We start from the raw sequence: 67,241 nt of genomic DNA on the forward strand, positions 1-67,241 counted from the left end.
GCTTTGCAGGACAGCATTTTCCCTGCATAAGCAAATAGAGCTGCAGGGTCCCCTTGCAGAAGCAGCTCTACTAGATGGAAGCAGGTTTTTCTAGCTCAGCTATTTGTGAAAAGTAAATCTGAGCTTGGAAGGCCTGGAAGCATTGTGCAATTTCTCATTTGAGAGAGGTCATGCTCAGGCTAGCAAAAAGAGGGCCATTTCAATCACAATGAGTGCCTTTTCCCTCCGGAACATGGGGTTTCTCCAAAATTTCAAAAAATACAGTTTCATTCCTAGATCAATATTTTTCAAGGAGGAAAAGAAGTGACAATTTAGAGAAAAAAAAACAGAAGTTGTTGAAACTCTCACCACTGACCCTCCCATTTAATCACCAGAAATGTGGTCCCCAAGAGACAGAACAGGCCTTAAGTTCTCATTCATGTGTTTTGGGCTGAATGCATTCCCTGTTCATGTCTCAAAAAAGCCATATGAAATAGTCCCGTGAAGTGCTTCATCAGAGGGGACAGCATTTTTTTTTATTATTTTTTTATATTTGAGATAGGGTCTCACTCGGTTGCCCAGGCTGGAGTGCAGTGGCACGATCATGGCTCACTGCAGCCTCAATCTCCCATGCTTAAGTGATCCTCCCACCTCAGCCTTCTGAGTGGCTGGGACTGCAGGCATACACCACCGTGCATGGCTAATTATTGCACTTTTTGTAGATACGGTGTTTTGTCATGTTGCCCAGGCTGGTCTCAAACTCCTGGGCTCAAGCCATCTTCCCTCCTGGGCCTCCCAAAGTGCTGGGATTACAGGCGTGAGCTACTGCACCTGGCCAGGGACAGCATTTTCAAGATAAGTCTCTGAAGACAGGACAGCCCCCTAAATCAGTCCCTTATAACCACAGAAGTGTATTTCTTGCGTGCATTACAGGTCGGCAGAAGGTTGGCTGTGGCTCTGCTTCACGTATTTCCCACAAGCAGATTCCACTGTGGCAGCTGATTTGCGGGGAGAGATGTCCTCATGTCAAAGGAGAAAGCAAGAAAGCAAAACCGAAACAATAAACCCAAAAATCTGACAATAGCCCTTAATAGTTCAGCTGGGAACTGGCTCCCTGTATGACTTCTGTTCACATTTCAGTGGCCAAAGCAAGTCAACTTCCCAAGGCCCAAGCCTATTCTCAGCAGGATGGTTCATGGACTCCACCCACAAAAGGCACTGTGGCTGTGCTCATGGTGTGCTGCACAGGCATCTTACAGGGCACAGGGGCCGGTAGCCGAGAACAATAATGCATTCTGTGGCCAGCTTTGAGGGGCTGGAAACTGAGGCCCCAATGCTTTCCCTTTGCCTATTACACCGCACTTCCTCTCAACACCCTACCCAGATCCTGGCCCGTCTGACTGAACCTCTGATTCCAGAACTGGGCCTGTGTTTCTCACCTCTGGCTGGATTTCTGTTCCACTTTGTAAAGGACCATTTAGAAGCATCAGGCTTCCACCCCAAAAACATCACCTCTGGATGTACCTCCAAGACCAGAATGACACTCTGGTACAAAAACACAACCTCAAATCCATTTCAAGCTTCATACCCTTTTTGGATTCATTAAATTAGATGGTTAACTTTCTACTTTCCAGGACCTATGTTCAAATTAGTGTCTTCTTCTAAGATCCTCACCCTTCCCAGCTTCTTCTAATTCTCTGTTGCCCCACTGCAAGGTGCTAACATGCTTTTCAGCCAGTACAAGAGGCAGCAAAGATCTTTGTCAGTAAGGGCACCTCTGAGTCACTGCATGAAGGGGCCTCTGCCTGGGAGGCCCCACCCTCACTCCTCCCTGCTGGGCCAGCAGGGGCCACAGCTCATTTCCAATTCTGCCCTGTTTGTGCTTGTTCTTTTTCCATGTAGTATTATCAAGAGCCCGTTTTTATGAGCTGCAACAGTGAGGTCTGTGCAAACAAACTTTCTGAGTAATAATAACTGTCCTAAATAATTTGCTCAAGAACAAACAGTGCTTTGCAACTGGCACTATCAGCTCCTCACATCTGAGCCAGGTTTGTAGCCTGCTTGAAGTAGATGCATGAGAAAGCTGGGGTGCTTTTAAAGGACCTGGAAGTTTCATTCATTGACTTGACAACCAACAGGTAACCGGAGAGAATAAACCCACCAACCAACAAAAACAAATAGGATTACTTGCAATGAGGAAGGCAATTTTGGTAACCCCAAATTTAAAAAACAGAGGAATAAAGGCACTCACTGCCTCATTATCTTGGTTATCATTATTTTTAAATTTTGCTCCAATCCCTTTTCATGTAAAATCTAAAAATTGATTTTACATAAACTTTGGTATCCAGCTTTTTTTTTTTTTTCTAATTAACATCAGTAGATTTTCTTCATCATAGTTGCTTTTGGTGGCTGAATAATTTTTCACTTACCAAAAGGATTGTATGCATGTTCCATAATTTACTTAGCCAACTCCCTTACTGCTGAACACTTAGGTGATTTTTACTTTATATTTTTGCCATAATAAACAATACTGTTATGAACACATTTATATTTTCAAATTTGTGCATAATATGAGCTTGTGATTATTCGATTTTTTTTTTTTTTTTTTTTTAGGCATTAAAGCTAGAATCACGATAGTAGGGGTAGAGAATGGTACTACATATTTACAAAAAACCTAAGAAAAATGATGCTGATTTTCTTGTATCTTCTGGAATCCGTGGAAAACGCCACCCCTTTAAGAGCTTATGACATGCTGCCTGCAGCTGACAATGGGTGTGCTATGAGAATGAAAGTTGGATGAAAGTGCTGTAAGGAGAAAAAACATCTTCCCTTTCTACCCACCTTAGGGTCATTGGCTGGATCCACTGCAACCAAATGCAAATTAATAAGAGCAAAGCTAGCCGGGCATGGTGGCTCATGCCTGTAATCCCAGCACTTTGGGAGGCCAAGGCAGGTGGATCACCTGAGGTCAGGAGTCTGAGACCAGCCTGGCCAACATGGCAAAACCCCCGTCTCTACTAAAAATACAAAAATTAGCTGGGCATGGCGGCTTGTGCCTTTAGTCTCAGTTACTTGGGAGACTGAGACCTGAGAATTGCTTGAACCCTGGGAGTGGAGATTGCAGTGAGCCAAGATCGTGCCACTGCACTCCAACCAGGGTGAAAGAGCAAAACTGTGTCAGAAAAAAAAAAAAAAAAAAAAAAAAAGACGGAAAAGAAATATATCTGGAGTTAGAAGTGAGTACTGGGGAGTGGGGGGATTATGGATTATATTTTTCAAGCTAGCTTTTGTAAATTTTTAAAAACATGAACATGCATTACTTTTATAAGGCTAATGGGAAAAACCATTAGCAAGTGAAGATCCCTCTGTGCATATGGGGCTGGCACCATTTACCTGTAATGGCATTAAGAACATTAGGAAATTGGAAATGGGAGCATCAGCACTTGCACGATTTAATAATTTGCTGATCGCTGCCATGCATTAGACTTTAACTATTTTGTCTACAAAGCATGAGCGTGCCTTTATGTAGTTAATGTAGCCACATTAAACATTTATATGATGTCTATATTCCCAGGGCTGGTTTGTTTTCACTTTATCTTTATCAGGAGCCGATGCAGTTGCTCTCCATCTTCTCAGGTGAGGCTCCTGCAGGTGGAGAGGCAAGAAAGCCTCCTTTGTGACATACCTGAAGCTGCAGAGAGCTTCCAGGCAGAAAAGAGGCAGAAAAGTTTGCCTTGTTTGTTTTTTTTCCTCTTTCTCTCCTCTCTGCCCTCCCAGGGCATTTCCTGGGTGTCACGCTCATGTTTCATTTTGATTGATGCTGATGGCATTTTCAAACTGCAATTTCCTAGGCTTACTTAAAAACCATACTTGGAGATTGTGATAGCAATGTTTCCAATTAGCACAAGACTTTTCACCCAAGTTTTCAATACTTGGTTAATTCATGGAAAATGAACTCAAAGGATTTAAGAAATTGTTTCTCTCCCAAAACAGTTGTGCATTGGAAACACAATCAGGTTCTGAATCTCTAAGCATATCCTGCATGAAAATTAGCTCCATGAAATTAAGCTTCTTTTTTTTTTGAGACAGGATCTCACTCTGTCACCCAGGTTGGAGTGCAGTGGTGCAATCATGGCTCATTGCAGCCTCAAACTCCTGGCCTCAAGCAATCCTCTTGCCTCAGCCTCCCAAAATGCTGGAATTACAGGAATGAGCCACCACACTGGGCCATAATCCCTTTCTTATGCCTCCTTTTTAGGGTTGTCAGATAAAATATAGGGCACCCAGTTAAATTTAAATTTCAAGTAAACAACAAATAGTTTTTTTTAGTATAATTGTGTCCCAAATACTGCATCCTTTTTCTCCTCTAAATGATGAAACTTCACCTCTTCGCCATGTCCAGAAGGGAAAATTTGATCAGTGCCTTATTGCCACAGTGGTGTAGATGAGATCGGATTTGGCAGTTTAGACAAAATAGCTCATTTGATGCTTTTCTTCAAGAACAAGGTGAGTTTTACTCTGTCAAAAACTTGTTGGCTTTTGCCAATTAAATTAAAAAAAAAGTTGGCTTTTGCCAATTCAATCTTTAAATGTGTTGCCATTTTGTTTTTGATTCATGAGTCATGATGTATCCCAACGATGAAATAGAAAAGGTGCTTTGCCCCATGGGCAGAAGAGTCGGTTTTTGTAAGGCAGCTTGAGCAGGAACAAGGAAACAGCACAGGACAAACCAGAGGTGGGGTGGTATCAGGTCACCTCAGGCTGCCTTCCTCTCAAGGATTAAAGCAGAGGGACTTTCTTATCACATAGCTTACGACTGGATCTCTCTTCTGATTTCTCAAACGTTGGTTAAACAACGTCATTTCAGTTAGGTGACATGGAATTTAAGTATGAGTGACTCCATTTTGGAACAATTCTGTGGGGCTGCTCGGAAGCCCCCTGGAGAGAAGACTGAGCTGCACCTCACCGTGTGTTTCATCCACGGCATGCTCCCAGCTCTAGCGTGGGTGGAGAGAGGTCATGGAGTGTGGTTGCTTTACCTTCTACAAAAGTTCCTAAAGCAGGAGCCTGGTGGGTGAGCAGGGGAAGGAACAGAGGAGGAGAGAGAGGAGGAAGGCACTGCAGCTCTTGATCCCACCCCTAATCCTTCTGTTAGTCAAGTTCCTAGCCCCACAAAACACTTGGTGTGAGTAGATACTTTATGTAACTGGTGAGATGCCTAGGATTTTTTATCGTTGTGTCTGAGGGATGGAACAGAGGCAGCTCACACAGACGTAGAGGCATTTAGGACAGAAGAGACCATGAGGAGGAGCCCCCTGGGAACTTGCAGGAATGGTGGAAGACTGACAATATCCCCCTGACATCTGGGTTACAGTTTTACAGTAGATGGTGCTCTGCATTTGGCAACCAATTGCCTCTAGTCAATTCTTGTATCTACTACCTACTAGCTGTGTGATCTTAGACAAATAACTTAACCTCTCTGATCCTCAGATTTCACCATCTTTAAAAAGAGAATATTAATACCTACATCCAGGGTCTCCTTGAGACTTAAATGAGGCATGGAGGGGATGCACCCAGTAGGTAGTAAGACTCTCCAAAAAGTTCGTTGTCTTTTTCTCTTAATTCCACTATTCCTAGGAGGTGAATACACTAGAAAAAAGCTTGTACAGCTGAATAACTAATCATACACAAACGATGTGGTGAACAACTCTTTTCCTACAACTTTTAGGTTACAGAGGAGGGGCAGGGAAAGATGACAACACAAGAGCAGGGTTAGTTGCACCAGGAAATGATGCAGATTTCTGTACCCCTGCAACCTCCTGCCTTGCTGCACATGTGCACACACACACACACGCACACGCTCACAAATGGGTCCTCCATCCTCTAATGCCAACTTTTATTATAGTTCAGTCATTTGAAATTACTCATAGCAAGTCTTTTCTCCATTTTTGTGCATAATTGAATAATCCAGCTACTTAACAAAGAGGCCTGCGTGTATCTTTATTCTTCCTCAAACCCTTCAAAGAAAAAAAAGTGTAACTTTTACCAAAACTTATCCAGAAGTACCAATGTGCTTGCGATTAGGAGTTCTTTCCAGTTGGGCTCACTGCCATATCTAAATCTGTGTTGGTTACAGACACCACACAGAGAGACCATGAACAAAAACTCGATCTACGTCATGGGCATCAGGGCTGCTTTCAAGGGTTGGATTCAACGACAGTCTTAATCGGAGTGCAGAACAACCAGTGTAAATCCAAGCTTTCTCCTTGGCAAGAGAGGAGCTGCTTTCAGAGCAGGCCTGATGGGTGAGGCTGGAGAGGCCGGCTGCCTATCTGATAGAGCTTATCAGGGACTTCCCATGAGAGCCGCCCACAGTGCCTCAATGCTGAGACATAGAAAAGATGAGTTTAGTGAGAGCTCAACGTGGTTGCACATAAGCAAAACTGTGCTCTCCAGAGAAAAGGGCAGAGACGGCCATGCAGATGGCTGCAGGCACGTGCAGATGACTGTGGCTTTGTCCTCTCCCCTGGAAATGCAGAACAGAATGGTCCCCTTGTCCTCTGCACTCTCCAAGCCGTCCTGCAGGAACTTATAAGGAACACCTTTGTCACCGCCTAAAGGGAGTGAGGAGTGAACTGTAAATCTCAGGTCTGGTGTAACGAGATGATTTTTGCAGTGGGATAGGACATTTTACCAATTCTAAGAGCAACATTCCAGTCTTTTTTCAGATAGGACCACTCCGCTAGCATAGATTTAACCAGAAATTAGGAACGCAGAGGACTGATTGCATCCCCAGTGGCTCTAGCCAGAAACAATTATCCACTTGGCTCATTAAAACAAGTAACAAATGGCTAATTGTCTCCACAATTTGCCAAGTGCTGGTTCAGTTACTTGTGCCTGTGAACTCAGGAATATGAAGAGCAGCTGGCAAGAACAGAAGAGGAACTAAAATTCTGCTACACATAGATGGGTCCATCATTTTATTTTTTATTCTCTTCCTTAGTATGGGGAGTGTGGAGCAGAGGGTACAAAAAGAGGGGGATTGAACAGGATGACCCTATGTTACTTTCTGTGTTTCAAGTACTGTGATTCATGGTGAAACAAACTGAAGAGAATCATACCAGATTTGTGATCAGTTTCAACAGAATATACATCATCATGAAGACCCCAGGAGAGGAGAACAGGGAAGAAATGCTCTCACCACATTTCTGGAAGTTCCCTGAGTCCCTGTCCAGCTTCTCTTTGGTGATAGGTGAGACCCAGGGGCAGCAGCCCAGCCGTGCTGGGGAGGACTTGGCCTGAGCAGAAGGCAGCAAGAAGAACCTGGGTCCACACTTTCTGTCCTCGTCCATTCGTGCTGTTATAACAACATACCCGAGACTGGATAATTTATAAACAGCAGGAATTTATTTCTTATACTTCTGGAGGCTGGAAAGTCCAAGATCACCACACCAGCAGATCAGGTGTCTGGTGGAAAGTCTGCATCATAGATGGGGCCTTCTGTGTGTCCTCTCACGGCTGGTGCAAAAGTAATTGTGGTTTTGCCATTAAAAGCCGCAATTACTTTTGCACCAATCTAACACCAGACGACTCACTCTCTTCTTCTCTCTCTCTCTCTTTTTTTTTAAGACGGAATCTCATTCTGTCACCCAAGCTGGAGTGCAGTGGCACGATCTCGGCTCACTGCAACCTCCGTCTCCCAGGTTCAAGCGATTCTCCTGCCTCAGCCTCCCCATTAGCTGGGACTACAGGCATGCACCACCACACCTGGCTAATTTTTGTATTTTTTAGTAGGGACAGGGTTTCACCATGTTGGTCAGGCTGGTCTCGAACTCCTGACCTCAGGCAATCTGCCTGCCTCACCTCCCAAAGTGCTGGGATTACAGGTGTGAGCCACCGCGCCCTGCCACTCCCTGCTCCTCTTGTCCTGCATTGAGTATCTCCCATCTTCTAGCAGATCTGATTGATCAATTTATTCCAATGTACAATGATTGATGAAGGCTGAAATATTAGTCATTTACATTATAAAAATGGATACTTGGAAAATGTGATGATTATACCCCCAAAAGCCATCAAAAGTAGTAGGCATCTTAGACAACCCAGTTCTTGCTGGTATCTCAACTTCATCAACCCACAAATGAAGAAAATAACAATATAAATATTGAATGTGTGCATATGTGCTATTGCTGAATTTTATAAGTCATACCATTCTTTATATTCAGGAGATATATTGAGCAAAATGCATCATGAAGAATGATTTAATTTGGATGCCTTTGAAAAACTCCATGGGCAAATTATTGCCAACTGCACTCCTCTGAACAATCTTTCTTGCTCTGTTATTGTTCACATTTTTCAAATTTCCATTGGCAACTGAGAAGCCCATTAGGATTATCAGGACATTTTTCCCTTTTATCAGAGGAGTCTTGAAGGATCCTTGAGCTCAGAGGGGCATGAACAGTTTAGCCTTGGATGCCAGTGGGGTTTTCTGCTCTGGAAAGGAAATGGCAGGGGTGTGGGAAAATGGGCAGCGTGTCAGGAAGCAGTGTGTCTTTCAGATGTGGCATGCCTGAATTTTAGGACGATTATTTAATGTGTTTGAATTTGTGTGTTTTGTGGATGCTGATGCTCCAAATCCACAAAGGCAGAAACCGCAACCCCTCCTAAGCTTTCTTCCGAGCAATGCCTGACAGCATTCACATTGCTGAGAATGATTACTGAGTTCAGGCTGTGACCTTTTCAGGGGGACCCTCGGTGGGATGCTGCTTGGGAATGCAGCCCTCCCAGGCCGCCAGCAAGGGTGACTAATGGGACCAGCTTTTTCAACTTCTTTCCTAAGGGCAGAAGAGAAACTCCTGGGTAAGCTGTGGTGGGGCAGGATGAGCATGTACCCCTTCCTAGGATCTTTTCCTGAGCTGTACATCTGCTCCCGCCCACCACACCAGAATTTCACAACATTGCATTTTAATTCCACCCATGAGGTCAGCATTCCTAAGTAACAGCTCTTTGGGACATGTGAAAGTGAGAAATCCCCCATATTTTCTTGGGAGGAAAACCAAAAGCCAAACAGCCATTAACCAGTGGCGCGCTCTGGGACATCTGAGTCTGCCCTTTTTTTTTTTTTTTTTTTTTCTGAATGCAGCACCTCTCATCTTACCCGACACAACACCATATGCTGCGATGTGCCCAGAACCTAAAAAGAGCATGTCTTGGCAGAGGAGGGTGTATTTAAAGGCCATCGACAGCAGACCAGCTTCTCATTTTAAAGAAACACAGAGAAAAAATCCTTCTATCTGATGCATTCAGGAGAGTCGTTGACGGTGAAACAAAGTTAGTTAAAAAATTACAAATATTTAGAGTATTTTACTTTAACTTAAGAGACACAAATATAATTTGTTGGAGTTAAAAATCCCTCTTTTGATGTGAGAAGCAAGTTCTGTTCTTTGAGTGAGGTCTCCTTGCTGGAATTCTGCATCATCCTTCTTGCAACACTACCTCTTCATTGCATCATCTAATCTTTTCAGATAAGATTTCTCTAATGTAGAGCAAGAACTTAGACATACACAATGCACTATGTGGGCAAAATCTTTCTTTTTTTCTTTATAATGTATAAAGTACGACTCTATACCATAACAAAGATAGTAATACTTTGATTTTTTGTTTTCGTTTTTTTGGTTGTTTGCTTTTTGTGTGTGTGTTTTTTTTTTTTTTACTTTAAGTTCTAGGATACATATGCAGAACCTGCAGGTTTGTTACATAGGTATACACGTGCCTTGGTGGTTTGCTGCACCTATCAACCCATCATTAAGCCCTGCATGCAATAGGTATTTGTCCTAATGCTCTCCCTCCCCTTGCCCCCCACCCCACAACAGGCCCTGGTGTGTGATGAGCCCCTCCCTGTGTCCATGTGTTCTCATTGTTCAGCTCCCACTCCTGAGTGAGAACATATGGTGTTTGGTTTTCTGTTCCTGTGTTAGTTTGCTGAGAATGAGAAGTTTCCAGCTTCATCCATGTCCCTGCAAAGGACATGAACTCATTCTTTTTTATGGCTGCATAGTATTCCATGGTGTATATGTGCTACATTTTCTTTATCCAGTCTATCATTGATGGGAATTTGGGTTAGTTCCAAATCTTTCCTATTATAAATAGTGCTGCAATAAACACATGTATGCATGTGTCTTTATAGTAGAATAATCTGTAATTCTTTGGGTATATACCCAGTAATGGAATTGTTGGATTCTTCTTCTTTTTTTTTTTTGAGATAAGATCTTGATCTGTCACCCAGGAGGCTGGAGTGGAGTGCAGTGGAAAGATCGAGGCACACTGCAGCCTTGGCCTCCCACCTCAGCCTCCTGAATAGCTGGGACTACAGATGCACACCAACATGCCTGGCTACTTTTTGTACTTTTTATAGAGTTGGGATTTCACCATGTTTCCTAGGCTGAGTTTGAACTCTTGAGCTCAAGCAATTCCCCCACCTCGGCCTCCCAAAGTGCTGCGATTACAAGTGTGAGCCACTGCGCCTGGCCCAAATCTTTCTAGATGTTTACAATCTCCACCCCATCCCCCAATGTCTTGGCCACAACTTTTTAAAAACATTTTTAAGAGACTCATTCTTAGTCTTTCCAGAGCATTCATCTTCATTTTCATATAAGCCATAGCTCTCTTTCCTTTTGCACTTACGCTTCATAGAGTCAGGTAGTATTTATTTAAATTACATCATTATAACAACTAATACAATTGGTATAAACGGGCTTAGTGTGGAGGCCAAAGCAACTGCATCTTGAATGCTAATCCACCATGTACTTCTCATTAACCCCAGTTCTAGGAAGGCCTCTGAGATTTCCATGTTGTCTACTTTTCTTACATAAGAGCAGGTTCTTACGGTAAATCCTGCCTTTAAGCAGGTGTCCTACACATTCCTCTGCCTGGGTACATAAGCAGTGGGTCTGGGAGATAATGGTGCGAGGGCATCCACTCTCATCTTGCGGTCTCCTGGGATATCATGGCTTCTGTTTGTAAGTCCCTATAAAATGTTTCTTTCTAAGAAACTGGATTTGTCAGCCTCTTTCTTCGGCCTCTCAGCTTCCTTTGTGTAGACCTGCACACCGTTGACCTGGAAACCAGCCTGAGTCTTAGGAGGATTTATCAGAGAGCAACCCACTAGCCTCAAAATCTGAGGCCAGGCGCGGTAGCTCACGCCTGTAATTCAAAGACTTTGGGAGGCCGAGGTGGGCAGATCACCTGAGGTCAGGAGTTTGAGAACAGCCTGGCCAACATGGTGAAACCCTATCTCTACTAAAAATACAAAAAAAAAAAAAAAAAAAAAAATGAGCTGGGTGTGATGGCGGGCACCTGTAATCCCAGCTACTTAGGAGGTTGAGGCAGGAGAATCACTTGAACCCAGGAGGTGGAGGTTGCAGTGAGCCGAGATCACACCATTGCACTCCAGCCTGGGCAACAAGAGAGAAACTCTGTCTCTCTATATATATATACACACACACACAATATATTTATATATATATAATATATACACACATATAAAATATATTTATATATAATATATAAAAATATATTTACCTATATATTATTTATGATATAAATATCATATATTATAAATGCATTATATAAATGCATATATAAATATATATTATATAATATATAACTTATAATATATTATATATTATTTATATTAATATAATATATAATATATAATATACATATATTATATATGATGTGATATATCATATACAATATACATAATACATATTTTATGTATAATATGTATTATAGATTATATATTATATGTATATATTAGGTATATATATTATATGTATATATATTATGTACACATATATTATATGACCACGCTGAATCTATTTTGCAGAAGACATGCAGAATGTTAGTCAATCCAGCGATGGTGGTTAAGGGAAGGTTGGTTAAGACAGCTTTAACACACAGCAAGGACTTAGAAATACACAAAGCAATATGTGGGTAAAATCTTCCTAGATTTTCACAGTCTCCACTCCACCCTGCAATGTCTTGACCACACCTTCCACACTTGGAAGCTTGAACTGCTTGGGTTCAAATCTCAGTTTGCCACTTACAAACTAAGTGAGTTTCAGCAAATTATTCAGGTCTGGTGTTTCCTTATTTATCACATGGGATAGGAACAGCTTCTAACTCATATGGCTAGGTCTGATTAAAGGTACAGCCAAACAAATATAAGACTCTCTTCTCTTCTTACCACCTATATTTATAGGATATAGAAACTTCCCCCAAGAATCTGAGGTGGGTATGATAATATCAATACTTCCATGACACTAGCCCTGGACTTCACTGGCTAAACCAGGACCTTGGCCTCTCCCAGCAGAGTCTTTTCTAGTTATTTCTGCGAAGGTCCCATGGGTGTCTGAGAACATCTTGGGACTACTCCTGCCTCCCTTTGTTCCTTTTCTCTCTCAGAGGAACCAAAAAATTTGGATCTGGATCCTTGAGATGTCAGAACAGCACCTCACTCTGAACAAATCTATGCTGAAGGTTCAACCAGAACCCTGATGTATCTCTAGTTTTCTCCTTTTCAAAAAGAAAATGAAAACATCTTATAAAATTTTGGAGCCAAATTTTTCTTATTTAAAAGTACATGATGGCTCTGACTGCATTAAGTATTATTTTTATCACCATTTTAAACCCTTGCTTAGAATCCTAATGCATGGAAATATAGGGATGAATTAATTATTTTCTCTTTTACTCTTTTACTTTCTTTTTCTTTTTTTTTTTTTTTTTTTTAGCCAACTCAATAATAACATATAATTACGAAGAAGAAGCCAAAATTATCATTAGTCACAGTCGTGAGGCAATGATAACCAAAAACTATTATAACTAATGAGAACAGCAGGATTGTGTTAAATAAAAATTAAATATAAATGTATATGTGTATATATGTACATATTTATGTGTGTGCATATATACGCATACACACATAGTTTTCCTATGTGGCAAAAATTACTACCTAAAACATAATATAAAGGGGAATAAAATTGAAACTAACTAAGGTATAACTAAAACAAAATTCTTAGGCCATATTAGAAGAACATAAAACTTTGCCAAGGGATACAAGGAGACTTAGATATTACTATAATGAACGTTTCCTTTTTATTTTTTTAGAGACAGGGTCTCACCCTGTTGCCCAGGTTGAAACGCACTGGTGCGATCATAGCTCACTACAGCCTTGAACTCCTGAATTCCCAGGTTCAGGCAATCCTTCTGTCTCAGCCTTTTGAGTTAGTTGGGACTACAGGCATGCACCACTACACCCGGCTAATTTTTAAAACTTTTTTTATAGAGATGGGGGTTTCACTATATTGCCCAAGCTGGTTACAAACTCCTGGGCTCAAGTGATCCTCCCATTTTGGCCTCTGAAAGTGGTTGGATTACAGGCATGAGCCACTGAGCTTAGCCTTATCATCATTTTAATATGATTACATTGAAACTCTCCCTTTGATTCTTTTCAGAACTTTAAATGTAATTTTAAAATTGATCTGGAAAAGTCAATGGGAAAGACTGGACAGGCTGACTCTGAACCCCAAGTCCCCGGGCTGCCCCCACTGCCACTGAGCTGCACTGTGGAGGTGTTTTCTATTGAAGTAGGTGCAATAACAGCCCAGTGTCAGGTAAATAAAATACAACAGAAATCCCCCAAACAGACTCGAGTATCAATCTAGTATTTGATAAAGATGAATTCAAGAACTGAGGTAACATTGGAAGTAAACAATGGTAATTCAGCCACGTGTTCAACTTGACTAGCCTCCATCTTGATGTCTCTAGTGAGGTTTTTTGCTGCATTTCACCAGGGGTCTCCTGGTGGTACTTACTCAATGTTTGCAGTATATCATGGTGATTAAGAACTTGGGAGCCTGGGGGGGAGGGATTGCATTGGGGAGTTATACCTGATATAAATGATGAATTGATGGGTGCTGACGAGTTGATGGGTGCAGCACACCAACATGGCACATGTATACATATGTAACCTGCACGTTATGCACATGTACCCTAAAAAAAAAAAAAAAAAAAAAAAAAAAAAAAAAAAAAAAAAGAACTTGGGAGCCTGAGGATGGGCACAGTGGCTCACACCTGTTATCCCAACACTGTGGGAGGCCAAGGTGGGTGGATCATCTGAGATCAGGAGTTTGAGATCAGCCTGGCCAACAAGGCGAAACCCCATCTCTACTAAAAATACAAAAATTAGCTGGGCGTGGTGGTGGGCGCCTGTAATCCCAGCTACTCGGGAGGCTGAGGTAAGAGAATTGCTTGAACCTCGGAGGCAGAGGTTGCAGTGGGCTGAGATTGGGCCACTGCACTCCAGCCTGGATGGCAAAGAGACACTCTGTCTCAAAAAAAAAAAAAAAAAAAAGAAGAAGGCCAGGCGCGGTGGCTCACACCTGTAATCCCAGCACTTTGGGAGGCTGAGACGGGTGGATCACGAGGTTAGGAGATTGAGACCATCCTGGCTAACATGGTGAAACCCCATCTCTACTAAAAAATACAAAAAAACTAGCCGGGCGAGGTGGCGGGTGCCTGTCGTCCCAGCTACTCGGGAGGCTGAGGCAGGAGAATGGCATGAACCCGGGAGGCGGAGCTTGCAGTGAGCCGAGATCCGGCCACTGTACTCCAGCCTGGGCGACAGACCAAGACTCCGTCTCAAAAAAAAAAAAAAAAAGTAAGAAATTAGCTCACATGATTATGGTGGCTAACAAGTCCCCAAATCTGCAGGCAGAAACTTGGAGACCTAGAGGAACCAATGGTGCAGCTCCAGTTTGAATGCCAGAAGGCTCGAGACCCAGGAGGAGCTGGATGTTGCAGTTCGAGTCTGAAGGCAAGGAAAGAACCAATATCCCAACGCGAGGCAATCAGAAGAAAGCGTTTCCGCTTACTTGAAGGAGGGTTGGCATTTTGGTTCTATTCAGGTCTTCAACTGACTGCAAGAGGCTCACCCACACTGGGGAGGGCCATCTGCTTCCCTGGGTCTCCTGATTCAAACATGAATCTCATGCAGGAACACCCATAATGATGTCTGATCAAAGCTCTGGACATCCGGTGGCCTAGTTAAGTATAAAACTAACCACCACCCTTCAACATCATTTGGGGGAACACAATTCAACCCAAAACAATGTGCTAAAGATTGATTGGACCAACTGCCTGGGGAGGATGAAAAGAGTGGGGCAGGAGAAGGCAGGGAGAGCCTTCTGGCCTCTAAGCAAGGCTGGCATTGGTGGGAAAAAAAAGGAAGGAAGGATGAATGAGTAGGAAGAGCCTGGGACCACAGTGCAGCTCTGAGAAAACATGCCGGGCAGGCCACGGCAGCCCCAGAGCAAAAGTTGGCTCTTCAAGGGCCTTTGGCATGGGCAGGAGTGGCCGACTGTCATACCCCTGCTGTGCTGGAACTGTGGCTGCAGGCAGAGCTGCATGGTCTCAGCAGATGGAAGGATGCAGCTGCCAGGGGTCGTCACCCAACTGCAGCCCTCATGGTGGGTTCTCTTGAAGGGAGGTCACTTGCCAGGACCTTCAAGTCTCCTGGCTGCCAGCCGCTGGTCACTCCTCCTACTTTAGAGGAGTTCCCAGACCCGTGGAAGGCAGGCTTTCTGAAGATTCTGGGAGAATTATAATCTTACATGTGTGGAGATTGCTGACAGGAGGATAAAAAACTGGGCTCTGGAGTCAGACAGCCTGTGTCCCAAACTTGACTCCACTGTTTACGAGCTGTGTGTGGCCTTGCTCAAGTCACCAGATTTATGTATTTATTTAAGATGGAGTCTCGCCCTGTCACCCAGACTGGAGTACAGCAGCGCGATCTCGGCTCACTGCAACCTCCACCTCCCAGGTTCAAGCGATTCTCCTGCCTCAGCTACCCAAGTAGCTGGGATTACAGGCACATGCCACCACGCCTGGCTAATTTTTGTATTTTTAGTACAGACAGCATTTCACTGTGCTGGCCAGGCTGGTCTCAAACTCCTGACCTCAGGTGATCCTCCCGCCTTGGCCTCCCAGAGTGCTGGGATTACAGGTGTGAGCCACTGTGCCTGGCCAAGTCACTAAATTTAACAGTGCCTCGGTGTCCTCATCTGTGAAAGGGTAACACTAATCAAACCTGTCTCTGAGAGAATTAAATAAGGGAATAGACATGAAGCCCTCAGGACCTAGTGTGGCATAGCCAAAGGCTCCATGATGTGGGCTCCATAAACACCCTCCTAATACATTGCTTGTGTAAGTTAGAGTTACAGCCAAGATTCCCAACTAGAACCATTTCCCTCTCTTCCTTCTCTTAATTGCCTTATAATTTTCATTCTTCCATTTCAAATTCCAACCAGGGAGACACACTGTTTTTGGCCTGTTCCTCTTCTTCTCCTGTGCATAGGTTGTTGGGCCTCTTGGAATGATGACCCCAGTATAAGCAGCTGTGTCAGAGGAGAAAGGGGGTGAGAGGGGCCATGTCATCCACAAGGAGCTACCCCTTCCTCTGAGCTGCTGTTTTATGAAGGAGGCACCACGTGCTGGTCACACCTCTACAGTTCCCCAGATGGTGCTAAGGGATTTTGTTGGCCACCGTTGGTCATTGGCCTCACTGGGGACAGACTCCAGTCATTTAAGGTCAAGTGTGTAGGTTCCCTTATTCCAAACCAGTCTGGCCCCTGTGATAGATGCAAATGCTTCCCTGTGAGGAAGGTGGGACGCATGCCTGGGGACAGACCCTTCCAGCTCAGGTAATTCATCTTACGCAACAAGATCAAGGTGAAGGTTGCCCCTGATACCCTCCGTAGACTGCCCACTAAACTGATTGTGAAGCCAAAACAAACCAAATAAAAACCTCAAACTCCGCACAGCCTGAAAACTAGCAATAATGATGAAACAGTTTGGTAGAGTTTAAAAGATGGTGTATTAGTTTTCACTTGCTATACCAGGTACAAAAAATAAACTCAGCTAAACCCTTCGATCATATGTTCACAGCCAATTAAAGGCTAAAATGTAGACAAACCCGAGTTATACAAATGTCAGAGAAAATATCAGAGAGGAAGAATCTGCTGTCTGGAAGGGAAGCAATGGAATTACGCAATGAAATCATTCAGAAAAAAATAAGTCATAATTCTTTTGAATTTAAAAAAATGGAACATGGTACTGGTGCCAAAACAGATATATAGACCAACGGAACAGAACAGAGACCTCAGAAATATCACTACACATCTACAACCACCTGATATTTGACAAACCTGACAAAAACAAGCAATGGGGAAAGGATTCCCTGTTTAATAAATGGTGCTGGGAAAACTGGCTAGCCATTTGCAGAAAACAGAAACCAGACCCTTTCCTTACATCTTATACAAAAATTAACTCAAGTTGGATTAAAGGCTCAAATGTAAAACCCAAAACCATAAAAACCCTAGAAGAAAACCTAGGCTAGAAGAAAACCTAGGCAATACCATTAAGGACACAGGCATGGTCAAACACTTCATGACTAAAACACCAAAAACAATTGCAACAAAAGCCGAAATTGACAAATGGGATCTAATTAAAGAGCTTCTGCACAGCAAAAGAAACTATCATCACAGTGAACAGGCAGCCTACAGAATGGGAGAAAATTTTGCAATCTATCCATCTGACAAAAGTCTAATATCCAGAATCTATAAGTAACTTAAACAAATTTACAAGAAAAAAACAACCCCATGAAAAAGTAGGCAAAGGATATGTACAGACACTTCTCAAAAGAAGACATTTATGCAGCCACTAAGCATATGAAAAAAAGCTCATAATCACTGGTCATTAGAGAAATGCAAATCAAAACCACAATGAGATAACATCTCACGCCAGTTAAAGTAGCGATCATTAAGAAGTCTGGAAACAACAGATGCCGGAGAGGATGTGGAGAAATAGGAACGCTTTTACACTGTTGTATAAATTAGTTCAACCGTTGCGGAAGACAGTGTGGCAATTCCTCAAGGATCTAGAACCAAAATACCATTTGACCCAGCAATCCCATTACTGGGTATATACCCAAAGGATTATAAATCATTCTACTATAAAGACACATGCACACGTATGTTTATTGCAGCACTATTTACAATAGCAAAGACTTGGTACCAACCCAAATGCCCATCAATGATAGACTGGATAAATAAAATGTGGCACATATACACCATGGAATACAATGCAGCCACACAAAAGAATGAGTTCATGTCCTTTGCAGGGACATGGATGAAGGTGGAAACCATCATTCTCAGCAAACTAACACGGGAACAGAAAACCAAACACTGCATGTTCTCAACTCTAAGTGGGAGTTGAACAATGAGAACACATGAACACAAGGAAGGGAACATCACACACCGGGGCCTGTCAGGGGTTGTGGGGCAAGTTGGGGGAGAGCATTAGGACAAATACCTAATGCATGCAGGGCTTAAAATCTAGATGACTGGTTGATAGGTGCAGTAAACCACCATGGCACATGTATACCTATGTAACAAACCTGCATGTTCTGTGCATGTATCCTGAACTTAAAGTAAAAAAAAAATTAATAAATAAAAATAAGTAAAGTAAAATAAAATGAAACAAATGGGACAAAAGGCAAAACGAAGATAAGAAGCCAAAACCGAAGACCAAAACTCTTGAAAAAATGCTTACTACAGATAAATGGGATATAAGATTAATATTATTCATCTATACCAATTACTTACAGAAAAACATGTTAATTATAGGCTTATTCAATATTACAAAAACGTAAAAACAATTAAAATATCCAATGATAAGGACATTAAATTTTTCTCCATGATAAGATGATATGCTGGAGTAATAAGGCTTTTTAGGAACATTTAATGACATGTTAAAAGTCCCATAATATAATGGTATTATGGTTTGAACGCGTCTCTCAAAGTTCACATGTTGGAAACTTAATCCCCAGCGTAACAGGGTTGAGAGGTTTGAGGCCTTTAGAAGGTGTTTAGATCATGAGGGCTCTGCTTTTTTATGAATGGATTAAGGTCTTTATTGTGAGAGTGGGTTTGCTGTGAAAGTGAGCTTGGCCCTCTCTTGCTCTTTTGCCTGCTACCATGGGATGATGCAGCAAGTCCAGGCCCTCAGCAGATGAGGTCACCTTGACCTTGTACTTCTCAGCTCCAGAACTGTAATAAATAAATCTCTGTTCTTTATAAGTTACCTGGTCTTAGGTGTTCCATCCTAGCAGCACAAAGCAGACTAACACCACTGGCAACTAGAAAAGGAAGGAGGAATTTATGTACAATGCACTCAACTGTGTGTGCATGTATGTCTGTGTGTGTGTATATGTGTTTTGTGCATGAGTGTTTGTGTATATGTGTGTTTGCATGTATGTGGATGGGTGTGCATGTGTGTACATGTGTATGCACCCATGTGTGCGTGTGTATGTATGTGTACCTTGGCAAAGCAAAGCAAAAAACATCATGAAGAAAATTATTATACCAGAATAATGACAGTGGTTAACTCTGTGTGATGAGATTAGAGTGACTTAATAACTTTTATTTTTTTACACCTTTTACATTTTCTGCAATGACAATGTACTAGTGTTATAATCAGAGGGAAAAGCTTCATAAAAAGATGTTGATACTGGAAGATAAAAAAAAATTACAACTCTCAGAGACACGTGGGCAAATAATGCACAAAGAGATAGAGAAAGAACTGTTGAAAATCTTCTCCAAAACAAAGAAAAGTAAATCAATACAACTTGGCATGCACGTTTTCTTCCATTGTGTTAGTAAACATATTCATTAAAAGGGTCTCTGATGCTGCTGTGAGTGCATCAGAAGTCACTTTCATTACCTGTCAGGTAGAGAACAGAACCTTTGAAAACTAATTTGGCAATATGCGTTAAGAAACTTAAACACGTTCATGACCTTTCTCTTCTGGGAAGCTACCTAAATAAATAATCTGAGAATCAAATACTGATGTATGCACCAAAGTGCAAATCACATCATTATAGTAGCAGAAACTTAGGAGTCATACAAATGCCCAGTAACTTTCAAAATAGTAAAATGTTTGTAAAAAAAACTAAAGTATATTCACCTCCTGAGTATTATGCAGCCAGTAAAGTTATGTTAAAGGTCAGTTTTAGTGGCATGGGATACTCTCTATGTATTCAGTTGCATTGTATGAATTTTTTTTTCTTTTTTACCCTTTTGTTCTTAAGTAGGGTATCAGCTGGCACCCAGCCTCCCATGTAGCTTCGGAAGTCTGCTTGGGGTCTAGGTTATTCTCTTCCTCATTCTCACCTGTGTTGCCCTCCCACGATATTTTGCTTCTAAAGAGTGTCTAGAAAACTGGTAGTGGTTGCACACACACAGAAATCCCAGACTTCTAATTCAGATTGAAAGAAGGAGCTTCAGTGTTTGCTGTGTGTATTAGTTCCTTACGGATGAGCTGACAAATTACCACAAATTTGGTGGCTTGAAATCACACACAGCAGGAAGCGACGACTCACACCCAGCACTTTGGGAGGCTGAGGCAGGAGGATCACTTGGGGCCCAGAGTTCAAGATCAAGCCTGGCAATATAGTGAGACCCTCATCTCTGTAAAACATACAGGCTGGGCACAGTGGCTCATGCCTGTAATTCCAGCACTTTGTGGGGCTGAGATGGGTGGATCACCTAGATCAGGAGTTCGAGACCAACCTGACCAACATGGTGAAACTCCATCTCTACTAAAAATACAAAACTACAAAAATGCCACCAGGCTTGGTGGCATGTGCCTGTAATCCCAGCTACTCAAGAGGCAGAGGCAGGAGAATTGCTTGAACCCTGGAGGTGGAGGTTGCAGTGACCCGAGGTCGCACTGGTACACTCCAGTCTGGGCAACAGAGAGAGACTCTGTCTCAAAAAAAAAAAAAAAAAAAATTAGTAGACCTGGTGGTGCACACTTGTAAACCCAGCTACTTGGGAGGCTGAGGCAGAAGGATTACTTAAGCTCAGGAAGTCAGGGCTGCAGTGAGCTATGATCACGTCACTGCACTTCCAGCCTAGGTGACAGCACGAGACCCTGTCTCAAATTAATAAATAATATAACAAAATAATTTTAAAAGTTAAAAGTTTTAAAAAATAACTTATTCTTCTATAGTTCTGGAAGGGGTCAGAATCTAAAATCAGTTTCGTTAGGCCAAGACCAACGTGTCAGTGAGCCTGCACTCCCTCTGGAAGCTTTAGGGGAGAATAATTTTCTTGTCTTCTCCAGCTTCTAGAGCTGTGCCCCTCACATTCCTTGGCCCATGGCCCCTTCTTCCAGCTTCAAAGCCAGCAGGGTAGCATCTTGCTTCAGTGTCCTATTTCCCACTTCTTCTGTGTCAAATTTCCCTCTTCCTCCCTCTTACAAGGTCACTTGTGAATACATTTAGGACCTACCCAGATAATCTTCCCATCAAAAATTCCTGAACTTAATTAATCATATCTGCAAAGTCTCTTTTGTCACGTAAGGCAACATTCAGAGGTTCCAGGAATAGGACTTAGATATCTCTGGGGGCCATTATTCAGTCCACCCCAATGTGACACATGCAAGGAATCCTGCAGTGTTTACCTTCTGCTCATGATCTGCAAAGCCTGTTCAGGAAATGTGCCACACCCCTGGGTTCCTGCTGGCGTATTGTGAATATAGGATAACCCCCTGTTTTAATCTGTTTTATGATGCTGTATCAGAATGTCTGAGACTGGGTAATTTATAATGAACAGAACTTTTACCGGCTCATAGTTCTGGAGGCTGGAAAGTCCAAGATCGAGGGGCCAGCATCTGGCAAGGGCCTTGTTTCTGCAACATCCCATGGTGAAAGGGCAAGAGAGAGAGAAGAACTGTGTGAATTTCTGTTTTCTCAGTTAAGACGGTCAAACATTGGCAAATTCATATGGTTCATCTTTATATGGTGCAGGTCTCAGTGGTTTGTAAAATCCATGGAAGGAAATGCATTTGAATATTGACCGTGGTCACTCCTGAGTTGTCTCTGAGTGTTAACATGATAGCTGACGTTAATCTTCCTATCTGTGGTTTCTCAGTCTAATCTAACATTTCTGGAATAAACCGTATGATTTAGTAATCAGAGGAAGAAAAGCAACACCAACGCCTGCCCTCCTCCCAAAAGTCTGCTCTTAAAACAAAGAACTGCTTTTTCCTGCCTTTCCCTGAGAATTTTTGAGATATGCAGAAAAGTAGAGAGATTAGTATACTCATCACTTGTAAGTCTTGGTTTAACAATTGTTGACATTTTACCACTTTTAAAAATCTTTCATTTCTGCTGAAGTATTTTAAAGTCAGGCATCATGATATTTTACACCTAAATGCTTTGGCATGCCTCTTGCAAAGATGCAGACATTTCCTTACATTTCCATTATCTTACCTAACAAAATTATCACTACCATTTGTAGATTTAAAATCTTGAAAAATTATCTTCTTGCACTTCTGTAATTTCTGGTATGTTTAACCATCGCAACATGATGTCACTGCAGTTCCTTTTTTTGCTTTCCCTTAATTTTGGAGGTAAAAATTTAAAGTGAAATGGAAGATGGGAGGGAGTTTATTTCTGGCATTGCGCAGTGTGAGCCAGCTCTAAAATTCTGTCTCAACAGTATGCAGTTCACAAGACAATGAATATGAAGGTCACATTTCTAATGTCACACCATGCGGGAACTCAGGCATCCTGCTGCTTTGTGCCTCAGCATCTGCATATAAACATGTTCATTTCAAATTTTGTGGTCTTAAGGACGGAGCGGGGAGCATGAGTACGGGCAGCAGTGGCTTAGCACACAACGAGTGGTAGAGACATGATTTTGTATCCTGTGTTATATCTTGCCAGTGGGGCACAGTTTCTTTCATAGAATAAATACATTCAGTGTTTATTACAAGTAGAAGTAACTCCGAAACACCCTTGTCTTCTCATACAGCTTAACTATGGCCCAAGAGGCATGAGAGGGCTGGCGTTGGGTCAGGGCCTCCTATGTGAGCCATGTGTCATCCATTGATTTTTGGGGTGGAAGAAATGATATATTTGAGACAGAGTCTTGCACTGTTGCTCAGACTGGAGTACAATGGTGCGATCTCGGCTCACTACAACCTCCATCTCCCAGATTCAAGTGATTCTCATGTCTCAGCCTCCCAAGTAAGACCACAGCTACACACCACCACCCGGCTAATTTTTTTTTTAGTAGAGATGGAGTTTCACCATGTTGGTCAGCTGGTCTCAAACCCCTGACCTCATGTGATCTACCTGCCTCAGCCTCCCAAAGTGCTGGGAGCCACCGAGCCCAGCCTTTGGGGTGGAAGGAATGCTCTTTGTGCTAACTTCTTTCTCCTTCAGTGGCCCTTCCAACATTCTATCCAGGGGTTCACCTTTCCAATTAGGCAACCATCTGTCAGTGAAAGATGTTTCGCTACTACAAGCTGGGAACCGCTGCCTCCTTCTTCATCGAAGCTCTCCAGAAGGACTCTTGAAGAATGAACTGGAACCTGGAGATGGAAGGACTGGGCCTGGTGTCCCCAGGAGCAGCTGATAGCATTGCATAGCCGATAGCAGTGCGAGGTCAGACCCTTTGGCCCTCCAGCAGGTTGGCATCCATCGTCTGGTTCATTTGATGTTGATGCTGGCTTTTCCATCGATGGAGCAGTCCCTATAGGTTAGTCACGGCCCCCTTGGCATGCTGATCTCTGGAGTTGAGGTGGGGGCACTTCCTCCACTGGATCCAGGAAGTTTTGCACGTGTTTGGGATTTGGGGAAAGACAAGCCTGGTTTGGAGGATGGGGAGGCAGCTTCCTTGGTCCCAGGAGAGAGGAAGCAGCTTTTCTGACTATGCTGGGGGAGGAGGTTCACCTAGCGCCTCTTGCAGCACCATCAAAGGGACCTAATCAGGCGGGAGGAGGTTCGGGAAGTGGCCAGACTCAATGCCAGACAGGTGGTAGTGTTTGGGATTCTGAGCTGGCCCCCAGCCAGGGTAACTGGAGCAGCTGCGCTGTGGAGAGATGGGCTGACGTGCACCACAGGGTGCCAGGCCTGTGCAAACCGCCTGTGCGTGCAGAGAACCTGATTACCTCTAGAGCCTCAAAAGGGCAGAGATACAATCCTGGGCATAAGAACCCATCTGAAATGCCAGGGCAGGAGAAGGTTGCAGCCTGGTGGGCTGTCTATCACCCAGCCTCACACCAAGCACACAGGGTCAGATCATGGCCTTCAGACCTGACATGCGAACTGACAGCTGGAGGAGGCAGACCCCTCTGTAGTCCCTGTCCTGCTGCTGGTGAGAAAGGCTAATGTGCTGGGTGGAGCCTGCAATTTCCAGAACATCTTAATCACCACAGCTCTGCAGGCCGGGATCGCTTTACCGCATCAGGCACTGGAAGCACCTAAGACTGGTGCTTCTCAGTGTGATCTCCACACACCTCGACAGCTCTGTCCTCTGCGGTAAGTGAGACATTGACTCCATCAGAATAGGGGCAGAATTAAATGCATAGTTTCTGGAGCTAAACTGCCGGAGTTTAAAGCCAAATTCCACTCCACACTGGCTGCATGTAAACTGTAGAAAGCTACTGTATTAGCGATCTGTGGCTGTCGAAGAAAATACCTCCTCAGTAAAACATTCAAATAAAACAGAAGAGTTGTTCAGAAGTAACTGGAAACACTGTGGAATGCTACCTTACACATGCTCATCATTTTAGCATGATTTGCTAAAATGGTCTTTCTCTGAAATATTTACCTAGAAACACACATACACACATAACTAATGGAACATGTTACTGTGCATTGTTAACACATGCTTTCCCCATGCTCAGAATGCCGCCAGCTCCGTGGGCTGCTTGCACACCCTGCCACAGAGCTCTGGCTCACTGCACGGCAGAACCCCTCGGCGACAAACTCTCAGCTCATTACATTTACGGTGATTTGTTCCACCAGCAAATGGGAAAGTCATGCCTTCTCTGATGGCCAGGATCCGCCAGCACACTATCCACATCCCTAGAGCTGGGATGGGTACATGGACCTTCAGGATTTCATTTCCTTCATTGTAATGCATTGGGCAATAAAAATTTCTTTTCCATTATCTAAGATATAGTTTAATTAACCAGTCCCTTCTCAGGCTGGTCTACTAGCACTTCCATTCCTAGGCATATATAGAAAATTATCCTAAGGGATTATAAGGCAAATAGACAAATAAATAAATATAAGGTAAATATGCACAAATCTGTCCTGAAACTCTCCATCACCACTTGCTTTTTGTTTTTTCTCTTTCAGAGATGGGGTCTCACTCTGTCACTCAGACTTGAGTGCAGTGGTGCAATCACAGCTCAGTGCAGTCTTGCACTTCTGGGCTTAAGTGATCCTCCTGCCTCCGCCTCCCAAGTATCTGGAATGACAGGCACACGCCACTATGCCAGGCTAATTTTTTTTTACAGACAAGGTCTTGCTATGTGGCCCAGGCTGATCTCAAACTCACAGGCATGAGCCATCGCACTGGGCTTGGTACTCACTTTTTGAAAAACATTGCTGTGGAGAGGAGCATTTACTCAAAAGAGGGTTTAAGCGGCATAGCACCATGAAGGAGAACATTTCAAGGCAGGAACCTTCCTAGAATCCCCAAAATAATCCCCACTGGCTGACCCCTTGCTCAAGGAAAGCCTGCAGTGACCTTTACAAGATGGGTGCTTAATCTCTTAGATAGGAGCTGTGAGCGGCAGGGCACGAAGCTCTGGTTGCCCCTGAATCAGATGAACTTTGTGAGTGGATGCAGGGTTAGCGAGGGAATGGCAAGGGCTTGGTCATCTTCAAGGGTCTATGCTCCCATTACTCTCAGGGGACTTGACCATCCTGAGAGCTCCCAGGTGGCAGAGGCCCATCTTCCTCATCTCAGTCCACTGTGGGATGCAGCGTCAAGCTCATGGTCGGTGGCAGGAGATGCTGGATGACTGAAATTTGTTTGACAAGCAGGGTCCCCAGGAGTTGGGAGCAGCACAGGCCTTCCCTGAGTCTTGCTACGTAAGCACACCCATCCACTGTTGACATCCTAAAAACTCAAAGAGGATTTGCTAATGTTCCCTAAGAATGTGCATCTTCTGGGATATGGGTATTTCCCAATTCAGTTAGAGCAAACTCAGTGTTTTTTCAAATAAATGACAAAAGCTGCAATGCTATTTCTTGTTGTCGTCATTGTTGTTGTTGAGACGGAGTCCCAGTCTGTCACCAGGCTGGAGTGCAGTGGTGTGATCTCAGCTCACTGCAACCTCTGCCTCCCGGGTTCAAGCGATTCTCCTGTCTCAGCCTCCCGAGTAGCTGGGACTACAGGCGTGCGCCACCACGCCCAGCTAATTTTCGTATTTTTAGTAGAGACGGGGTTTCACCATGTTGGCCAGGATGGTCTCGATCTCTTGACCTCGTGATCCGCCCGCCTCAGCCTCCCAAAGTGCTGGGATTACAGACATGAGTCACCATGCCGGGCCAATGCTATTTCTTAATGTTAAACCTGGGTCTGGCAAATGGAGTTTGTTTTCTGAAGCATCAAAGCATCTGAGAATTTTAAGGGCTTAAAGGAAGAGAGGCACAAAATGTTAAATCAGACCATTCCCAAGAAATCTAAGCGCAGTGGTTCACCACTCACTTCTGGAGTTTCTGCTCTCTCTCTGGCTGCTCCTTGTGGAATCCGTGGCCAGATCTGCCCTGTCTCATTTCCTAAGCATTGTCTATTCAGCCTCCCTTCCCATCCTCATCCTTCCACTCTGGGTGCTCTTCCTCCCGTGGTGGGGTGTGGGCAGCTGCAGCCCAGGGAGAAGCTGCTCAACAGAGTCTCCGGGTTGGCAGCTGGGAGTGCGTGGGCTGCCCCACCCCCCATTGACTGCTGGGCCAGGAGGCCAGGTCTCTAATCACGGCTTGGCCTCACCATCAAAAGGTCAGAAAAGACCCATTCTCTGTCCTTCAAAGTCCCAACCTCGAGTATAATTACTAGGTGCTTTCCCTGTGGGGGGAAAACAAATGGAAATCCTGCTGCATATCATCAGCATCCTTAAGCAGTCCTGGGCTATAATTTCCTCTGCCTCAGTGCTGCGAGGGTATTGGCAAGGGATTCAGACATCCAACCTCGACCACAGGCACCAACGCGAGCGCTACAGCTTAGCACCGATACGTCATTTCTTTCTTTCTTTTTTCTTTTCTTTTCTTTTTTTTTTTTTTTTTTTTTTTGACACTGAGTTTCACTGTTGTTGCCCAGGGCTGGAGTGCAATGGTGTGATCTTGGCTCACTGCAACCTCTGCCTCCCGGGTTCAAGCAATTCTCCTGCCTCAGCCTTCCTGAATAGCTGGGATTACAGGCATGCGTCACCCTGCCCGGCTAATTTTGTATTTTTAGCAGAGACGGGGTTTCTCCATGCTGGTCAGGCTGGCCTCAAACTCCCGACCTCAGATGATCCACATGCCCTGGCCTCCCAAAGTGCTGGGATTACAGGCATGAGCCACCGTGCCCGGCCCAATGCGTCATTTCTATTGCCACTTCCCATGCAATATGCCTGCATCCCATTAAATTGCACGGGGAGCTACAGCAACCTGGAGACAAGTCCAGTGATCCAAGGCAGAATTTAATGTTGGTGTTTGTAGAGCTTGGTCACAAAACATCTGAGGCTTGAATACAATGGTGGGTGGGCTGCATCATCCTGGGAGCATGGCCACAAACGTGTGCCTTGGTCGGAGGAACCCCAGGACACCAGGGACCAGTGAGGGAAGAAGATGAATTTGAAAACCGTGGAGACGGTTAAAAGGCACGTGAGCGTGACGGCAGATGGGTGCAGCGTTGTTAGGATCTGCCCCAGATGCAGACTCCAAACCTGCTATGCTTACAAGCCTGGGCCTTCTCATCTCACTCAGGGCAGGAATGACTGGAACAGCGCCCATTGGAGGTTTACTGTGGGGGTTGAAAAAGACAGTGTGTAGAAAGCCCTGCTTAAGGCAGAGCTGGCACCAGGAACCACTCAGAAATGCAGCCCTCTGTGAGTCCTAATTTCTGTTTGCATCTGGCCTGGCCACGGGTGCCCCTGAGGTTTCAGTTCTTGAGGCCCAAGTTTTCAGGGGATCTCAGAATGACCCATGTGCTTGGTTAAATGCAGATTCTGGGATCCACCCACTACCCTGGGCCAGCTAAACTGGAATCTCTGTGGTAAGACAGGAATCTGCATCCTCAAATAACTTCCTAAGAGAATCTCATGAACATTAACATGTGAGAACCGCTGGAAGAATGCCACATTCCTCTCTCTATTCAAAGCAAAGATGGAAAAATGAATAAGGCTTTTTACATTTCCCTGACACAAAAATGGTGCAGTCATGACAGTCCCAGTGTCCCAGATAATGTTGGGGCAGCAGAGAGGCACTGGTCAGAGAGGGAGGCAGCCAGAACCTTAGAGTTATTATTCGTCTGGGACGCATGTGGTCTGCCCTGTATCAGGGCCCCCTACCTGGACAACTGTCAGGGGTCCTTGATCGTCATCCATCTCAGGGTTAAAACCAAACATTCTCTGAGATGTTTTCCTAAATCCACGTACAGATAACAATAGGAAGAATTAAAGTACTAAACTCAGGTGGTTGAGTGTTTCCTGAGATTCAGGACAAGGATTTCATCTACTTTATCCATTCGATCATCCCAGTTTTCTTATCCCAGTCTGTAGCTGAAGAAACCAAAGTTCTAACCTGCTCCAGGTCACATTGACAAATGGAAAATGGTTGTGGGGGGAACTAACCACCAGTGTTCTTGATAACCAAAGTCGCATTCTTCACAGTTTCCAAAGCACTTAGCCACTCCTGCCATGGATGATTTTATGTTCCTGTGTTAGTTTGCTAAGGATAATGGCCTCCAGCTCCATCTATGTTTCTGCAAAGGGCATAATCTCATTCTTTTTTATGGCTGCATAGTATTCCAGCCTGTGTATGTACCACATTTCCTTGATCCAGTCTATCATTGTCGGATATTTCGGGTGATTCCAGGTCTTTGCTATTGCGAATAGTGCTGCAATGAACATATGCATGCAAGTGCACACAGACTCCGGAACTTAAAAGTTAAAAAGAGAGAGAGAGAGAATGGATGAATCAGCGCAGGCCCGTGAGCTATCTCAGAATCTCTCTTGTGGAAAAATAATCTCCCTGTTGGAAAGGAATCAGGGATGCAGAGTAAAATAGGGGTTAGGGATCAGGCTCCGAAGGAGGTGTGGCTGGGTTCCAATCCCAGGTCTTCCGTTTAATGGCTTAATTGTTGTGTGGCCTTAGGCTGCCTCTAATCCTTCACTTCTTTATCTACAAAACTGGGGAAGAGGGAGTAAGAAAAACAAAATTATTTGATTTTGTTAGCTTTAAGTGAGATTATGTCAGTCCAGTGCCTAATATAGTAGAAAGTACTCTTTAAATCTTGCCGTTCTTTCTGGAGTTAGAGTTAAGAGAAACTGGGCGTAAGAAATTTTATGATGTAATTTCTTAGAATAAGTTCATAAAAATGGTCTTCCCAATGAAAATTATAAGTATCTGTAGCACGGTCTGGCCCACATCCTCAGGCCTTCAACATTCTCAGAATTTAAGATCACTGTGAGTAATCTGATTGCTGAGTGGAAAATGCAGGTGTTTAAAGGTGACGACAACCATACACTCATACACTCTGTGATCCAAGGCCATCATTAGGGTCTGAGCCATCCCCAGGGTTCTTAGGCGGATATTGGGAACTCTCTGGCTTGACATTCCTTCCTTCCTTTTTATGTTTGATAAACGTCCATTTGGAACGTATGTTGAGAGGATGGCACATTTTGCATGCAGAACAATTACAACCAGAAGGCAAACATTTGGGGGCCATTTTATTGTTCCAAGAAACACCTCAGTGACTGATTTCATAATGATGGAAACTAACATTGATGATGTTAAAATTAAAACTACATGTGGAGACTACAGCCAGAGTGGCCTCGTTTTCCTGCTATAGTCAACTGTTTTCTCATTTTGTAGTTGGCATTCATTGTTTTCTTCTCTAATTTGAAATATATGAAGAACTCACAATTTGGCTTCCAACTGTAGAAACAAAATCCAATTGAATGCACAAGTATTTATTGGGAAACTAGGGTATGAATAGATGTTTTTCCACATTTCCAGTATGGCACGGAGTCAAAGGTGCTCTTTTAAAGGAGTGACTATGGAGTAAAAGTGGTGAAACAATCCCAGACTTCCCAAATGGTCATTGATCAAATTGGATTTACTCATACTGAAAGACTCACCCATGGCCGAGCGCAGTGGCTCACACCTGTAATCCCAGCACTTTGGGAGGCCAAGGTCAGGAGTTTGAGACCAGTCTGGCCAACATGGCAAAACCTTGTCTCTACCAAAAATACAAAAAAATTAGCCGGGCATGGTGGTGGGCACCTGTAATCCCAGCTACTCAGGAGGCCAAGGCAGGAGAATTGCTTGAGCTTGTGGTGAGCTGAGATCGCACCATTGCACTCCAGCCTGGGCAACAAGAGCAAAACTCTGTTGAAAGAGAGAAAGAAAGAGAGAAAGAGAGAAAGGGAGAAAGAGAGAAAGAAAGAAGGAAGGAAGGAAGGAAGGAAGGAAGGAAGAGAGGGAGGGAGGGAAGAAGGAAGGAAGGAAGGAAGGAAGGAAGGAAAGAGAAGAGGGAGGAGGGAGGGAGGGAGGAAGGAAGGAAGGAAGGAAGGAAGGAAGGAAGGAAGGAAGGAAGGAAGGAAAGAAGGAAGGAAGGAAGGAAGGAAGGAAGGAAGGAAGGAAGGAAAGAGAAGACTCACCCATTTACTTGTCTTCTCCCTTCTTGAGCTAAAAATCTGGGTGTGATATGGGCAGGGTGGGGTTACTGAGAGTACCTAGCCAGGAAGGACAAGGACCACAGAAAACATGTCCACTGCTGGAGGATTCACTGCAGTCTCCAGGATCTTTTTAATATGTTACTCAGAGCACAATCCTGTTACTTCCCTGCACCAATCACCTTGTGGCCCTCCAGGGCAATGAGAAATAATTGCATGTCTGGGTTCTGCCCACCCCTCTTTCTGTCTGTCTGTCTGTCTGTCTCTCAGTCTCTTTCTCTATCAGTCTCTTTCTCTATCTCCCTTTCCATCCCTTCCCTATTCACAGTTTCCCTGGTGTTTCAAATCCCCAAACTTGCAGAGCTCCTTCCAGCTGTGGGGGCCTTTGCATCTCTCTGGGAAAGACTGTCTCTGCCTTTTCCATCACAGTGGACCTTGGCCAGAGATGTCACCCAAGATCTTCTTGGAAGTCCCCAAATGTGCATGCCCATCATGTCCTTCTGCACGAGTTCCAGAGAGTGAGAGGCTGACTGGAGTCAAGAAAGCCTGAGTTTGCTGGAGGCCGCATTCCGGCTGGTCGACCCAGCTTGCTCACTGCCCAGTGACTGGACCCATGCTGCAGCCTCAACACATGTGATGCCAGTTAGCTCTGGCTGTCCCTGTCCCAGGACCGCATGTTCCTCCTTTTCATTCCGGCAGGTTGCCACCCTGGAGCAGCCTTCTCAGTTGAAGTCTCCCTGCCCCCAGCGGCCATCCCATCACCCTGCCTTCCTGTCTTATAACTTGTCACTGAGTGCCTCTTGCCATCTTCAGGGGGCCAGTGCAGCATAAGGAACAAGCGAGCTGGCTGGCTCAGAGACATCCTGTCTGAGTGTAAAGCCCAGCTTACCCTGCTTGCTCGAGATGCGTCTTTAGACAAGCAGCTTCACCCTTCCGTGCCTCAGTTTCCCCACATGCAACATGGGAGGCACCTCATTTGGGGTTATTGTGAGGATTACATGGGATAATACCCAAGAAGCACCGGCCAGAGGACGAACATCCAAGAATGGGAGTTCAGGAGAATATTCCTCTCTCCCCCCCCCATGCTGGGGCACGCACATTTCTCTTTCTTCTCCGTTCAGTTTCCTCTCTTTGTGAAGCAATGTGAGATATTGGAATGAGTATAGCTTGGGTCTGATCTCTCCAGTTTACTAATGGATAACTTAACCCTTTCTGGACTGCAGTTTCCACAATTCTACAATGGCAATAATCCTTCTCTCACAGTTGTTGGGAGGACAGAATGAGGGGACAGTTTTTGAATACCTTCTGTGGCTTTTACTGATTCTTATGTTAAAAGACATGTTCAGTCTGACAAATATCGGTCCTCACCACAGTGTTAATCATGGTAATACCTTACCATGATTAGCACCATTGCATTCCAGCCTGAGCAACAAGAGTGTCCAATGTATGCTACATAGTACAATCAATTCAGTTGCTCCAGGAAAAAGAAAGCTCTTCTTTTAAAGTGAAATTAAGTATAATGTTAGGCTTTTTTTAAAGCTCTTAAAAACTCTAAATTCCATGTACCATCTCCACAAAAGCCTACTGACTTTACTTTTTCTTTTTTCTTTTTTTTTAATGAGACAAAATCTGGTTCTTGTCCCTCAGGCTGGAGTGCAATGGCGCAATCTCAGCTCACTGCAACCTCTGCCTCCCAGGTTCAAGCGATTCTCCTGCCTCAGCCTCCTGAGTAGCTGGGATTACAGGTGCCTGCCACCATGCCCAGCTTATTTTTGTATTTTTAGTAGAGACGGAGTTTCACCACATTGGCCAGGCTGGCCTTGAACTCCTGACCTCAGGTGATCTGTCCGCCTCAGCCTCCCAAAGTGCTGGGATTACAGGCCTGAGCCACCGTGCCTGGCAGCCTATTGACTTTTCATTGCATTCTACATTTGAACAGGTTTTATATTGAGTTTCACTGGGGTATGATTTTAACATTGCATCATTACTAGTGATACCACTGCATTGCATTACTACCTTTTTCATTAAAATGGTCTGTTATTTGAGGTTATATTAGATGAGCTGTGTGGACCTACACTTCTATGGAAAAGGGGTTTTCTGGTTTCCAGGTAAATCGATTAACAAATGAACCTTCTGAAAACTTGCTTTGTAAGGAATTCAGATTAAATTTATTCTATGAATACCTGTCAATATTTCTAATCAACTGGCTGGCTTGAGGTGATTTCTCATAAGAAAAATAACCAGGGATCATCTCCATAATCACTAAGGTAATAATGACATTGCAAGACATGTCATCCAGATGGGGTCTTTGCTATCAGCCTGCAGACACCCTTCAGCAGCACCTGTCCCATCGCAAGACTTCCAGGAGGCTCCAGGGCTCAGCTCCAAGGAGGGCGGGCCCCTTCCTGATACTCAGGCTGAACAGCAATGGAGGCAAAGAAAAATTAAGAGCTTGACCGGAAATAGGGGAATCCCTACACAAAAGAAGGAAGTTTGAACACAATAAGAAATGAAATGAGTTCCACGGAGAGGAAACAGGAGCTCTGCTATGTTGATATAGAGCCTAGAGGAAAAAAAAAAACAAACAAACAAAAAGAAAAGAGAAGAAACTGCTCTGGATTTTCCCCCAACAGTAGGAAAAGTCTGTGCAACCTCCAGCCAGCTGCAGGTGAGGCTGGTGCCTGCCGTGAGGCTGGGGAATGACCTGAACGCATGGTCAGTCAGTTCAATGTGAAGCTGACATGCCAGAAGAGTAAGCACCTGGCAGGCCTGAACTTAACAGCTCTAAGGTCCAAGGACACCTCCATGAATGGAATGTGTGACTCTCATCACAGCCAGACTGACAGTCGTCAGTCCTGGCTTGACCACTCGCTAGCTCTGTTACCTGGACAAGGTGCTTTCCTTCAAAGCACTAGTTTTCTCTTTCATAGGATGGGATACTAGAAGTGCCTACTTCACATAGAGTGTAGGAGGGATGAATCACAAATGAATATGGCACTTAGTGCTGGGTAAATGTCAGCATGGTTATGAGGACTGCTGGTAGTACACTCATTCCATTCAGTAATTAGCAGAGGGTCTGGGGCAGAAGGAAGAATAAATAAGGCATAACTTAAGGACCCTACAATCTGGCCAAAACAACAGTCCCTTTCCTGTGACAAGTGGTGGAGGGCATGAACTCTTAGAGAGACACCTAGAAGGGGGAGAGTAAACATTTCCATAAGGTGTGGTCATTCAACCTGGCAAATGAATTCAGAGTTTTTTCAGGTGGAGACAATAGGGGAAGCAGCGTATATGAACACTTAACTCATGACAAAGATGGCGTTCTAGAGCACTGGGAAAATGGTCATCTTCACAGTAAATTATTCCAAAACAATTGGATATTCATATAAGACAATATATTACGCTGATACATGATCAAAAACATAAACTTGGGCTCTCTGGATCAAAGAGAATGTGTGGTCACTCTACCTGCAACCACCTACCTCTAATTTCCCTTTTAGGCATATACCCCAAAGAAATGCTTGCACAGATGTTACAAGAGATGGACACAAGCATGTGTATAGCAGCATTATTCACGAACGCCACCAGCTGGCAACAATACAAACGTCCACCAACCCCACAATGGATGAATACATCGCAGCGTATCCATACAATGGAAGACAGCACACGCAGTCTTTATTGCCAAAGCTCTATGGGAAGTGACATGAAGTCCTCCAACGTTGTTCTTCAAGGTTGTTTTGCTATTCTTGGCACGTCCATTTTCATAGTAATTTTAGAATCATGTTGTGAATTTCCCAAAAACGTAAGTGAAAGAACACACAAAAAAGTCATTCTGTGTGTCTTCATTGATATAAAAGGCCCCTCGAATAGGAAGAACTAAACTTATAATGTTTAGAGATAGACTCCATCTCAAAATAATAAAATAAAATAAAATAAATAAAATAATATAATAAAATAAAATGTAAGATAAAATAAAAACCACAGTAAAGCCTTAAGGACTCAGCCATCAACTTGAAGGGGCTCCTACCTGCCTGCAACACAACCATCTGTGCTTTAATAAAAACAATACCACAATAAATAACAACTCAGCAAACATTTCAATCCATGACTTCCTCATGATGCCCAAAACACATAACTGATCCCCATTAAAAACCTAACTGATCCACATTAGAGGAGGATGTAGTGAATATTACATAATAATTTTTAAGTCAATAAATATATGTGAAATTAATCAGATGGATTAATCTTAGACGGCAGGGAGCAGAAAGAGGCAGAAACAACATGGCCCGAGGACCCGAGGGTCACCGGGTCTGCTAAGGGAACTGGGTTTTGAGCTGGGCACTAAAGGATGGGGTCAAATTCCTCATGAGGGCTTGGGCGGGGTCCATAGGTCCAGGGCAGGGCGTTCAAATGTCAGAGGCAGGAGAACCTGTGTTGGCCCCAGCACAGAGCCCGGTTCTCTAGAATGCAGTGGACCTGCGGGGAATTTTAGGGCAAGCAGTGGAAGCCACAGCCTGAGGAGCCCGGGATGGTGGTGTGAGGTGGCGGGGCTCAGTGCAGTCCCCAGAGACCCCTCTGTCCTAGGCCTGGAGAAGTGGCTGGCAGGGCTGCAGCCGGAGCTTCTCCCTGCCTCAGCCTTTGATTTGTTCCCACAGGAGACACTCAGGACGAACAGAGCTTCCAAGATTTCAGTCGCTTTTAGATTTCAGTTGCTTTAAAGTTTCAGTCGCTTTTAGATTTCAGTTGCTTTAAGACTTCAGTCGCTTTAAGATTTCAGTTGCTTTAAGATTTCAAGATGGCGGAGTTCAGACTCCTCTGGCGTATTTCCTGGCAGAGTGGAAAGTCCGCCCTGCCGGGGCTGGGCTCCTGCTCAGCTACCCGCTCTGCATCCTTGAGCAGGTAATTCCCCTTCTAAGCATCACTTTCCACTGTTGTGAAAACCTGAGCAAGTGAGTGAGAAGCACAGGAAAGGTGCTCAGAATGTGAGTCCCCTCCACCACCCCCCAGAGTTCACCAGCCCTGCAGGGCTCTCCAGCTGCTCAGCCTAACAATCCTGGTCTCCTGGAACCTGATCCTTGCTCTCTTTGAAGTTCTCTGATATCCATCATGTTTATCTTCTGCTTTCAAAGCTCCAATTCCAGGGATGTCTTTTTCTGACCCATGGGTTGAGGCTGAGAGGTGAACACATTCCTTGTTGGCTTCTCTGCATAGCTCACATTCTTTTTCTGAAGCCCCTGTCCTAGAAAGGGTATAATCACTATTGTCAGAGACTTAGCCTGGCCAGCGTGCCCAGGAAAAGTTGATCTTAAAAATTGACTCTATCTCTTGCATCACTCTGGCTGATGGATAAATGTTAATGGTTTAACTCACTCATTCTCAGATGTGTTCTAAATATTATTAACCTTCTACTTTCCAATGAAGACTGATAAGCTTTCTCATACCTGGCCCAACTCTTGTATTTGTGTGTAGCTCATGCTGACTCCAAGAAGAATTAAGAATCCAATATAAACCATGTAAGAAATCCACTCATCCCAAATCATAGTTAAAACTGTTGTGTCAAAACACTAAAATGCATTTCAAAAAAGATTACATGTTAACTACAATAAACAGGTAGGATTTCAATCACACAGCAGAACAAAAACAGAGAAGAGGTCACTCTTTCCCCTCTTACTTAAATGACTTTCCAGCTAGTCTAAAAACATACAACAAGTGGGCTGGGCACTGTGGCTCACGCCTGTAATCCCAGCACTTTGGGAGGACGAAGCGGGCGGATCACAAGGTCAGGAGTTCGAGATAAGTCTGACCAACATGGTGAAACCCTGTCTCTACTAAAAATACAAAAATTAGCTGGGCGTGGTGGTGGGTGCCTGTAGTCCCAGCTACTCCAGAGGCTGAGGCAAGAGAATCCCTTGAACCCAGGAGGCGGAGGCTGCAGTGAGCCAAGATTGCGCCACTTCACTCCAGCCTAGGCATCAGAGCGAGACTCCATTTCAAAAAATAATAATAATAATAAAAACAACAACAACAATAACAAAAACAAACACAACCATCTGTGCTTTAATAAAACACATACAACAAGTGTCTAATGTGTGTAGAAGCTCTAACTAGGATAATTCGTTTAATAAGTTCATTTTTTCTAAGACTTCATGTTGTATTTCAAACAGATTTCACTACCCACTGCTCACCCCTAAGTTGGGCTTCTAAATTGAAATTCTGGGACCAAAATGCAAATAATTATGTTGTAATATATTGGGACAGCAAAGTAACTGATTTAAATATCCCAGCTACTTTTCAGGGAAACCTGGGCTCCTTGGAGTCCCCAAAAGGCCATCATTTGTTGAGCTTCATTTTCATGATGGGAAAGGGTTTTTTCTCTTGTAGCACAGTTATTAGAAAACGCAAGTCATGTTGATGCAAATTTTCATAAGCTGTAACAGAAGCATCCCTTTCTTGAATGAGTGATCAGTACATAAAACTGAACTACTTTGCATGTGGCTTAGCAAAGCCATTGATGAGCTGTGTGGTCTCAGCCTTCTGTTTTCCCTCAGAGCCTTAAATGCACTACTCTTTACGGCCCTTACAGATCTCAGATGCTGAGAGTCTCTGAGGTTCCTCTACTGAGACTGATGATTGGAAGCTTTCAAATAGGACAGATTTCTGGACCTGACAACAATGCACTGAATTTGTGTCTCTGGGGGAGGGCCCAGGAGCTGCATCTGTAGGAAGTTCCCAAGTGCTGCTATTAGGGAGTTCTGGATGCAGAGGTGTGGGCCATCAGCCATTCTGCGGTGGATCCCCTGGATGATAAATCCTGAACTGATTTTGATTCTACATGGAGAGATGGACATAAATAAAGCCAAGAGGAAATCTCTGTTAAACTGAGAAAGTATGCAGTTCTTTCTCAAGACAGACTGAATGGGCTGTGTCTGTAGGAGGAAAAAACTGTATTCTCAAATTCATTTTCTTTGTGATGACTCCTAAACAAATCTGGTGGGAGATTTTCCTGTTGTCATCACATTTTTAGGGGGGTGGATAGCTTCAATGTCTCATATTTTTGCATTAAGAAGGAAAGGCAGAGAGAACATAGTACCATATGAAAATGATAAAAGCTTCTGTTCTCTAAGGTGGGGCACATTCCAGGAAACTGTAGGAAGGGAACCAGTTCATGGCCATCTGATGGGAGAGGATCTTGCCCCGGAAGGGAGGCGTACCTCAAACTCCTAGACATTAGCCAGAGTAGTCGCTGGGTGTGAACTCCATCTAAATTGCTGGCTTCCTGTCGTGTACTTAGATCCAGTGCCAAGTTTGAGGGTGACTCCTACACCATCTCTCTGGCATCATGCACAGATATGCACAGGGTGGAGAGAGAAACATGCGATGGGGCCACAGAGTGTAACACTGACCCATAGAGGGATATCCCAGCTTATCTTCAGGCTGCCAGAGACACACCCAAATCTGCAGGGCCAAAGCCCATGTGTCAAAATAGACAGAGAAGGATGTAACCTCACCCTTTGGCAGGGTCTCCTGGCTCAGAGAGACAGTGCCAGCAAAGGAGGCAGATGGAAAGTGGTCAGCATCATCTATGGATTAATTAGTGCTGTCCACTGGAGCCCAGTCAAATGGAAGGTTGCCCAAGTATCCCCATGGCACTGTGCAGCTAATGTGATAAATGATTTAGACGGCATAACAAGCATGCTAACATGGACGTAAATGGCCAGTGTGTTTTATCCCTGTCCAGTTATCCCTGGAATTATGTAATTTAAGATCAGAATAAAAGAAAAAGGAAACACAATCAAAGAATCACCAAGCTCTAGCTTTACAAGAATGATACATTTGAAGCCAAAATATAATTTTATTTTGCAATGGATTGAAAAATTGTTCATGCTACCAAGTAGCCCTTTGTTGGTGAAATAGTCTCAGGTGTGCGAGGTCTCAAATGCTACACCCATGGATAACTTCCTGAATGAACTATTAAAGATGACACAAAGATAAAAATGAGAGGTTGGGAGAGATGTTATTAAAAGACTGACAGTGTGCACTGAGATCAATTAAACATGTATGATCACTGTATTTTGATTACAAAATGTACTAAACTAGAAAAAGTCTTTGTCATAGATTATCTGTATTATTTAAAAAACAACAACAACAAAACAGAATGTGAAACAAGCAAACAAGACAAATAAAAACAACTTTTTTTTTTTTTTTTTTTTGAGACCGTCTCGCTCTGTCGCTCAGGCCGGAGTGCAGATGCACAATCTCAGCTCACTGCAACCTCCGCCTCCCGGGTTCAGGCGATTCTTCTGCCTCAGCCTCCTGAGTAGCTGGGACTACAGGCATATGCCACCACGCCTGGCTAATTTTTGTATTTTTAGTAGAGACAGGGTTTTGCTGTGTTAGCCAGGATGGTCTTGAACTCCTGACCTCATGATCTGCCTGCCTCGGCCTCCCAAAGTGCTGGGATTGCAGGCGTGGGCCACTGTGCCCAGCCATAAAAACAATTTTTAAAAGCAGGCTATAGGCCGGGCACAGTGGCTCACGTCTGTAATCCCAGCACTTTGGGAAGCTGAGGTGGGTGGATCACCTGAGCTCAGAAGTTGGAGACCGACCAGCCTGGCCAACATGGTGGAACTCCATCTGTACTAAAAATACAAAATTCAGCCAGGCATGGTGGCTCGTGCCTATAGTCCCAGCTACTTGGGAGGCTGAGACGTGAGAATTGCTTGAACCTGGGAGGCAGAAGTTGCAGTGAGCTGAGATCATGCCACCGCACTCCAGCCTGGGTGACAGAGTGAGACAACATCTCAAGAAAAAGAAAAAGCAGGCCATAATTCCAATAACAATAATGGGGTGAAGATGTCACTTAGTTTCTTATATTCTGTAAAACAGTTCTATTTATTATTTTACAGCATAAATAGAAATGTATGGGCTTAAGAATGGCTTTGAAAGGTTTTGTTCCCTCTGATAGAATTTAATGGAAGGTATAGATTTTCCATTGTACTATACAGTGTAATGGCAAAGAAAATCCAGCATATATGGTAATGCAGAGAAAGGGCTCTTAAAATGTAGAGGAACAGACCAAATGGTGGTGCATGTGAAACATCCAGTAACATGAGCTCTGACATTATAAATGAGGAGCGTTATAATTAAGATGTTTTCTAAGCCAGCGTAGATTTATGCTTACCCTTCTGATAAGAGCTCCGCCTGGCATTTGGAGCTACAGCTAGCATGCCGCGCTAAAGCTGATCACACCCTCACCCATCTTATCTATGCTAATGCCCACAGGAAGTGAAAGATACCACGCTTCTGTAATCTCACCCATGGATACATCTTTTGATGAGGAAGAAGGCAAGGGCTGATGCAGGCAATACAAGTTATGAACATTTCTGTAAGCCGTGCAATAGCATCCCCAGATACCATGTCATTTCTTTATTTCAGCATTTCTTTTGAGCAATGACATTGGGTTTTCGAGAGAAAGACCCTTGCTCCATTTGAACCAGCATTGTTTGCCATAAGGCAGCCAATAAACAAGCAACCAACCTAGCAATAAAAACATCCATTGGTGACAGGAGCTATAAAGAGAACTGCAATGAGGTGATGTAATAGATTACTATCCTAGCTGGGTGGTGAAGGTGACACTCTAAGAGATGACAACTGGCAAAATTCCAAACAAGTGCCAGCCAGGTAGGTAGAAAGGCAAGGAAGAGCATTCCAGGCAGAGGGAAGAGCTGATGCAAAGGTAACAGGCAGGGAAGGATCCTGCCATCAAAGAAGAACAGTGAAAAGTGTGGAGGGCCAGAGACAACACAGAGCATGGCTGGAGATGAGAACAGAATGTGTTCAGAGATGGAAGCTGAAGTCAGGCTTACCTTGGTATGCCGGGATGGGACTTCAGATTGTGTTTATGTTTTGTAGGTCCATCAGTAAGATTTACGCAGAGGACTGCCATGATCTCATTCCAATGTTGTAAAAAATCATGAAAATGTGGAGACCACAATTTGGTGGGCTCTGGGAGACAGGAAGAGAATCCAGGAGGCAGGGGAGGAAGTCACTTCAGTAGCTGAGGTGTGAAAGACTGTGCCTTACACCAGGATGGTAGTGGTGGAGATAGAAGTAGAACAGTTGGGGACATGTTTTGGAGGCAAAGATAGTAAGACTTGTTGAAGAACCAGATACAGGGAGTGAGAAAAGAAAGGTGATAAAATCTGGGGAAGGAGCAGGTTCGCGGGGTAGGAATTGTTTTGGCCGTGCTGAGCCAGAGAGGGCAATCACGCTTCCATGGGAGATGCCAATTATGTAGCAGACACAGTGTCGGGAGTTGGGGGGAAGGGGAGACAAACGATGTGGAAGTCATTTGCCAATGGATGCTTTTAAAAGTCCTGGCACTGGACAAGGAACCGAGTGTGGTCAGAGAAGAGAGATGAGTCCAGGATGGAGAATCACATCAAGGGAACAGTCAGGGGAGAGCCAGGAGGTGGCATCCAGCGCAGAAACCAAGAAGGGACAGCAGGGAGGAGAGAGGGAGACCAGGAGAACATGGTGATGAAGACGCCAAGACAGGGAGGCGTTTCCAGAAGGGAAGGCATCTGTCTGTGGTGTGCTAAGAAGCTGAAGTGATGATACTAGCAAAATGGACAGTATCACCACTCATTTGAATGAGAGAAAAACATGCAAAGTTGACATTTGATTGCAACATGAGGTTGATATCCACTTAGTCTTTGAAGGAATATATACTCGGTTCCTTTATGAATTTTATAAGGGGATTTAGAAAAATACGCAAGTGCTACAAGTTGAAAGAAAAATACTTCATTTAAAAGTTCACTTTAAAAAGTTGGAAAAGCCAAATCTCTCCCCCTCATAATTAAAACACAGACACACACACACACATGCACAGAAAGAGATTTGTAAATAGGTGTTTTAATACTCACATATTTATAAGGCACTTCATATCTTGATAACATCTGCACGGTGTGATTTACCTGCAAGCAAATTTGGAAAGGATGTTATAAGAATCTGACCAGATGCACAAGGTTGTGTCCCTGTGTACCATGTGTGGCTGTCATCCCTCAGTGTACTGTGGCAGCAGAGGCTGAGACAGTCACTCTGGGGTGGTGCCCAGGTATGGCCCTGGAGCCGTCTCAGTCCTGGCCAGCCGCTCTCTGCTGTGAGCTGAGTGGAGTCTCTAGTGGGAGGCTGGCCTCACCTCTGAAGCTGATGGTTTTACCATGGTTTTTTTTCTTACCAGTTTGACCTGTTTTTGCTTTTAGACAACAGGTAAGCTCCTGGGGAATTTCTCTAGTTTCTGCATCAAGCATATCATCATTATGATATTAACATCAGATGGAGAATGATAGTAGCATGGCCAACTACTCCAATGGGCTGCCAATGGGCTGGCAGCGCCATAACTTCTGCCCCAGCCTGCCCTCTCGTCCACCATCATTCGCCACATAGCATGAGCAGAAAGATGCATCCTGTCAGTAGAACATTTAATTTATTTATAGCAGATGCACCAAAATGACAAAATTGTTTCTTCATAAGTGAAATAATAACCTGAGAAAGAGAGAAATGGCATCATTAAGAGCTAGGGAAATAGAAGTGAAGACAATTATAAGTAAACTTCAGGCATTCCTCTTCCATGGAAAATGTTAATGTCTTTTGCCAGCATTAGAAAATATATTTGCAATGTTTACAGCATCCACAAAGTAATTAAGCTCCTGGCCATATAAAAATTGCCCACATTGACTTTGCTCCAACTGTGTGCATTTGGCCGCAGGAAATGAGATTTGAGGCCTAAACCTGAAGCCAGTCAAGTTATTAAGGGCTACTTAATGGCACATCTAATTATGCATAGAAAAATGTGTTTCCAGAATTGCATCAAGCAGAGCTAACAGTGACCATAATGGCATTAATATAGATAGAAAAGCTTTACATGTGAGAAGGCCCATCATTATGTCATCTATAATGGCAAAAACAAAAGAAAATAAAAACAGGGGAATGAATAAATTATGGCATAGCTATGTATTGGAATATTAGGCAGATGGAGGATTTTTGTGGACTATTTTAGGTTATGGGAAAATATTCATTATATAATAATACTTTTCTTTTTGAGACGGAATCTCACTCTTTTGTCCAGGCTAGAGTGCAGTGGCACAATCTTGGCTCACTGAAACCTCTGCCCTACAGGGTTCAAGCAATTCTCATGCCTCAGGCTTCCAAGTAGCTGGTATTACAGGCACCCGCCACCATGCCTGGCTAATTTTTGTATTTTTAGTAGAGATAGGGTTTCTCCATATTGGCCAGGCTGGTCTCAAACTCCTGACCGCAGGTGATCCACCCCACTCAGGCTCCCAAAGCGCCAGGATTACAGGCATGAGCAACTGTACCTGGGGAATAATACCTTTTTTAAAAAAAGCAAGAATGAGCAGCATAAAAGATGGCAGGAAATATACCAACAGGTTAACAAATGTTATTGCAAAGTGGAGGGAACATGAATGATGGTTTTTTATTCTTTTCTGTATTTCCTAAAGTGTCAAGAATGAATGTATGTTTTATAAATCAGATTATGCCATCTTAGGATGGTGATATGGTTTGACTATGTCCCCACCCAAATCTGATCTTGAATTGTGGCTCCCGTAATCCCCATGTGTCGTGGGAGGGACCTGGTGGGAGGTAATTGAATAATGGGGGTGCGTTGTTCCCATACTGTTCTCATGGTAGTGGATAAGTCTCATGAGATCTGATGGTTTTATAAATGGGAGTCCCTCTGCACACACTCTCTTGCCTGCTGCCGTGTAAGATGTGCCTTTGCTTCTCTTTCACCTTCGGTGATGATTGTGAGGCCTCCCCAGCCATGAGGAACTGAGTTCATTAAACCTCTTTCCTTTATAAATTACCCACTCTCAGGTATGTCTTTATCAGCAGAGTGAGAACAGACTAATACAGATGGCTTCTTGTTGCAAGGGAAAAACATCCCAAGCTCGAAAAGGGATCTGCATAGCCACCCCTGCCTGCTTCTTTCCTCATCTCATTCCACCCTCCCCTTCCCTACAAGTCATGGGCCTCCTTTCCATTTCTCTCCATGAGGGAAGCTCTGTACCAAGGTCACACACCTGCTACTACCTCTGCCCAGAGCAGTGTCCCTAAGCTCCTCTGCCCTGCTCCTCATCTTTGACTGGTGGCTCCCTCTCATCCTTAAGTTCCTTGGAGGATGTTTTCTCTGCCTCCTCATCTGAAAATACCTGTCCTTTGCCCCATGTCTTCCACAGCACAAGCCCAGCTCCACCTGTGTGCTCCCTTGGTCCTTGTCTCTTGCTGACCCATAGGCTCTTTGCTCATTTTTCCCACCACTATGGTAGCAGGTGGCAAACAGCAAGCGTTCAACACACATTTGTTGAACAATTTACATGTATGACAAGTAAAGCAATATACTTTAAAATCAACTGTATTTTCGAACAGTTTTAGATTTACAGAAAAATTGCAAATACAGAGTTCTCATATACTCACATCTAATTTTTTCTCTATCATTAACATTTTATGTTAATATGATTTATCACAACTAATGAACTAATATTGATACATTATTACTCCCTAAAGACTATACTTTATTGATACTTCCTTAGTTTCTCCCCTGCCTTTTTTGTTCCAGGATCCCATCTAGGATTCCACATGACATTCCATTGTCCTAGCTCTGCAGGCTTCTCTGGGCTGTGACAATTGTTCTTTTCTTTTTTTCTTTTTATTTCTTTTTTTTTTTTTTTTTTGAGACATAGTCTTGCTCTGTCACCCAAGCTGGAGTGCGGTAGCATGACCTCAGCCTACTGCAGCCTCCACTTCCCAGGTTCAAGCAATACTCCTGCTGGAGTAGCTGGGATTACAGGCACATATCACTGGACCCAGCTAATTTTTGTAATTTTAGTAGAGAAGGGGTTTCGCTGTGTTTGCCAGGCTGGTCTCCAACTCCTGACTTCATGTAATCTGCCCACCTTGGCCTCCCAAAGTGCTGAGATTACAGACATGAGCCACTGCACCCAGCCTTTTCTTGTTTTTGATGACCTTGACTCTTTTGAGGAGTGTTGGTTAGGAGTTTCATAGGATGTCCCTCAGTTTTGGTTTGTTAGGGGTTTTCCTCATAGACTGGGGTTAAATATAATTTTAATATACAATTCAATGTCCTTGAATGGTATATTAGTGTTCTTCAGAGAAACAGAACCAACAGGATCTATGTACATCTATATCTCTATATCTATGTCTATCTATAGACAGAGAGGTGGGGGAGAGAGCGAGTGAGCTTTATTTTAAGGGATTGGCTCCCTCAATTGTGGGGACTGACAAGTCTGAAATCTGCTGGGTAGGCTGGCAGGCTGGGGCCTCAGAGAGTGGATGCTGCAGCTCATGTCCGAAGGCAGGGTCTGGAGGTAGAACTGGCTTTTGAAGTCTTCAGGAGGATCTCAGCCTTTTTCTCCTTTTTTTTTTTTTTTTTTTTTTTTTGACAGAGTTTCACTTTTGCCCAGGCTGGAATGCAGTGGCGTTATCTCGGCTCACTGCAGCCTCTGCCTCTTGGGTTCAAGTGATTGTCATGCGTCAGCCTCCCATGTAGCTGGGATTAGAGGCATGCACCACCACTCCTAGCTAATTTTTGTATTTTTAGTAGAGATGGGTTTTCACCATGTTGGCCAGGCTGGTCTCAAACTCCTGACCTCAGATGATCCACCCGCCTCAGCCTCCCAAAGTGCTGGGATTACAGGCATGAGCCACCATGCCTGGCCCTCAGGCTTTTTCTCTTAAGACCTTTGGATTGGATGAGGCTCACCCACATTACGGAGGATTACTGGCTGCACTCATAGTCAGGATGATTTAAATGTTTTGTTGTTGTTGTTGTTTATTTGTTTGTTTATTGAGATGGAGTCTTGCTCTGTCGCCCAGACTGGAGTGCAGTGGCACGATCTCAGCTCACTGCAAGCTCCGCCTCCCAGGTTCACGCCCTTCTCCTGGCTCAGCCTCCTGAGTAGCTGGGACTACAGGCACCTGCCACCCCACCTGGCTAATTTTTTGTATTTTTAGTAGAGACGGGGTTTCGCCATGTTAGCCAGGATGGTCTCGATCTCCTGTCCTTGTGATCTGCCCGCCTCAGTCTCCCAAAGTGCTGGGATTACAGGCGTGAGCCACCGCGCCAGGCCAGGTGATTTAAATGTTAGTCACATCTAAAAAGTCCCCAGCAGCATCCAGATTGGTCTCTGACCAAACATCTGGGCACCATAGCCCAGCCAAGTGGAGACGCCAAATTAACCTCTGTCAAGGGTGGCCCCCAGAAGTGTGGCTCCAAACAAGAGAGCAAGGGACAGAGCAGGGACTGTGGGTGGGAAGGAAGGTCTGTCAGTAGCAGCACCACCCAGTGTAGGAACAAAAAGCTGCTGCCTGGTGGTTAACCTCTGAACTCCATGACTGCAGGCCCCAAGTTAAACTGCTCCTTACTAACCGCAAACCAAACAGGACATCAGCCTGCTTGCAGTGCAGAGGCTACGAGGAGATAATATTTATAGAGAATTCTTTGATTTCCTGGAGAAAAGTCGGAATCTGAATTGACGGGAATATAACTTCAGAATATGTAGACTGTTGCCGGGCGGAGTGGCTTATGCCTCTAATCCCAGCACTTCAGGAGGTTGAGGTGGGTGGATTGTTTGAGTTCAGGAGTTCAAGAACAGCCTGGGAAACATGGTGAAACCCTCTCAATAAAAAAAAAAAAAAAAAAAAAAAAAAATAGCCGGGTGTGGTCGTGCACACTTGTAATTCCAGCTACAGGTTCTGGGACTGTTTTGTCCGCCTCGGCCTCCCAAAGTGCTAAGATTACAGGCATAAGCCACTGTACCCGGCCTGTTATGTGGTTTCTTAAGAAGCTACTCCTCCAGTTCCGGCAAGGCACCTCACGCCTGTAATCCCAGCACTTTGGGAGACCGAGGCAGGTGGATCAGCTGAAGTCAGAAGTTCGAGACCAGCCTGGCCAACATGGCAAATCCCTGTCTCTACTAAAAGTACAAAAATTAGCCTGGTGTGGTGGCATGTGCTTGTAATCCCAGCTACTTGGGAGGCTGAGGCAAGAGAACTGCTTGAACCTGGGAGGCAGAGGTTGCAGTGAGCTGAGATCACGCCACTGCACTCCATCCTGGGCAACAGAGCGAGACTCTGTCTTGAGAAAAAAAAAGAAAAGCTACTCCTCCAGCTTTTCTTATCCTGAGTGATCCTCGGAGGTTCCCTCTCTCCCTCTGGGGATGCTTGAGTAGTAATAATTGCCCTGCTTGGCATTAATCTTGAGCGTTCAGATGCCTTCCACAAGCATGATTCCATTCTACTTTTTCCATGATCTCCCCAGGACTATCACATTCAGGTGGTCCTACATAGGGAAGGTGTAACTGTATTAAAAAAAAAAAAAAAAAAAAAAAAAGAAGTGTACCAGCAGAATGAGTTTGATTGCAAATAACAGCAAATCTCAGCTTGACATGGTTTGAGCAATAAGGTATTTGTATTTAGTGGGTAGCAGCACGTGCAGAAGTGCAGATACGATATTGCCAAGTCATCTTGTTTTTTTATTATTATTACTTTTTGAGATGGAATATCGCTCTGTTGCCCAGGCTGGAGTACAGTGGTACAATCTTTTTTTTTTTTTTGAGACGGAGTCTCGCTCTGTCGCCCAGGCTGGAGTGCAGTGGCCGGATCTCAGCTCACTGCAAGCTCCGCCTCTCGGGTTCACGCCATTCTCCTGCCTCAGCCTCCGAGTAGCTGGGACTACAGGCGCCCACCACCTCGCCTGGCTAGTTTTTCGTATTTTTTAGTAGAGACGGGGTTTCACCGTGTTAGCCAGGATGGTCTCGATCTCCTGACCTCGTGATCCGCCCGTCTCGGCCTCCCAAAGTGCTGGGATTACAGGCTTGAGCCACCGCGCCCGGCCACAGTGGTACAATCTTGGCTCACTGAAACCTCCGCCTCGCAGGTTCAAGTGATTCTCCTGCCTCAGCCTCCTGAGTAGCTGGGATTACAGGCGTGCACCACCACGCCTGGCTAATTTTTGTATTTTTAGTAGAGACGGGGTTTCATCATGTTGGTCAGGCTAGTCTCGAACTCCTGACCTCGTGATCCACTTGCCTCAGCCTCCCAACGTGCTGGGGTTACAGGCATAAGCCACCGTGCCCAGTGAGTGCCAAGTCATCTAAATGGAAGTATGCTCAGAGAACAAGCAGGGGAAATGGACTTCTGTGGCTTTGCATGGTAACTGGGTTATGAGGACCAACTATAAGCCTATATGTCAATCAGTTTATATGAGGTTGTACTGAATTTTACTTCGTGCAGCCTCTACAGGAGCATTTATACTGGTTTCCTTTTTTTTTTTTTTTCTTTCTACCTGTAGACATCTTTAAGATAAACAAGCTGAACACTATTAACTATGGTAACCTGTGCTGTGCTGTCTCTGTTCCTTGAGATCAGATAAAGCCTGGACAGCAAAGAAGCACATGGCCCTGATATTAAGTTACAAGCATGCCAATAGCTTGCATTAGTATTTGTGGAATGGATGAGTGAGTCATGATATATTTCCCCAAGCTTCAACTGGGTGTGTTTTCCATGTAACCATTACTCATAAAGTGTAAAGGTCGATTATGTTAGGAAGGAAGGACTTTTGTCATCCATGCATAGGACACTCAGATCTGCTTCCCCGAGCTTCACAGAGCATGGCTTCCCTGAGACCACTCCTGCAAAGGCCACGCCTATTCACGAATGTTGACATTAACCAGAAGGTAGAGACTGTATATGTGAATTGAGCTTAAATCTGAGCTGAGGAATTCTATGATGGGTAACTTCAAACATGTCACCGAGTTTGAGTTTACCATAATGCATAGGACTGTTTCTAAGACTTGTAATCGTTTCTGTTTATTTACAGAGTTTGATGCATATTTGAGCATTTATTTACTTATTCAAAATTGAAAAACTTCCAAGAAGTATAAAAATGGCTGAACAGTGGCAATAATTTTAGAAACCATAGAAAAAAAAGCTGACGTTATTAGGGAACAAAACAAATAGACTAGGAGATAAAAATGAAGTTTTGTATTGCAGAAGCTGGCAGGGATCCCCAGTGAGAGAAAAGAGGTATCAGGATGGGGAGAATGATGACCATAGCCTCATCACATAGGAGAGCAGCTGCTTCTGTCAACAGGGGTGTGTGCTCACAGCTGCAGGTGCTGCACAGCACAGCATGATGCTGAGACAGGAGGTCAGCATGTCACATAATTACAACCATATTATTAGATGGCAGGATAATGGCACCCCCTCCCCACCCCCCAAAAGATGTCCATGTCCTAATTTCAGGAACCTATGTATGGTAAAGAATAATTAAGTTTGTAGCTGGAATTAGGGTTGTGAATCAGCTAACCTTAAAACAGGGAAATCACCTGGGTTATACAGGTGTGCCATCACTAGGGCCCTTAAATGTGGAAGGAGGCAGAAGAAAGGCAGGCTCAGTGACTCACACCTGTAATCCCAGCACTTCGGGAGACTGAGGTGGAGGATTGTTTGAGCCCAGCAGTTGGAGACCAGCTTAGGCAACATAGTGAGACTTTGACTCTACAAAAATAAAAAATTAACCAGGCATGGTGGTGGTCTGTCTGTGGTCCCCGCTACTCAGAAGGCTGAGGTGGGAGGATCACTTGGGCCCAGGGGGTTGAGGTTGCACTGAGCCATGCCACAATTATGCCTGCACTGAAGCCTGGAGTACAGAGCAAGACCCTGTCCCCATCCCCCACCAAAAAAAAAATTAATAATAATAGGGAGACAGAATGATGAGATGTGACAAAATATCGATGCTCTGTTAAGGCCACCAAAAATAAAAAACACAAAAAGGACACACAGCCCTGCCAACACCTTGATTTTAGCTCATGCCAGACTTCTGACCTTCAGAACTGTAAGATAATACATTTGGTTTGTTTTAAGCACCACATTTGTGGTAACTTGCTACAGCAGCAATAGAAAACTGATACAATTATATTAATAAGTTTGAAGGTGGCATATTTTACCAGGTAGAGTGAATCATCATTTCGAATGACTATGAATCCAGAAGAAAATTTATGTAGGGAAAGGGCTTAATTGAAAACTAAAACATGAAAGTTCTTGGTGGCTGTGAAGGTTGTTCCTAGGACTGGAAATCCCCTGTACTTCCCTCACACTTAGAAGTAAACCTAATTGGAGGGCCATGCATCGGTCCTTTGGGGCGACAGGTGTCCCTGTTAGAGTCTTCAAGTGTGTGCCACACTTCAAGTGTCTGCAATTACCTTACCCAGGCCTATAAGCTCCTTGAGAACAGGGAACGTATTCGTCTAATTTTCAGGACCAAATGCAACATCCAGCCTCTAATTAGGGCTTAATAGGTATTTGTTGAATAAATATTTCCAGTGTCATTGATGCTATATTCTGACAAGTAGAAAGATCAAAAGCTGTGAAGACGGGGGCTGGGTGGAAGTAAAATAAATGATGTTTTGATTTTTTAAAGGAACAAAAGTTTAGATAAAGCAAGTTTCAAATCATCTTGGCTTTGTTGTGTTTCATCTCTCCAGAATTGGACTTCTGTGCTCAATTCAGTGAAAACACTCAGGGCACAGATTGGGATCACTGACTTATTTTCAAAGCGTGTTCCCACACATATTAACAATTGCTCAAAATTAAGTGTAGCATCTGTTTAAAGTTGAATCAAATTGAATTCTCTATTTATAAAAATGGAGTTTACATAAGAGAATGGAAACCATGTATAGACATTTAGCATGACACTTCTGCTTACACCATTTCAACAAATAAAAAATTATTGTTCTGGGAGAAATATACATTCCAAATCTTTCTAAAATGAAACCCTTCAAAATTAGGAAATGAAACAACTCTTTTTTTTTTTTTTTTTCTTTTTTAGACATTCTCACTTAGTCATGTTGCTCAGTGTAATGGTATGATCTCGGCTCACTGCAACCTCTGCCTCCTGGGTTCAAGTGATTCTCCTGCCTCAGCTTCCTGAGTAGCTGGGATTACAGGTACCTGCCATTATGCCCAGCTAATTTTTGTATTTTTGTAGAGATGGGGTTTCACTATGTTGGCCAGGCTGGTCTTGAACTCTGACCTCAGGTGATCCACCTGCCTCGGCCTCCCAAAGTGCTGGGATGACAGACATGAGCCACCGCACCCGGCCAGAAATGGAACAATTCTTAATGAGTGACATGAGCTACCAAACAAAGGAACACTATATAAATTCCAGGGTCCAGGGTCCTAGAAGTGCCTGGAGCTGAGCCCCTGCTCCCCAGGTCTGTACACATGCACCCTGGGTGCTCAAGCCACAGGCCCTGTTGTAATGGGAAGAGAGGATTCCCTCTTGCAGGAAAGCATGCTACAAAGATGAAGGGTGGTGGGTGGCAAAAGAGGCTCAGACACACCCTGGGCCCAAGCCTCACTGGTAATAGTGGGAGGGTGGTGGGAAAAGCCATAGCAGATTCTGGGGGAGGTCACAGGGATGGGGGGGGTGGGAGCGAGCTAAGTGGTATCCGGTGGCGGGACCCTGGTGGTTGAGTTTTATTGGGAATGAGGCTGGACAGGGAGTGACTATAAGGCCCAGCTGGTCGTGGCAGAGGTGGGAAGGGAGTTTAGGGAACTCGGTCCCTTGGCTCCATGCCTGGGGACACAGCATAGGTGAGGCTGGTGGGCGGGTTGACCTGCTGACGGTCCCCTCAGATCCCTGTCCCAGCTAGTCACTGGCGACCCGTCCCCTTGGCCTGACTCCTTGGGGTTGAGTTTCCCAGGCTCTGCTCTTCCCCTTTCACCTGGCCAGGCTTTAGCATCTTCATCTGGAGGAACGAGGAGGTTTGGGTGACCTGTCTAGTGCCAGGGCAGGACAACTACCACCCTGAGTCACGTTCTGCTGGTGTCTTTCAATTAGGCAGAAAGCTCACTTCACAAGGAGCTTCTGTGTCACCAGAGTTATATGGAAAGGAAGATATCAAGGCAGCACTCAGGGGCATGCGGAAAGAAGCAGAGGATGGGCCACAGAGGGCCCTCCTACTCTCCCAGGGTCCTCCCTACCCTCCTCCCAGATTTTGCCCCCTAGGCCACTCCACTGCTATGGGGGTGGGTGTGGCACCCAGTTCCTCACCCTCTGGGACATAGAACTCCACCTACCCACAAAACCCACTTCCTCAGAAGCGTTAGGGCTGCCTTGGTGCCCTAACTGCAGGTGTGGGGGGCGGGGCTGAGGAAGGGGCAGTTCAGGCTGAACCCAGCAGGTGGGAAGCAAGCTCGCCCAGCTCTAGGTTTCTTGTGAGCCCTCAGGACCTGTCTTTGAAGGTGGTCCTGAGACTTCTGGAAAAAATGAAAATGATGACGATTACAAAGACGAAGTGAGAAAGTCTTAATCACAGATCTTCCTCCCCTATCAGGTCGCCCTGTGTCAGTTTAACAATGACAAAAAAAAAAAAAAAAAAAGTCACACACACACACACTGAGAAGGGAAACGCTTTGTTTTTCTGCACTCTCTGAGCCCCATCAGATAATGGAACTGCTGCGCTCTCTGTTCTGCCACTCTGCATTGACGGATTTCACGGCAGAGTAGCACTTTGGAAATGGAAGTTTCTCTTCTACTTCCTAAGTGAGGGAGACCCAGAATCCAAGAAAGGATCCTTGGCTCAGGAAATCACCGTGGTGGCCGGGGGCAGGTGGGGCGTCAGCATCTAACCTGTGTGAAGAAGCTCCCCACTCAGCAACAGGCCCCTCTGCCCCATCCCCAGCAGTCCCCAAAAGTTTCCAGGAGTGTCAACAGATGGGGGAGGGATCAGCCACTCTCACCCTCCGAACTGTGAGGGTTTCTCTTCCCATTTCTCCAGGAAGCAGTGGCCATGCGGTTGCCCAAAGCAGATTTCAAAAGAGAAACTTAGAAGAGGCTTCTGAGACTAGCAACCCTCCCACTCAGGGTGGAACCAAGTTCAGGGAGCGCCTCTCCCCAGGCAGCTGAAATGAATGCAGAGGTGACTGCCTTCTCCCTCTGAAGCAGAGTGAGAATGGTTCTTGATTACACTGAGCCTATGGAACAGCTCCCACTGTTCAAGAGCCAAGATTAGTGTGAAACACCTCTCAATCATTTAAGATTTGATTGTTTAAAATGAGGTTTGGGGGAATTCGTCTCAGAGCAGATGTCAACAATCGACTCCATCGTCCACATGGCTCCCTAGCTTGCACCAGGAGCCAGCCACTGCTGCTTCTGGGTGCTGGGGTGTCCGGCAAATCCTCCTACCCCCGTCTCTCCCGTCTAGATTTTTCTGAGCTGCCACTTCCTCTCACCCTCCAGGCAGGCAGGGTCTGAAAACCCCTCTCTCAGAAAGGGTTGCATCAAACTCATTTGATGCACACAAATTCCCCGAGGGAGAATCCACTGACAAGCAGGTTCCGGGGCCCTGGGGCTGGGGCTTGAGAGCCTGGGTCTGTAACACACCCAGGGGTTGCTGATGGTGGGGCCACACCTGGAGTGGCCAAGGTTTTAGAGCATTACTTATGGTGGGACTCTCTCTAGCTGGGCCATCCTGGAGGCCATCCTCTTCATTTCAGATCAGTTTGCCCCCTCCCCGTTTCTCAAAGCTGCTTACTGTTTGCTGGAAGGAAGGCTGGACTCCTCCGCCCCACCTTCCACCCCTGCCTTCCTTTCCCCTCTGCCCCACACCCATTTCTCTGCTCCCTGGTCTGTTTCCTGTACAACTTTAGGACATTGCCTCCATTCACGTTACCTTGTTGTTTTTTTAATGAGCTCTAGTTAAGATAACCAATTGCTGCAGACAAAACCAGCTCAAAACAATTTAATCCACACTTGGAGAGAAGAAGAAAGAAATGCACTCTGCAGAGGAACCTGAGGAATGTAGAGCATCATTCAATCAACAACTATTCCAGGCATTTATCTGAGAAGGCAAACTTCCGACCCACCTCAAGCCCTCCAGGAACTTGCCATTATCACCACGTCACTCTGCAGCATCACACCAGGAAGTACCCAGAAAACTTAGCATGATCCTCCGGAAGCCTCACCCGTTATCGGCGACCACCCTTTTGCTATATCCAGTCCTTTTTCTTAGCATAAGTATTTTACATACTCAATATCAGAGTGTAATTTAAAATCTATTTCTTGACATTTTTACTTAATAAGTTTTTAACTGTCACTAAAAATTCCTGAAAAAATGTTGTATAACTCTTTCCATTCATTTACTTAATCATTTCCCTATTGTTGGAGACATAGAATCCAACTTAGGATTTGTTTTGTGGAACGTTTCTTTGTTGTTTTTTGAGACGGAGTCTCGCTCCCTCACCCAAGCTGGAGTGTAGTGGCGCAATCTCGGCTCACAGGGGCCGTGTTCTGCCTCCCGTGTTCAATCAATTCTCCTGCCTCAGTCTCCCGAGTAGCTGGGATTACAGGCACCCGCCACCATGCCCAGCTAATTTTTGTAATTTTAGCAGAAATAGGGTTTAATATGTTGGCCAGGCCGGTCTTGAACTCCCGACCTCAGGTGATCCGCGCGCTTTGGCCTCCTAAAGTGCTGGGATTACAGGCATGAGCCACCGTGCCCATCCTGTTTTGTGGAACTTTGGAAAGCACAGAGAGGCATGCTCACATCTCACGGGCACGAGCCGAGTTAGATTAACTTACCTTTCAAGCTGGAAGTCGAAGGAGACCATGCTTTCACTTGTCCACTCACTCACTCCGCAAATTTCACAGCACATTCCCCGTGTGCCAGGTATTCAGGGAAAACCCGTGGTCTGTCTGGAGACTATTAAGAGGTTAAATGTTCATCAGTCCACTTCAAGCTGGTCAATCGTCTTTGAGCATGGGAGGTAAGAGCTAACTTTGCGGTAAACCGCTCCACACAGAAACCAGCAAGGGCTTCCACATGCAGCCCCGTTCCTGGAGCAACAAAACACAACATCCGCCACTGTAGACTCTGGCCCGACACAGAGGGTCCCCACATTCTTGAAGGCAAGGACTAAGAAAGAGTGGGTCAGGGTCTGTTCAGAAATTATTTTCAGGAAGCTGGTCCTCCGAGGCCAAATGGTGGGAGGTGGAGGGGACTAGACTTGGGCGGGAAGAAACAGCCTCATCCATCCTCATTATCATGGAAACCTGTGTCCCAGTTCCCTGTCTGCATCTTCAGGTGCCTCTAGTACAAATCTCTGTGGATGCCTGCTTCAAGCTCATCACACAGAAATGCAGCACTCTCCTCTGTGCTGTGGCCCCTTCCAGCTGCAGCCCCCTTGGAGAGACACGTATCCCCCACTGAGTGGATCCACTGCAGCCTCCACGCTATCTGGGTTCCTCTCTCCGTTTCTCCTCTAAGTCAGCAGGTGACAGGCTCGCTTTGCTTGTGCCTACCAAAGAACAGAGACCCTAGCATGTCTGCCCTTTGATGGGCCGGCCTGGCCTGGCTGTCTCCTGCTTCCTCAATGGTTTCCTGGGAATACCTGCTGGTAGGTGGAGGATGGCCTAATTCCTGCCAGAGACTCCTTGGCCTCTGATCCTGGTGAGCTGTGCTAATCCACGTGCAAACACAAAGCCCCTGCTCTCTTTTGGAGGCCTTTTGCGTAGCCTGACAGCTGGGCTGGAGATCCAGGCAGGATCGTTCTAATGTGGGGCCATGATTCAGCCTCTTTGAGCCTCAGATTCTCCTCTGTACACTGGAGATAAGGATGCCCACCTCACAGGGCTGTTTGAGCAATCAGATCTGTAAAGCACTTAGCATTATGTGTAGGAAGAACTCAATACATAATATTAATGATATGAGTATAATTACTGTTGCTCCTCAATAGGCTTCCAGGCCTGCCTGCCCTGAGATCTCTTGGTCTTCTCTGTTTTATCTCCCCAGCTATAGCACAGAAGTGACTTGCTCTCCACCCCTCCGTCAATGAAAGGGATAGGCCGTGCACTGTGTTTTGGTGCCCACTGTTCCACTTGGTTTACACCAGAGAAGGAAGGATAATATTAGAAAATATATATATGGGGTGGGCATGGTGGCTCACACCTATAATCCCAGCATTTTGGGAGGCCAGGGCGGGCGGATCACCTGAGGTCAGGAGTTCAAGACTAGCCTGGTCAACATGGCGAAACTCAATCTCTACAAAAAATACAAAAATTAGCTGGGTGTGGTGGCACATGCCTGTAATCCCAGCTACTCAGGAGGCTGAGGCAGGAGAATCACTGGGACCTGGGAGGTGGAGGCTGCAGTGAGCTGAGTTCATGCCATTGCATGGCAGCCTGGGCAATAGAGTGAGACTCCATCTCAAAAAAAAAAAAATATATACATGTAGCATAGTAACCTTATTATGAAAACCACAGTCTTGGTCATAATCATGCATGAATGTTAGAAAAATATTCAGTAAAATCCCACATTCATTTTTTTTTCACTCTGACCATCAAAATTTTCTTGTAAGTTTTCATCACTATAAGCATACTTTAAAAATTAAAGTTATTAATGATCTGTATTAAAGATGCAAATAATTATTGCTTGCATATATGTTGTAGGGGCCACAGTGAAACCTTTGGCCCTCTGAAGTTTCACTGAAAAATCAACTCATAAAAGGCAGATTAAGGCCTGACACAGTGGCTCACACCTATGATTCTAGCACTTTGGGAGGCTGAAGTGGACAGATCACTTGAGGTCAGGAATTCGAGACCAGCTTGGCCAACATGGTGGAACCCTGTCTCTACTAAAAATACAAAAATTAACTGGACGTGGTGGTGCGTGCCTGTAATCTCAGGAGGCTGAGGCACGAGAATCACTTGAACCAGGGAGACAGATTCAGAGGTTGCAGTGAGCCGTGATCAGGCCAGCGCACTCCAGCCTGGGCAAGAGTAAAACTCTGTCTAAAAAAAAAAAAAAGGCACATTAACAGGAGAAAAGGCATACAAAGTTATTAAACGTGTGTATACACAGGGGCCCTCAGAATGAAGACCCCAACCCCCACCAAGGTACAGAAGCTTAAATATACCATCTTGAGGTTACAGAATGAATGGAGGCTCAGAGCATGGCCAAAAAACAGTTATGGTAGTCAATCACCTTCTATTGGCAAGACGGATGATGGGAGGAGGAGAAGAGGAGGGCTGGCTAATAAAGGTGGTCTTGTTCTGTAGATGAAACCTCACAGGTAGCAGCTCTCAGAGAGAATAGATGACGAATGTTTCTTTCAGATCTTTCAAGGTGTCAGAATCTCCTAAGTTAATGTTTCCTAGGTGAGGACTAGGGCAGGACTGGTTCCATTTCTGCAGATTTCTAAAGATCTCCAGATGCAAATTTCCCCCACAAAAGGCAGCTTTGTAGGGCCACTTCAGTCCACCAGCGCTGTGGCAGCCATCCCGAAATACATCAGAGAAATATATTTGGGGGTAAAATATTCTGATTTCCTTTAATGTGTAATAATATACCCAGAAAACTTCAGCGAATCAACTGAAAGTCTGATAGAATTAATAAGAGGCAATCAATACAATACAAACGTGGGAAACAGAACAGCTTTACATCAGATCAGCACAGAACAGATGTGGGAAAGGAATACTCTTCTCAATAGCACCAATGTACAGAAGCTTAGAATAACATTAGTAAGATGCACATTGGAAAAAAGAAAAACTAGGAATTGTAATGAGACATAAAGAATAAAACTTGAATAAGTGGAGTAATGCATCACATTCCTGACAATGCAACAAAATAAATTTTTCTCAAGTTACTTTAAAAGTAACAAAATCCAAATCAAATCTCAAACCAACACTTCATCTTGACAAAATCATTCTGTTGTTAGCTTGAAAAATAAATGACTGACCAAGAAACAAGAGGTTCTGGTGAGGCTGTGGAGAGATAGGAACGCTTTTACACTGTTGGTGGGAATGCAAATTAGTTCAACCATGGTGGAAGACAGTGTGGCGATTCCTTAGAGAACTAGAACCAGGAATACCATTTGACCCAGCAATCCAATTACTGGGTACATACTCAAAGTATTATAAATCATTCTACTACAAAGACACATGCACATGTATGTTTATTGCAGGACAATAGCAAAGACATGGAACCAACCCAGATGCCCATCAATGATAGACTGGATGAAGAAAATGTACATATATACCATGGAATACTATGCAGCCATAAAAAAGAATGAGATAGTGTCCTTTGGAGGAACATGGGTGAAGCTGGAAGTCATCATCCTCAGCAAATTAACACAGGAACAGAAAACCAAACACTACATGTTCTTACCCATAAGTGGCAGTTGAACAATGAGAATGCATGGACACCGGGAGGGGAACATCACAAATCGGGGCCTGTTAGTGGGTGGGGGACAAGGGGAGGAAGAATATTAGAACAAATGCCTAATGCATGTGGGGCTTAAAACCTGGATGACAGGTTGATAGGTGCAGCAAACCACAATGGCACATGTATACCTGTGTAACAAACCTGCACATTCTGCACATGTATCCTGGAACTTAAAGTAAAATAAAAAGAAGAAAAAGAAAATAAATGACTGCAAATGGGTTTTGTTTGTTTGTTTCTGAGACAGGGCATCGCTCTTACCCACGCTGGGGTGCAGTGTCTTGAGCATGGCTCACTGCAGCTTTGGCCTCCTAGGCTCAAATAATCCTCTTACCTCAGCCTCCCAAGTAGCTGGAAGCACGGGTGCACACCACCACTCCCACCTAACTTTTAAAAAGGTTTTTCATAGAGACAGGGTCTTCCCATGTTGCCCAGGCTGGTCTTGAACTCTTGGGCTCAAGTGATCCTCCAACCTCAGCCTCCCAAAGTGCTGGGATTATAGGCATGAGCCACCATGCCTGGCAAATAGTTTTTTAAAAACAAAGTAAAAAATGTTACTAAATTTTAAAACTTAATAAAAAGAAAAGAAAGTCATCATGTTTCTCACAAAAGAAAAGTCAAATCAACAGGGCTAAAGACATAAGCCAGACACAGGCCAACCACATGTAAGAACTTACATCATTTTTAAAAAGAGTCATCACACACCAATGAATAAAGAACAGATTATTCTGTAAGTGGGGTGTGATAATTGACTGTTTGAGGGATAAAATTAGCTCTTCTCCCATGACATAGGAAAATTAAATCCCAAATGCATTTTAAAATAAGAAAACCACAGAAAATTAAGAAAAATATTTATAGCTTATATTTAAAAACAATATACTTGATTATGTATCTATGGTAAGTAAAATTCATTAGAAAACAAAAGTGAGGGCATATTGGTAACAAACGTGAAAGACAAAGGGTTAGTTTCCCTAATAAAGAACCAATATAGGCTGGATAAGGAAAGGGCAGTAATATGAACTCAATAGGAAAGGGTGTCCACAGCTATGTTGGGAGCCTTCTAAGAGTCAGCAACTGCTGATGTGGATGTGAACCAGCCAGCTTTGCTGCAGAGAAATCCAGCAATTGGTATCAACAGCATTCGACAAGCTCATAGCTTTTGACTCAGGAATCCTGTTGGGGAAACATACCCTAAAGAAAGCTGAAATGAGGACAGGGATTACGCACCCACCCGTTGATGGCTGTGTTATTTTTATGTGGAACACATGGCAGCCAGACTAAGTGACCTTCAAGGGAATGTTTAAGTCAAGTATGAGACATCCACTAGCGGGAATAGTTTTTTAAAGCCACTTACATTTTCATATAAAAAATTGTTGCCAAAATGTGACAATGCTTATGATACAATTTTAAGTAGCACAGAAGACAACACTGTGTAACGATGGGATTTCACATATGAACAAAGGCACAGGAGGATGTGGAGGTGGGTGATGTGTATGAATGGCTCCTGCCTGAGTGTGCTGGGCCCAGAGACAATGGTGGAAATGCATGCATCTTTTTCTCTTCCTGTGTACTGCTAATTTCACATTTTTTTTCAAAAATAAGTATATACTGCTTTTATCATCATCAATAAAGAATAAAAAAGTAATCAAGTTTGAAAGATTATGGGGACAAGAACTCGAGGCAATTGCTTGAGCAAAGAATGAAGTCACAGCTGGAGTCGATTGCGGGGCATGTGAGTGCACGTGTATGTGCACGTGTGCATCAGAGCACTCAAGATTTTAAGATGATAGAAATTTGAGCACGCTCAGTGGGAGTGAGCAAGATTCCACTGGGTAGGCAGAAGTCGAAAAAGAGTGGTTCACACCTGTAATCCCAGCACTTTGGGAGGCCGAGGCGTGCAGATCACCTGAGGTTGGGAGTTCAAGACCAGCCTGACCAACATGGAGAAACCCTGTCTCTACTAAAAATATAAAATTAGCCGGGCGTGGTGGTGCCCGCCTGTAATCCCAGCTACTCGAGAGGCTGAGGCAGGAGAATCGGTTGAACCCGGGAGGCGGAGGTTGCGGTGAGCTGAGATCATGCCACTGCACTCCAGCCTAGGCAACAAGAGTGACAAGAGTGAAATTCCATCTCAAAAAAAAAAAAAAGTGTGCTAAAGGGAGGGAGAAAGATGACGAAGGCACACCCTATAGGATATGAGAGAGAGAAGCAAGGTTTCCTGTGGAGGTATTGTCAGAGTCATTGGAACCAGAGCAACTCCATCTCGAATAGGGCTGGGTAAAAGGAGGCTGAGACCTACTGGGCTGCATTCCCAGGTGGTTAAATCATTCTAAGTCACAGGGTGAGATAAGAGGTCGGCACAAGATACAGGTCATAAAGACCTTGTGGATAAAACAGTTTGCAGTGAAGAAGCCGGCCAAAACCCACCAAAGCCAAGATTGTGACGAGAGTGACCTCTGCTTGTCCTCACTGCTGCCAGCACCATGACAGTTTACGAATGCCATGGCAACATCAGAAAGTTACCCTAAATGGTCTAAAAAGGGGAGATATGAATGAACCACCCCTTGTTTAGCATATAATCAAGAAATAGTCATAAAAATGGGCAACCAGCAGCCCTCGGGGCTGCTCTGTCTACGGAGTGGCCATTCTTTATTCCGTTCCTTTCCTAATAAACTTGCTTTCACTTTACTCCTCGGATTCCCCCTGAATTATTTATTTCTTGAGATCCAAGACCGGATCTGGACCCCTTTCCAGTAAAAGTATCAGCCATGACCCATGCAGGAGAAAGAGTGCTTCTCCCGCCCCACCCCACCAGAGACTAAAGAAAAAGAGACACCAATTTTCACAGGCCCTCCTGTCTGTGATTTCCAAGAGCATCCTCCATGAGGGCTCCTGTCTGTCCTATCCTTCACTCTGGCCCATTGCCCTTCAGAGCACTCATCCCCACCTGACTTTTTCTGTTTCGCTCTGCCCTGGCGGCCAGCCCCAGAGTACAAAATCCAAGAGAGGACAGCATTGTCCCTCTATCCCCTGATGTCATGTCCACCACAGCACTGGGACGCAGGAGCACTCTGTAAGTATTTGTTGAATAAAAATGCTTGTGGGCCGGGCACGGTGGCTCATGCCTGTAATCCCAGCACTTTGGGAGCCCAAGGCGGGTGGATCACGAGGTCAGGAGATCGAGACCATCTTGGCTAACATGGTGAAACCCCATCTCTACTAAAAAAAAAAATACAAAAAATTAGTTGGGCACGGTGGCATGTGCCTGTAGTCCCAGCTACTCAGGAGGCTGAGGCAGGAGAATGGCACGAACCCGGGAAGCAGAGCTTGCAGTGAGCCTACATTGTGCCACTGCACTCCAGCTTGGGCGACAGAGCGAGACTCCGTCTCAAAAACAAAAACAAAAAAACAAAAAACAAAAAACTTGTGTTTTCTTTCCTTTTCCTTCCCCTATTGGATTCAAACCAGAGGATTGCTGGCAAAGACTAGGAGAAAGCGATGGTGGTAGTGGGGTGAGGGGCCACTGCTGGCCAGGCAGAAGGCTGAACCCTGTGGATTTCCTACATTGGTTTTAGGTGGAGTTGGTGTTTTTCTGGAATGGGCAGGAGGAGGCCTGCTATTCCTTGCAGGGTCTCTGCAGATCAGTGGTTGCAGCCTTTGGAGGATTCTCCTCCCAGATTTCAGAGCTCTGTTATCTCTATCCCCAGCAGGCCATTTCCACTTCCTGACACAGTGCCTCCCCACCCCTCCCTCTGACACACACCCAGAGTACAAAAATCCATTTCCTTTGCCCAACTACGGCTTTCCAGGTCTCCCCACGCTTCACTCCTCGGTCTTAAAATCCTTTTTGATTCCTTATCAATCTGCCTGTCTTTGGTTAAATATCACGTAGACGGCTTTAATGTGCATTGTGAAAATCCATCTCGAGTGCTTCCAGAATATAAAAATGTGACCAGATCCAGTGGAATCGTTTCAGGAGAAGTAGGGCAGTGCCGAGAGGCTATTTTTAAACTCTGCATTCTGGTGGTTTGGTGACCTGCCTGTCTCCTGTTTTCCTGCCCAATGCCAATGCTGAAGGACTTGGTGTTCCGGTTTTGGGTCAGTTCATGGTGCCTGGTGGAGCCCAGCATGGCCCCAGTGAGCTTGGTGTAGGGCTTTTTTTCTATGGAGGAGCAAAGGTGGAGAAGCCTGGGAAGCTTCCAGGAGGTTGGTGGGGAGAGATGCTGAGAGGAGGTCCCACTGTTGCAGAGCAGAGACCTGGAAGTTGCTGCGGGGCCTGCAGGAGTGCTGAGGGGTGATGAGCTGCAGAATCAGGTTCCTCCCAAGCAGGTGGGTCTGGAGAAACCACAGCAGAATGCCTATGGCTCTGCTCCCCACCCCCACCCCACCCCCAAGTCCATATAGCATATAATCTCTGCTCCTTCTGCCTTTCATAACAGGGCCCTGGATGTTGGCCCAGGTCGGTGCACACATTTGGGCTACCCTCCAGGAACCCTCAGGCACCACAGTGTACAGGGGAGCCCTGAAGTCCTTGTGCTGACTGTCCTGAGCCCCAGACCCCACACGGACACCGAGCGGGGTGGTTCAGTCGCTCGACATCCCTCCACAGAAAGGCCACTCTGTGGCGGGTTCCACCTGCCCTCTCTCTCCTTGACTTGCTTCTTTCTTTGTCAAGCAATGCACTGTCTTGAACTCTAACATCAAAGTGTTTCTTTGACCTGTCCTCCATCCGAACAGAAGTACCACAAAGACAAGCATTTGTTTTGTTTACTGCTTTGTCTCTAGCTCCTAGAATCACCCCTGGTATGCAGTAGGAGATCAAGAAAGGTTTGTGGGGGGAAGAAAGGCAAGAAAGATGGAGGCAAGTCAAGAGAGAGGGAAGGGGAAAGAGTGGGATTTGTTGGTTCCTCCTTGAGTGATACCACCCACCCTGGGAGGGGCTGAAAGTCTCACATGCTGTCCCTCCACGGTGACGGGGACCATCCACGCTGTGGCCTCCAACTCAGCTGCCTCCCTTTATAGGCATCAGCCTTGGCTCTGAGCCTCGTCCTGGCCTCTGCTCCCTGGGGGTGCCCCTGCTCGCGGTACCCGAGGGAACACTGCCAACAGAGAGTGCAAAAGGCAGACCAAGTGAGGAATTTCCAGTATGCATAACCACAGGCACCGTGGCACTGCTTCTCCTGGTGGAAGAGAGAGCAGGGCAGAGCCGCGTCCTCTGTATTTGCTTCCTATCAATTCTCCTGATCTGTTTGCATTCATAGGCCGGGAAAGACCTCCAAACGGGCTGCAGTGGTCACCCTAAGAAGGGTTCTTCTCCTTCTGTTTCAGACCCATCTCTTTCAGGACCATAAGCAGCTCTGCTCCTCGTCTCCCACGCTGTGGACAGGGATCCCTTGTAGGCACTGTTTTCTCTGTCCCTAGGATGCCCAGGTCCTTCGGCTGCAGGCTCCCGTCACCCAGCCCTTGCTCCCTGCACAGGGTGGTACTCAGTGAATGTGTGGTGGCTCTTCGTGGGAAGAGAGGGCAGAAGAAAACCTGTCCCCTCCACTTGCTTTCCTGCTGTGGCTTTTCTCAGCTCAAGTGCTTCCCTTCCCAACTGACCACATATGAGGCCTCGCTTTGTGCTCCATCCATTCAAAATCAAGCGTCCAAATGATGCTCCCTTGGGGATTTTCTTTAGAACAAAGACAATTTTCATTAGCACTCTTTTCTCCAGCTCCTGGGCTCCTTCCGCCTTTCGTGAACTGAGCCCCCTTCTGAAGTAAGGCATGGGCACCCCGAATGGAAATGGCTGGATTAATGTGCATGCATGTCCACACTGGTGCAGGGCACCTGCTTTTCTGGGACAATTGCCATCTGGAATCAGACGCCTTCCTCATTGTGTGCCTATTTCTGGACCAAGAAAAGGAGAATTGGATGAGAAGCAGGCCTCCTCTCCCACATCCTCCAGCCACCTGGCAGGCCCAACTAAGACACCCGCTCCAGCTCAGGTGGTTTACGTGGCTCTAGTGAGTGGAGCAATTGTCGGGTTTCACCCCAACCTTCTGCATAACAGCATTAGCAGATCAGACACTCAAGTGTGGGACAACATGTCCTGAAAGGCATCTCTGGGTTCCCCCTCCAGGCCCTTGGGTGCTGCCCTGCCTCCTCTGCTGATGGCTGCCTACCACCCCCCTCACCACCACCAGAGCAGCAAAGTTCCCTTCAGTAGCTTTCAGGGGCTGGAAGGAAAGTGGGACGCCTCTCCCCTCAGGTAAGGCTACCGTTGGTCTCCTGGCTCTCGGTAGCCGGGGGCCCATCCCTGGATAGCAGCTGTGGGGAAAGACATGGCTCTGGAGTTGGAGATGGGAGTCAGATGCTGAGACCTCCAATAATGTCCATTTGTGGAGGCTTTACTATTTATAACACTTTTGTTTTCTACGATGAATAGATAATGCTTTTAGAACAGAAAAGTGAAACGTAAATCAACTCCACAAGAAACAGGAAGCTCAAAATTTAGATCGGAACAAGTCTTTCCACTTAGGGTAGGTCTAGGGATAGAAGAAAGACTGATGCTTTTGGTAGGAGAGGAAATGGAGGTGAGGGGCCTGTGCTGGAGAAGTCAGCACCTGCTGGGGGTGGGGGAGGGCGGGGTAGAATTTCGGTTCTGCTTTGAATCTTTTCTTAAAATGCAATAAAAAATTTTCACGTAAGATACTGGTCTGGAGGGCAGGCATGGTGGTTCATGCCTATCATCCCAGCACTTTGGGAGGTCAGGGCTGGTGGATCACCCGAGGTCAGGAGTTCCAGACCAGCTTGACCAACATGGTGAAACCCCACCTCTACTAAAATGCAAAAATTAGCCGGGTGTGGTGGCGCATGCCTGTAGTCCCAGCTACTCAGGAGGCTGAAGCAGGAGAACTACCTGAACCCGGGAGGCGGAGGTTGCAGTGAGCCGAGATCGTGCCATTGTACTCCAGCCTGGGCAACAAGAGCGAAACTCTGTCTCGGCTGGAGGGGGCAGTGGGGTGGGGCGGGGGGGGGGGGGGGGCGCGTGGGGAGAAAAGATACTGGTCTGGAGTGATTTATTTTAGAAATATCAGATTCTGTCAAGTTTTTATACATTGTCTTTGGGAGTGATTGTACAAATAGTGCAATGTTTTGAATAATCCAAGATCTAAATGCAAACACAATTTAATAAAATTAGAGACAAGGAAAACTATACATAGGGAGACTATATTACTCTTGACAGGAAATCACTGTGTATGTTCAATTATATTCATGTATTTGTCATTTGTATCTATCATATATGTATATACATATATCTGTGTGTGTGTGTATATATGTATCACCTGGGGAAAGATACTATACACCTAATCAAATGAAAAATGATAAATTGGACAGATATTTTCGGCACATATATCAGACAAAAATATTCACAAGCCTGTACAAGGAGATCTCACAAGCTGATAAGAAAAACCAGTGAGCAATGAGAAGACAAGGTCAAGGGGAACAAACAGCTCATGCTTCACTTGACTTGGTGATTGTTCAATACCAAGGGATCCCATCCCATCCGTATGAAGAGCTGGCTTCACAGGAACACTTGGAACCCTTGTTGGTAACATGGGGAGAGGCCTGGCCCAGGGTGCTGGGGACCCCCAGTGGGATTGAAGGGAAGACTCTTGGGAGCACACAGACAATGGGCAAACGGGATCTGAAAGACAAGTTTTCAGCAACGAAGTCACAGGGGGATCAGGTGTCTACCAGGAGAATGTGGCTGAGCAGGAAGCAAGTGCACACTCTGGAATGTAATGAAGGAGGTCAAAATCTGCGCTCTTGTTCCCTTGCCTGCAAAAATAATTCCCTTTCCCCTGTTCTCCTCCTTTTCGGAGACTCTGTCACTGTCCCTCTGTGCCCACCTGGGCTCTCTCAGACTCTTGCTATGGGGTTATTCTTACAAGCATCTTTCCACCATCAGCACGGACAGGAGGGATGCATGTGCAGGCCCACCTGAGCCCAATAGGAAATGGTGCTTGGGAACAAAATTCTCATGAGACCAACATGTGTTTCCTATGTAAGGAGGTGGCCAGGGAACTGTGGTCACAGTCAGCAGGGAGCCTGGGTGACCGTGTGACACAGTAGGGCCGGTAGGACCGCCCAGGGTTATAGACGGTGCTGGTTTTTACTGATGCTGGTGGGCAGCCCGTTGCTTAGTTGACTGACCAGACAAATTCCAACACCCTTAAGCCTGCAGCACTGCCCAGCTTATTTCTCAGTGGAAGTGGTTGTGATGTGATAACCTGTAGAATCATGGCATTCACCCATGTTTACTATCTCAGCAATGGCACTGCTGTCTTTCCAGAGTGTAAGTCAGAGGCCCACATTCATCCTCAACCCCACCCTCTCCCTATGCCTCCGAGGCAGAGTGACCACAGAGTTTGTTGTCCAAACTGGACACTTGGGGGAGTAACAGGAGGATGACTTAGTCCATGGAGGTTACGGTAATAAATGCCATTAACTGGGTGGCTCATGAACAACAGGCATTTCCCTCCCTTCCTTCCTTCCTTCCTTCCTTTCTTTCTTTCTCTTTCTTTCTTTCTTTCTTTCTTTCTTTCTTTCTTTTCTTTCTTTCTTTCTTTTCTTTCTTTCTCCTTCCTCCTTCCTATCTTCCTTCCTTCTTTCCTTCTTTCTTTCTTTTTCTTTCTTTCTCTCTTTCTTTCTCCTTACTCCTTCCTATCTTCCTTCATTCCTTCCTTCTTTCCTTCCTTCCTTCCTCCTCCTTCTCCTCTTATTCTTTCCCCTTCCTTCCTTCCTTCCTTCCTTCGTCTTTCCTTTCCTTTCTTTTCTTTTCTTTTCTCTTCTCTTCTTTTATTTTCTTTTCTTTTTTCAGCATCTTGCTCTGTTGCCCAGGCTGGCATGCAGTGGCATGATTATGGCTCACTGCAGCCTCAACCTCCTAGAATCAAGTGATCCTTCCACCCCTGCCTCCTGAGTATCTGGAACTGCAAGTGCGTGCCACCATGCCCAGCTAATTTTTAAATTTTTGGTAGACACGGGAGTCTCACTATGTTGCCCAGGCTGGTGTCAAACTCTTGGTTTCAAGTGATCCTCTCACCTCAGATTCCCAAAGTGCTGGGATTACAGGAGTAAGCCACCTTG

General features: G+C 45.0%; 1 long non-coding RNA gene across 1 annotated transcript; it reads right to left on the reverse strand.

Moving 5' to 3' along the window:
- Positions 1-33,861: 33,861 nt before the first annotated feature.
- On the reverse strand, positions 33,862-55,889 carry LOC111553761. The gene is made up of 3 exons (XR_002735055.1): positions 54,467-55,889; positions 41,703-41,753; positions 33,862-36,016 (listed from the first exon to the last, which is right to left on the reverse strand). It is a non-coding gene; the product is annotated as an uncharacterized LOC111553761 (long non-coding RNA).
- Positions 55,890-67,241: the final 11,352 nt, after the last annotated feature.

This window comes from Piliocolobus tephrosceles, chromosome 11 (assembly GCF_002776525.5).
Source record: "Piliocolobus tephrosceles isolate RC106 chromosome 11, ASM277652v3, whole genome shotgun sequence".
Classification (NCBI taxonomy): Eukaryota; Metazoa; Chordata; class Mammalia; order Primates; family Cercopithecidae; genus Piliocolobus; species Piliocolobus tephrosceles.